The 72,089-nt window shown below is 36.7% G+C and overlaps 2 protein-coding genes across 3 annotated transcripts; one reads left to right on the top strand and one right to left on the bottom strand.

Annotated features, from left to right (window-relative positions):
• Positions 1–41,369: 41,369 nt before the first annotated feature.
• ECHDC1 (ethylmalonyl-CoA decarboxylase 1) lies at positions 41,370–65,751 on the top strand (the record flags this gene model as incomplete). 2 transcript variants are annotated; one of them, XM_080699959.1, is made up of 5 exons in its annotated part: positions 41,370–41,589; positions 45,437–45,579; positions 49,863–49,915; positions 52,453–52,533; positions 65,343–65,751. In XM_080699959.1, 5 exons carry the CDS (start codon positions 41,373–41,375, stop codon positions 65,749–65,751), a joined length of 903 nt encoding a protein of 300 aa, XP_080556085.1. The 2 variants fall into 2 exon arrangements, with proteins under 2 accessions (XP_080556085.1, XP_080556084.1); XM_080699958.1 differs by lacking the exons at positions 49,863–49,915; positions 65,343–65,751 and having other exon boundaries at positions 41,373–41,589; positions 52,453–52,527.
• Positions 65,752–67,737: 1,986 nt separating this feature from the next.
• RNF146 (ring finger protein 146) lies at positions 67,738–68,793 on the bottom strand (the record flags this gene model as incomplete). Its single annotated transcript, XM_080700686.1, has 1 exon — positions 67,738–68,793. One exon carries the CDS (start codon positions 68,791–68,793, stop codon positions 67,738–67,740), a length of 1,056 nt encoding a protein of 351 aa, XP_080556812.1.
• Positions 68,794–72,089: the final 3,296 nt, after the last annotated feature.

The following is a 72,089-nucleotide window of genomic DNA, read 5'->3' as shown; positions in this document are numbered from 1 at the left end:
CATTTGTTGCCCCTCAGGAAACTCAGGAAATTAGCTTTTTTTTACCAAGGCCTTTTCCCTATCTGCCTATTTCCTTTCTATCTCCTCATTTGGGAGGCTGAGACTGGAGAATCCCAGTTCATGGACAGCTTCAGCTACTTAGTGAAGCCCTTTGCAACTCAGTGAGACCCTGTTTCTAAATATAAATAAATAAATAAATAAATAAATAAATAAATAAATAAATAAAGCTTGGGGTGTATCTAGCTCAAAGGTAGAATACCTCTGGGTTCCATCCCCAGTACTGAAAAAACAAAAACAAAAAATGAGCCAAATAGATGTATTCGAGAATAGTTTAGAAAAAGAATGAATAAGACAGGCATGGTGGTGCACACTTGTAATCCCAGCATTCAGGAGGCTGAGACAAGAGGATCGCAATTTGCGGCCAGCCTCAGCTACTTAGTGAGGCCCTTTGCAACTCAGTGAGAGTCTTTCCAAATAAAGAATAAAAAATAGGGCTGGAAGTATATCTCAGAAGTAGAATGCCCCTGAGTTCTATCCCCAGTACTTCAAAACAGAAAAAGAATGAATAAAATATAAAATAAAAACAAATACTCTTAGGAGGCCGATATAGGAGTATTGCAGGTTTGCCACGAGTGTCAGAAACTTAGCAAGGCCCTCTGCAATTTAGTGAGCCTTTGTTTCAAAATTTAAAAATAAAATAGTGTTGGGGTGTAGCTCATAGGTAAAATGCCCCTGTATTCAACCTCCAGTTCCACCAAAGGGAGTTAAAAAAAAAAAAAAAGATAATAAATAAGAAAAAAACTTTTTTTTTCTTCAGTTCTGGGGATTGAACCCAGGGGCATTCAACCTCTGAGCTACACCCCTAGCCCTATTTTTTATTCTTTATTTTTAAACAGGGTCTAAGTTTCAGAGGGCCTCACTAAGTAGCTGAGGCTGGCTGCGAACCTGGATGCTCCTGTCTCAGTCTCTCAAGTACTGGGATTACAAGCGTGGGTATGCCACCATGCCGACTTGAGAAAAGTTGTTAAGAAGCATGAAAGATATATCTAACCAAGTGACAATAGAATGAAATTGAGCTGATGAGTGCAAACACACAGGCAAATTATAATTGGGAGCTTTAACAGGGAGAAAGAGAGAGAGGGAGAGAGAGAGGGAGAGAGAGAGAGAGAGAGAGAGAGAGAGAGAGAGAGAGAGAGAGAGAGAGAAGCAGAATGAATGAATCCACTGCTCCCTGTATTGGGTTGCTTGGCTAGGGTCTGGGGGTCTGGTTGACTGTTCTCCCACTTTTGTTTTTGCCAGGTGGCTCCAAAGAAGTCCTTTTTGTTTAAGGAAATTTCCACTTGCTTTTCGAGATATTTATCTAATGAGAGCTATGATCCTGGAAGGGAGGGAGGGGCATGTCAGTTTCTGTAAGGTGACTGATCAAGTTTAAGGGTAACACTTTCATCACATGGTGATCTCTGTGTGAGACTGCTGCCTCCTGAATCCAAGGTGACTGCATAGCAATGACTGGAGACTCCTCAGCACCACTCCAGGAAACTTAAAACAGGCCATTGTAAAAGCTGGCAGTTGAATGTCCTTGCAAGTATTTTTTTTTTAAATGTGCTTTTATTGGTGCATTATATTCTCACATTATAATGAAAATCATGTTGACAGTGACATTTAAGGTAACCAAAATTCACAATGACTAACCCATCAAAAGGCAGCAGGAAGTACATAGTGAAGTTTCAATTAAATGTAATTTTATGACAGATTCTGGCATTAACAAAAGTACATATGTCACCTATAGTTATTATACAACTACCAATAGGTGAAGAAGAGTAATAACTAGGATTTTTGTAACCTGTGAACTATGGTAGATATAAATTTTTCTCTAGAATGCTAATAAAATAACTGAAATTTATCAGTTGTCAGCCTTGTGAAATAAGATTTTCTGTTTAATTAAGAATAAAATGACATATGGGCTTTGAAGTTCTTATCTTCGCTATGATGCTATATAGTTCTTATCACCATTCTGAGTAGTATCATGTCTTCTTGACCTTTGATCTTTGATTCCTAGCTTTTTTAAAATATATTTTTATTGGTGCATTGCTGTCAAACATCTCAATGAAATATAAGACTTATGAGGATATACAAGCACACATCACCCAATTAGCCTTTATCCAATCCCCATCCCATTCCCTTCCCCTCCCTCGATCCCATGCTTGATTTACTGATTGACTTTGATATATTTATTTAAGTACATCATGTGCTTTAAAGAGATTCCATCTTCCTCCCTCACACCCGCTCTGATAGGTCACCTTAATTGCTCCTCCATAGGGCCCTTTCTTCAACTAGATTTCCTCCTATTACCCATTTCTTCCTAGTTTTTGCATTTTAGGGAAAGCATCTGATTTTTTATTTTCTGTGATATTTCCCTGTGGATGCTTCATTGCAGGCTCCGATCCCACTCTCAAAGACCTCGCCACTGGCCTCACTGCACTGCAGACTCCAATCTTGACCTCACTGGCCCTGAAACCAGCACCTCATGGCAGGCTTTAATCCTGGCTTCACATGCCTTGGCACTGACCCCACCACCCAGCATTTTCCTGCTCTGGCAATGGCCTCACCACAAGGCAGGCTTGGATCCCAGCTTTGGAGGGCCAGGCAATAGCCTCGCCACAGGGCAGGCTCTGATCCCAGCCTCTAAGGCCCTGGCAACAGCCTCGCCTCATGGCAGGCTCCAATCCCAGCCTCACTGGCCCAGGCACCAGCCTCACTGCCTGGCAGGCTCCAATCCCAGCCTGGCAGGCCCAGGCACCGGCTCGCCAAAAGACAGGCTCCGATCCTGGCCTTGCTGGCCCCAGCACCAGCCTCACCCCTCACTGCTTTGAAGGTTCTGATCCTGGCTTTGCAAGCCCTGACACTAGCCTCACTTCATGGCAGGCTCTGATCCTGGCCTCTAAGGCCCCAGCACTGGATTCGTGGCACAGCAGGCTCTGATCCCAGCCTCACAGGCACTGGCACTGCCCTCACTACCTGGAGGCTCTGATCCTGGCCTCCTTGGCCTGGCACTAGCCTCGCTGCATGGCAGTCTCCTATCCTGGCCTTGCTGGCCCTGGCACCAGCCTCTCTGTGCAGCAGGCTCTGGTCTCTGTCACTGTGAACAGGTTGTCTACAGATGTTCCCTTTTTTCTTCCATTTTTTTTTTTTTAATATGAGAAAGCAGTACATGTCTTTTGCAAAAGCTGGGAGCCCTTATACCTAGTGGCAATAAATTTTGTCTCACCTCTGAAGGCAGAGGTCCACAGCTCCACTACATAGAGCAAGCTCTGCTGCTCCACATGCACCCTGGCCCCCTGCGCTGCACAGAGGAGTACGGTGGCTATGAGGGCTGATGTCTCCCAGAACACACAGCGTGGCAGCTCAACCCGGCTATGCAGGGCTCCCTCTGAAACCCCCTAAACACTTTTTATCACTTACCATGTTGTCCAGAATTTCCGAGCATGTGTGGCAGGAGCAGCCTACTTTTGGGGAGATTTCCTCAAAAATTCAAGGTGGATTGGACACTGGTCACCACCACCGCTGTTGCCACCACCACCATCTCAGTTCTCTCCTGAACACCTTTCCCACACAGCATGTTTTCAAGAATTCCCGAGCAAATGCAGAAATAGCAGTCTACCTTTGGGGAGATTACTTCAAAAGTTTAAGGTGGATTTTATTGGATGTCTGCCTCTCCCAAATACTGTCCTCTACTGCCACTGCCACACCATCTTGGTTCTCTTCCGAGCACCCTTTTCATACAGCATGTTGTTCCAAATTCCCGAGCATGTGCGGCAGTAACATTCTACCTTTGGGGAGATTTCTTCAAAAGATCAAGGTGGATTGCATCAGATCTCTGCCTCTTCCAAATACTGGCTGCTGCCACCCCTGCCGCCTCCGCCATTCTCCTGGTTCACCCCTGAACACCTCCTTACATGGTATGATATCCAGAATTCCTAAGCAGGTGCAGCAGGAACAGTCCCTCTTTGCGGAGATTTTTTTTCCAAAAGTTCAAGGTAGATTGAATAGGATTTGTCTGCATCTCCTGAATACTGGCTGCCACCGCCGCCATCTTGGCCCCTCTTCAACATTTTTTTTTTAATAAAAGAAGAGAGTATGTGTGTTTTGAAGAGGTTGTGAGATTGAGCACTCAGCAGTATTGAATTTTATCTCCCCTCCAAGAACAGAGGCCCACAGCCTCACTGGATAGAACAGATAGGATCTGTTGTTCCGGGCGCACCATGGCCCCCAGCGCAGCATAGAGGAATGAGGCAGCCAGGCACACTGAGTTCCCCAGGAAGCGCAGCTCGGCTTCCCGCCCAGCACTGCTGGGCTCCCTCCAACACGCCCAGATCATTTTTCTTACAAGGTATGTTGTTAAGAGTTCCCCAGCATGCGTGGCTGAGGTAGTCTTTTCTCTAATCTTTTCTGGGATGTTCTTCCAAAAATCACTTTTCTTGCATGGCAGGCACCTCATTGTCATCTTGCTTCTAATTCTGCCATTATCCACTGTCTCTCCTGTATTCTAGGTAGGAAGTCATGGCCGGAAATGTCTCCTTAAGTTGTCCCAATCGGATATTAAACCAAAATCTGGTGTCCAGGGCTTCTCCAAGGAATGCATGTCCTATTTGGTGGCTGTGGCAGCCATCCTATTTGGTGGCTGTGGCAGCCATCTTGCCCCTCAATTCCCTTGCAAGTCTTTAAAATACATTATTCTTCTCTTGGTATGCTCAGTCTTAAGGGGTGACAAAATAAGTAAATTTAAGAAAAATAAACTTTGTGTTATAAATTTTGGATAAACACTCCTTAAATATTTAACATGCTGATGAACAGAGATGAGCAAAATTAATCCATGTTTATGACAATAAAAGAAACAGGTACAAAAGGAAGAGAGATGCCAAGTTTTATCTTGCTTTTTATTATATGCCGGGCATCTGCAATCTCAAGTGTAGAATCAGTGCTTTTTAGCAAAGGCAGCCAGGCTCTCTAAGACCTCCCTATTATAAAAGGAGCTTGAGCTGATTTGCCTTTTGTGGTACTTTATACGGCCTACGGATTGTATCTACCCTTTGTCTATTCATTCCATGGTCCCTGACTGTCTCAATCTTAGCCCCAAAGTAAAAGAAATAATATTTGTATATTATTGAGAACTTGTAAAACTACTAAAGTATATTAGTTCGTCTATTCATCAAGCACTTTAAAATTTAAATAAGATCATTACAAAGAAAACCAAAGTAAATTTCTGAAAATCAAAGACAAAGAAAATATTTTTAAAAATCAGAAAAAAGATATTATCTTAATAGCAGTGATGATTTACCTATTGTCAATGTCTCAGCAGAGATTAACCCAAACTAATAGGATGACATCTTTAAAATGCTGGAAGAAAACAAATAAGACTAAAATTATGCATCTATTCAAATTAACCTTCAAAATTCAAGGTATCACTGGGTGAAATTACCTCAAGAAGCAAGAGGCTAGACTCTACTGCTCAGCTGCCCTGCAAATACTTGATTTCAAATTGGCAGAAAATAGTTCTTATTTAAAGTCAGATTTGGAGAAGGATAGAGAAAACTTTCTTTCAAATATTTCTATCTTTGGAAAACTCAGGAACAAAAGGCATCTTTTATTTATTTTTATTTGCATTTTTTGGTACTGGGAATTGAACCCAGGGTAACTCTACCTCTGAGCCACACCCTGCCCTATTTTTTTTTTATTTTGAAACAGGTTCTCACTACATTGTGGAGGGCCTTACTAAGTAGCTGAGGCTGGCTTCAAATCTTCTGATCCTTCTCTCTCATCCTCTTAAGTACCCAGATTATAAGTGTATGCCACCACACCCGGATCAAAGGAATCTTTTATTTTTATTTTTTTAATTTTTTGGTGGTACTGGGGTTCCTGGAAGCCCTTCTACCTCTGGGCTACACTCCCAGACCTATTTTAAATGTTTTACTTTTGGAAACAGGGTCTCCTAAGCCAGCAGGGCTGGCTTCTTACCTGCCTGATCCTCCTGTCTTCGCCTCCCAAGTGTGGGGATTACAAGTGTACGCCACCATGCCCAGCCAAAGGAATCTTTTAAAAGAGAAGGGATATCAAGTAGACAAAAGAAATAAAATATACATATGCATATTTAGGTAGCCAGAGAACCTGTCTGTTTCTGCCAGGTCTCAGCTTCCTGGGCACCTATCAGGTCAGAGGCAGCTCTTCATCCTTTATTCTCACCAGGAGAAAATGTAGGAAAACAAGTTATCAGGAAGTTGCTTTTTATTTTAGAGGTACTCCGTTACAAATTTAAAAGCACTTTCAGATAAATAACATAAAAGAAATAGAATACTTTCTTAATGAGGCTCAACCCCTACAGAAGTACCCAGTGCCAACACCTGACAACAGTGATGACCAAAAGAAATGCAATGCAGTACTCCAAAAGTCCCAGCTATACCACTGCATATGAAACTATAAAACTTTTTCAAGTAAGTTTTAGGGGTTAAGTCCTCAGAGTGCAAATCTGTAGGTATTCTTTACAACATGAGAACATCACCCATGTATTCATATCTTGCATCTCTTCTCCTAAGGGTGACAGAAATTGTCAACAACTCAGACAAGCTCAATGTCACTCTTATAAACACAGCTGAGTTTGTCCAATAGAATGAGCAAGAAATATTGATGCTAGTATGAGATTTGTTTTCTCTTAGATATTTCAGGGTTAACAGTTTAGTGCTTTGTTTCTCTAATAAAGAAATTTTAAAACCTATGATTCTATGAATCACCAAATAATAATGTATTTCTATTTTCATTTAAGACTACAAGTATCTTTAAATAAACATTGCATACTGGCCTGTGAAACATAGATCCTCTTCCTGGGCTTTACATACATAAGTATTATGTACCACAGAACTATTGCAGAGTGAGTTTTCTTTGGAGATGGGGTAAACCCATCTGAAATCCCTTTGAACCTGGATATTCTTTGCACAATGGCTATGAAACTTCCTATATCAACAAGAAGTGGAAGGCATGTACTTTATTGAAATAAAGCAGAGCACACTTCCTCCATTTGCTCAAGAGAGGGTAAAAGAAATGTTTACTTCATAATCTGAAGCCAGAAGAGGATACCAGAATAAATCAAGCCTACCACCCAAGTTGGAGACAGATCAAGTCATGAATCTAATAAAAAGAAAATTAACATTTGTTGTAGTCACTAGTATCCTTCAAAAAACAAACAAAAAATACTGTCTAAATAGTTCAGATCAAAAGTTTGAAGTTTCCTCCGATCTGGTTAAAATATACAGTATATCCATCTTCTTTTTCTTTTCCACCTTCAGGCATTACTACATAAACCTGCCAGCATTATTAATGCATCACACTGTATCTCCTTGGCTTTACTAAATATGGAAATATCAGAGAAACAGTCCTTAAAAGAAGCAAATGTTATGGCATGAACAGTTCTTCCCTTCCCTTCTCTACTGCTTAAGGTACTGCAGGACTTTGCAGAGAAATGTGTGCAAAAGAGAAATTAAAAAGAACTAGCTTCATTTGAATGCTCAATAAATTTACAGTATGAAAATGCATCTACTCAGAATTTTAAGAAATATTTTACCCCAATAAAAACTCTTAAAGTACATGCGAATAGTAGGCCAAAATTTCCAGCATTTAACTATGACTATTAATTTTGTCTTCCTAAGTCATCTTGAGTGGCTATTGTATAACAACATTTTTAAGTTATTTGGATTTTCCCTCACATTATTGTCTTTGAAGTTCAAAATCCATAAAGAAGTAAAAAATGAAAATGTAGATGGATTCAGAAGTTTTATATTTATCACCTTTACATAGAAACTACTTTAGTCTGTGAACCCAAAATCTTTTTGAGCCCCACCTCCCCCTTATCACTTGGTAGGTGACACATTTATTCTCGTTTCAAGTGGTCCTAAGGTAAGTGGCAAAGGTTTTGTTTTCTCACAACGGTCATTATTCATTCCTTTCATGTTATGTCAGGCTACTAAATAAACAGTTCTATAATTTATTCATTTTTCTTTCTACTCCTTTCTCCCTCCCTCCCTTCCTCCCTTCCTCCCTTTCTTACTTCTTTCCAACCATGGAATAATCATTTCAAGTAGGCTCTGTACGAGTCTATTTTATACTTTTTTCCTCTTGTGTCAATTTTACAACATCAATTTTGTACGGGAGGTACTGGGGATAGAACCCAGGGACTTTCTACCTCTGAGCTACATCCCCAGCCCTTATATTTTTGCTTTGACTAGGTTGATGAAAGCCTCACTATGTAGCTGAGGCTGTTCTCAAACATCCATGCTGTGTTTCTGAGGCTGCAATATTCCTGTCTTGGTCTCTCAAATACTGAGATTACAGGCATGCACCACCATGCCTGGTTGCAATTTTTTAAAAGCTATCAAAAAATGATGAGATAAAAATGGAGGCACAATAGTGTTGTATAGAGACCTGCCTATTGCTTGGATATATACTTATCTAAATATATTTAAATCAAAATGCAAGAAATCTAGGAGAAAAGCTCAATAGTAGAGTATGTACTTACCATGTGTTTAGGTTAAAACCACTACAAAAGAAAGAAAAAGAAAGAAGAAAGGAAGAAAAGAAAGAAAGAAAAGAAAGAAAGAAAGAAAGAAAGAAAGAAAAATAGATAGATAGAAATCAACCAGTATAAGCTCAAACACATGTAAAATTAGAAAGAAAAAAATATTTTTTCTCTAGGAAGCCACAAGTTGAAATAGAAAATACAAGATATTGGACAGAAACATACTGAGGACATAGATGATTTTACTAAAAGTCTATGACCACAAATATAAAATAATTGTTGAAATTTAGGCTATACTTCAGTGATTGCTTATGGCAATCATAAAATAAGTGGCTAAGAGCTACAATTGCAAATTTAGAATGTTGTTTGCCAACATGCATTAGATTAAAAAATACTTTTTATATTGGAGCAAATACTTCACCAAAATAGATTGTTCATTTATTTATTTTTTTACTAGTGCATTGTATTTATACATCATAATGAAATAAAAACTTGTGTAGACGTAAATGCACACATCACCCAGCCAGCCCTCTCCCAGTCTCCATCCCACTCCCTCCCCATCCCTCTCGCTCATGTTTGGTTTCGTGGTTGAGTATGATATGAATAAGTATATCATGTGCTTTAAAGAGTTTTCTTCTTCCCCCCTCCCATCCCCACAGTTAAAGTGAGCAATCAACTCTCAACTAAATTTATCAAATGTTCATTCTATGAATGATTGCTTACTGTAAGATTCAAAAAGTTCTCAGCCAGGTGTGGTGGTGCAATTTTGTAATCCCCGCGCTTGGAAGGCAGAGACAGGAGGATCATGCAGGTTCGAAGCCAGCCATGCTGGCTTGAGAGACCCTGTTTCTAAATAAAATTATATATAAAAAAATAGGTCTGGGAGTGTAGCCAGGAGGTGAAAGGGTTTCCAGGAACCCCAGCACCACACACACACACACACACACACACACACACACACACACACACAAAGTTCTCACTTAAACAGATTAAAAATTTTCAAATAAGCTAATCTTAGAATTGAACTTACTTTGTTGAATTTCTTATGTGTGAGTCAGGAAAACTAAAGCTGGATGCTATGGTTTGAATATGTCCCCCAAAGTTCATGTGGCAACAGTGAGAAGTGGAACCTTTAACAGGGAAGAAGGGTGTGAGGTCTTCGCTCTTGGAAATGATTAATGGCACTGTGGCAGAAGTGGGTTCTTGAATGAAGTGTGAGTTCAGCTCCCTTATACCTGCCTTTCTTGAACTCACTTTTGGTCTTGCTCTGGCTTTTCTCTCCCTCTCCTCTCTCCTCTCTCCTCTCTCCTCTCTCCTCTCTCCTCTCTCCTCTCTCCTCTCTCCTCTCTCCTCTCTCCTCTCTCCTCTCTCCTCTCTCCTCTCTCCTCTCTCTCTCTCCCTCTCCCTCTCCCTCTCCCTCTCCCTCTCCCTCTCCCTCTCCCTCCCTCTTCCCCTCCCTTCTGCCTTCCACCATGGTATGATAGAGCATCAAGTGCAGACTCCTCAATCTTGAACTTCTATTTTCTAGAACCACGCTCCAAATACATTTCTTTATAATTTACCAGTCTGGTATTCTGCTATAGGAACAGAAAACAGACTAAGACACTGTGGAGATCTAAATAAGACAGATGATATCTCTGTGTTGAAAATCAAGATAATCTTGTCATGTAACACACTATTCTGAAAAATGTGCCATCCTTTCCAAATTTTAAAGCAATATCTCTCAGTTATACACATCATATATCATATTTCTTTTATAAATTTAATACTAAAACAAGAATTTCTTTTTTCTTTTTATTATTTGCCATTACATTAAAATTCAAAGATTATTCAGAGAGACTGCCTGTTATGGTTGGATCTGGAATATCCCCCAAATGTTCATGTGCTGAAGGTTTGGTCTCCAGCTGGTAGAACTATTAGAAATTTTAGAAGATAAAGCCAGGCATGGTGTTGCACGCTTGTAATCACAGCATTTGGGAGGCTGAGACAAGTGGATTGTAGTTCACAGGCAGCCTCAGCTACTTACTGAGGCCCTTTGCAACTCAGTGAGACTCTGTTTCCAAATTTTAAAAAATAGGTCTCGGGGTGTTAGCTCATGTAGCTCAGAGGTAAAATGCCCCTGGGTTCCATCCCCAGTACCGCAAAAAAGAAAAAAATATTTTTAGAAGATCAGAAGAGAGTTTCAGGGACAATGCTTTAAAAGTATATTTTGTCTCTGGTCCCTGGCTCTCTTTTCTCTTTTTCTCTCTGCTTCCTTGCTGCCAGGAGGTGAATAGCTTTCCTTTCTGCTATGATGTCTCTGCCTCCCCACAGGTCTAAATGCAATGGAGCCAGATAATTGTGGACTAAAACCATCAAAACCATGGACCCAAATAAGCCTTTTCTCCTTTAAGTTGATTTGTTCAAAGCATTTTGTCAGTAATGAAAAGCTAACACATTGGTGCTAGAGAGAGGATAGTTAGTAGGTAAGGAGATTATACAGTTAAATAGACAGAAATAACTTCTAATGTGTTATAGCATGGTAGGAGAAAAATAGTTGACAACAATTAATTCAATATGAAAAATAGCTGATAACTTTGAAGGTTTCCAACAAAAACAAATAAAAAAACAAATGATAAATATTTAAAGTAATAGGTATATCAACTTTCCTGATCTGATCATTGTATATTGTATACCTCCATAAAATGTCATATTGTACTCATAAACAGGTACAATTACTATGTGCCAACTTTAGTCCTTATGATTCTCAACTATGATTTTAGAGTATCTTATCTTACATCAGAACATGCAAAAAAGTAACCTATAGTCTTTGCCCTTGTTTCATTACTATCCTCTGAGATCTTAGTCATTTTTATTATTTCTTTTCCCCTCAATTTTATTTTTTGGTACTGGGGGCAGAACCCAGGGGCTTTTCTAGCTCCAGGCTATATTCCCAGACCTATTTTATATTTGATTTGGAAACAGGGTCTCACTAAGTTAATGAGAACCTCACTAAGTAGCTGAGGCTGGCTTCGAACCTGTACAATCCTCCTGTCTCAGCCTCCCGAGCGCTGGGGTTACTTTTCCCCTCTCAGAAGTAATACATTTTAGGAGTTCTGCTTTTGAAATTATAGCATGAGGCCCAATCCACAGACATATAAACATAATTGGTAAGAAAAAACATTAAAAAAAAATACTAACTACAAAGCCAGGTATAGTGGCATACAGTGGTAATCCTAGTACTTGGGAGGCCGAGACAGAAGGATCACAAGTTTGCTGTCAGCTTCAGCTACTTAGTGAGGCCCTCCACTATTTAGTGAGACCCTGTTTCCTTGTTTAAAAGTAAAGTATAAAAACTAGGGCTGAGAATGTAGCTTAGAAGTAGAAGTTCCCTGGGTTCCAGCCCTGGTCTCTCACACACACACACACACACACACACACACACACACACACACACACTCCCAACTACATTGAAATCTTTAATCCACGTTGAGCTGATTTTTATATATGGGGCAGAATAAGGGTCGAATTTCATTCCCCTCCATGTAGGCAAACAGATATCCTAATACCACTTGCTACCATATGAATATAGTTTTCCCCCACCAAAACTCATGGTTAGGCTTTGCCTCCCTAATGTAAATACTATTGAGAAGTGTCAGGGACTTTAAGAAGATCACTGCCTTCTCAAGACACTGCCCTAATTCTCATGAGAATGGATTAGTTCTTACAAGAGCAGGTTGTTATCCAGAGGGCAAACTCCCCTCTGTCTTCCACACATGTGCTCCTCTTGTACATGCTTGCTTCCCCTTTCTGCTTCACTAGCATGATATGAAGTGGCACTAAACATTCTCCAGAAGCTGAGCAGATGCTGGTGCCATGCCCTTGTACTGCTCTGTCCCCAGAATTGTGAGCCAAATAAACCTCTTTTCTTTATAAGTCACCCAATCTCAGGTTTCCTGTTATAGTAACAGAAAAGAGACATAGACACCATCTAATAGAGGCTGCTATTTCCCCATTGTGTATTCATGGCATCTTTGGCAAAGAGCTACTAACCATATACTTATGCTTATAATAATAAAAGTTGCTGTGGTATAAAATTTTGACATATATATGTACCAGAACTATTTCTCATTCAATCTAAGGAATGTTTTGGTTTTATTTCATGGGAAAGATTATAGTGAATGCAGAGATGAAGTCCAATTATTGGCTTTTTTTTTTTTTGGCTGAGCATTGAACTTCCTGGCTTTGCACATGTGAGGCAATCCCTCTACCATTGAGCAACATCCTCACTCCAGATTGTGAGATTTAAAATTTAGAAATTGTGATAGTTTCTTAAGACTCATAAGCTAATGGAGAAAATCATGATATTTAAGAACAGGTTTCTCTTTTCTTTTTTCCCTCCTCTCCTATTTTTAAAGAGTGAAATAATGTTCCTTGCAAGTTCATTTCATTGTGCCATAAATAGAAGCTTAGAAAGAGAAAGATGAAGACTGAAAGTGAATTACAAATGAAAAAAAATTTTAAATACCATCACAAGGTGTTACCCAGGTATTCAGGTGTATAAGTAAGTGTAGACATCCTTTGTTCAGAATAAGGAGATACTTAAAGCCTCATAAGTATTACTAATCATTGTTTTTCAACATTTGACTTAAGTACCACTTGCTCAGTATCAAACATCTGGATGTGGGATCAAGAATTTGCATGTTTATTCCATGTGACTTTCTACCAATGACTGAGAACCTCTATGTTTGTCATGAAGATTAGAAACTCAAATACAACAAAAATTACAGGCATTCCCTTAACATAAAATACCAACTCTCAATATTATGTCAACATGCTTTATTTTCCTACATAACAATATCACCTGACATTTAATTTTTTTAACCTCTTTATTTTTTATCTACCCACTAGAAAATCCGTAATGTGGATTTTAACTTGGCTACTCACCCAAAGCATAAAAAGATAGATGGAAAATAGCATATATAAATTAAAAGCTCATTTAGTGTTACAGTTATTACAAAGTATTACTAAAAATAACAATTTTTATTAGATAATTAACATCCTACATACATAGATTAAATATTCACCAAAGCCTATGATCTAATCCTTGAAAAGAGATCTCTTGGTAATGGATAACATTACAGTGGTAGTAAAAAAATTCTTACAAACATATAGGTAGGACAAAAAAAGATTTTATTCAAAAGAACAAATTATCAGGTTAGCATAAGATTTTTCTTCTAGCAAAAGAAGACATATAATGTATAAAATAAAATTTTTTTATCTAAATTAGGTCCAAACATCATTAAATAACAAAGCCTGACAAAAAAGGAAGATAAAATAAAAGTAAAAATATATGTTAAATTACTTATTTTTTTTACAAATAAAAGAGTACATAACATATTTAAACCTTGTTTTGACAGTCATAGATTCTTGAAAAAATGTAAATAACCATAAAAATTGAAATCAGAACATCTAGCTTTTATTTTATTTTATTTATTTTTTGCAGCACTGGGGATGGAACCCAGGGGCATTCTATCTCCAAGATTAACCCCCAGCCCTATTTTTTATTCTTTATTTTGAAACAGGGTCTTACTGAGTTGCAAAAGGCCTTGCTAAATAGTAGCTGAGGCTGTCCGCAAACCACGATCCTCCTGTCTCAACTTCCCAAATGCTGAGATTACAAGCGTGCGCCACTATGCCCAGCAATATCTAGCTTTTAAAGCATTGAGGGAAAGGAGAGTATATTAAGTGATTCATATAACAAACTATTGGTAATTTGGAAAAATGCATACACACGCACATACTCACAAAGGAAACACAACCAACATAATATACATAGCAGATGTAAACATAACATACATAAAAGTTATAAATGTCAAGACATAAAATAGAGTATACAAAAATTAACTTTTTGGCTCAATTTAGTTTCTATTCTAATGACTCAGTTTTGACAGTGAGTGGGTGATTTTAATTTCAGATTTCATGGGTTGCTCCCCTTTGCCCTAGTGTCGCAGTAACATTCTGAAGGTTTGTATAATTGTACAAAGGCAGACTAGTTGTTCCAAGAAAAATAAACAGATTACAGCTAAAATTTTCACAACCCCAGATTGCATGGTCTCTTCAAATTTTGTAGTTTTCTGATTTCACACTTCTCTGATACCATGAATTTTTTTTTTAATTTTCTGGATGCTCATGGTCTAATTTCACAGCATCAGAGATCCTAGGGCTCTTCTTAGTGGCTCTGTAAAGAAGATCATGCTCTTAAACATTCTATTTCTTTCAACTGAAAGGAATCTCTTTCTGGTCTATGAAGAAAGTCTTATTCTAGTTACCTAGTGCTGTGGTTGGATTTTACGTGTGTGTGTGTGTGTGTGTGTGTGTGTGTGTGTGTGTGTGTGTGTTACTGGAGATGGAATCCAGGGGCTTTTCTACCTCCAGGCTATACTCCCAGACCTATTTTATACTTTATTTGGAAACAGGGTCTCACTAAGTTGCTGAGAGCCTCACTAAGTAACAGAGGCTGGCTTTGAAACTGTGCAATCCTCCTGTCTCAGCCTCCCAAGTGCTGGGATTACAAGCATGCACCATCATGCCCAGCTCCAACAGACCATAATGCAATGAAAGTAAAAATCAAAAACAGGAAAGCCAAAAGAAACTATTTAAATACATGGAGATTGAATGATATACTATTGAATGATGAACGGGTAAGATCAGAAATAAGGGGAGAAATAAATAAATTTCAGAATTAAATGAAAATAGAGACAAAACTTACCAAAATCTATGGGACACTTTAAGGGCAGTGTTAAGAAGAAAGTTTATAACATTGAGCACCCACATTAGAAGAACAGAGTCGCCAAGTAAACAACCTAATGACACATCTTAAGGATCTAGGAAGACTGCAACAGTCTAAACTAGCAAAAGGCAGGAAATTATTAAAATCAGAGCAGATATACGTGAAATAAAGAATAAAAAACAATACAAAGGATCAACAAAACAAAAATCTGGTTCATTGAAAAGATTAATAACATTGACAAACCCCTGGCCAAACTAACCAAAGAAAGAGAGAATCAACTCAAATTATTAAAATCATAAATGAAAAAGGAGACATCACAACAGACAGTGGCGAAACTCAAAGGATTATCAGAACTATTTTGAAAATTTATGCTCCAATAGACTGGAAAACATGAAAGAAATTGATAGATTTATAAGCACATATAACCACCTCCTGCAGGTTTCACCACTTCCCAGTTGTGCCATAGGCTGATGACCAAGTCTTTAGCACATGGGCCTTTAGGGAACATTAAAATCCAACCGTAGCTGGGTGTGGTGATATTTATTCTGCCTATCCATGAACATGGCAGATCTCTCCATCTTCTAAGATCTTCAATTACTTTTTTCAATGTTTTATAATTTTTGTTGTAAAGATCTTTTACCTCCTTGGATAATTTTATTCCTAAGTATTTTATTTTTTGTGGGAGAACCTGAGTGGAAGTCTGAATTTCCTTTTCAGTGGATTTATGGTTGGTGTACAGAAAAGCTTCTAATTTTTTAAGATTGATTTTGTATCCAGACACTTTGCTGAATTTGTTGATCAGCCTTTTGGTTGAGTTTGTTGGGTTTTCTAAATATAGTATCATGTCATATGCAAATAGTGAAAGTTTGAGTTCTTCTTTTCCTATTTCTACTCCTTTGATTCCTTTGCTTGCCTTATTGCTCTGACTAGAGTCTCTAGAACTATATTGAAGAGGAGTGGTGATAATGGACATCCTTGTCTTGTTCCGGTTTTTAAGGGGAATTCTCAATTTTTTCCCCATTTAATATGATGTTGGCTGTGAGCTTTTTGTAGATTGTCTTTATGATGTTGAGATATGTTCCTTCTATTCCAATGCTCTACAGTGCTTTTATCATACTGCATGTTGGATTTTATCAAATGCTTTTTCAGTGTTTATTGAAGTGATCATGTGATTTTTGTCTTTGATTCTGTTTATATGATGAATTACATGGATTAATTTTTGTATGTTGAACCAGCTTTGCATCCTTTGGATGAACCCTACCTGGTCATGATGTATGATTTTATGTGGTTTTGAATGTGTATTGCTAGTATTTTATTTAGTATTTTTGCATCCAAGTTTATCAAAGATATAAGTCTGTAGTTTTCCTTCCTTGAACTGTCTTTATTCAGTTTTGGTATTAGTGTGATGTTGGCTTCATAGAATGTATTTGGGAGAGTCCATTTTTTTCTATTTCATGAAATAGTTTGAGAAGTATTGATATTATCTCTTCTATAAAATTTTTATAGAATTCACTTTGCAAACTATCTGTTCCTGGGCTTTTCTTTGATGGTAAGCTCTTTATTGCTGTTTCAATCTCTTTGATTGCTATTGGTTGGTTTAAATTTTCTATGTCTTCTTGACTCCGTTTAGGAAGATTGTATTCATCTAGAAAGTTGTCAGTTTCCTCCAGATTTTCCATTTTGTTGGAGTATAGTTTTCCAAAGTAGTTTCTGATAATCCTCTGGATTTCTACACTATCAGTAATAATATCTTCGTTTTCATCTCTTATCTTCATAATTTGGGTTTATTCTCTCTCTTTTTAGTGAGGTTGGCTAGTGGTTTATCTATCTTGTTAGTTTTTTTTTTTTTTTTTTTTGAGAAACCAGCTTTTGGTTTTGTTGATTTTGTGTATTGTATCTTCTGTGTTCAGTATTGCATTTTCTGTGTTCAGTCTCCACATGTTTATGTGGTTACTTTGGGTCTTCTTATAGTTGATTTCTAGTTTCATTCCTTTATGGTCTGAAATGCCACAGGGAAGTATGTAAAATTTTTTAAATTTGCTAGTGCTCATTTTGTGGCCCAGGATGTGATCTATTTTGGAGAACATTCCATGAGCAAATGTAAACTCCGCTGTATTTGGGTGAATTCTATATGTGTCCAACAGGTCCATTTGACTAATGGTATTCTTTAGGTCTGAGGTATCTTTACTGACTTTTTGTCTGGAAGGTTGGTCTAAGGGGTGTTGAAGTATCCCAGTATTATTGTATTGGGATTTATGTGTGACTTAATATCACAAAGAGTTTGTTTTACAAACATAGCTGCGCCTATGTTTGGAGCATAGATTTTGATTATTGTTATTTCCTCTTGCTGGATTGTTCCTTTTACCAGTAAAATATGACTTTCTTTGTCTCTTCTAATAAGTTTGGGCTTGAAGTCTAAGTTGTATGATATCATTGTTGTTATTCCTGCTTGCCTCTGAGTTGTAAAATTTTCTGCTATTACTTCTTTGAAGTAATTATTAATCCCTTTTGTTTCACCTTTGTTTCTCTCCTCAATTCCAGTTATTCTTAGGTTAGCTCTCTTTAAATGGGCCCATATTTCTTCAGTGTCTAATTCCTGCTGTCGAATTTTTTTTCCTCTAAGTTGCAAACTTAGAGGTTTTGTTTTACAAATGTGGGTGCACCCACATTTGGGGCATAAACATTTACTATAATTATATCTTCTTGATGAATTGTTCCTTTTATTAAAAGGAAGTGCATTTGTTTTTGAAGTGATCATCTTCTAGGAGTGAGATTCTATTCTCTATGTGGTCTACCCTATTGCTTATAGTTTGAATTGATGCTTTTACTTCAATGAGTGCATCCTTTATTTCTTTCAGACTTTCTCTAAATTCTTTTTGAAAGCCCTGTATTATTTATACAGTTACATTCCTGATTTGATCTTCTGGGGATATCTGCATTTCTGTGTTATCAGGTTCTGATATTGCAGGGTTGTGGGATCTCATTGATCCACTGTTGCTCCTCCTCATGATTTCAGAAGTTTGTGCCTTCTCTGGGTTCTTCTCCAGATAACCATGACTGTACTTATGGTGCTCTGGATCTCTGGAGTTTGTGGCAATCTCAGCTGCCACTACTCCTTTACTGGGTTGTATCACAAAGTCTCAGACCCAGGGAGTTAGTTGAGACTGCACCAGACCTTGGGGGTGCCAGCCTGGGCGTTTTTTCATGGGAAGCTGCGACTAGGGTGTGGTATCTCTGCCACTGCTACTCCTTCACTGGGTTGTACTACTAGATCTCAGGGGCAGGGAGTTTATTAAAGCTGCGCAAGTCCCTGGGGGTGCAGTGCTGGGATTTCTCCAATAGGGGCCACAATTTCACTTTTGATTGTTGTGCATGCTGATCTGGAGCTGTCACGGGCATGATAAACTTGCCACTGCTGCTGGCAATATGGTGCCACCAACATGCCCTCGGCCATGAGGCTGGCATATTTCATTTCTGTTTTTCAGCTCCACTCTGAATCCCTGGAGGACATGATGAGCTTGGCCACTGGAAATTTTAGATGGTCTTTGTGCTGAAAGAACTCTTGAATTACACCCAAATGATCCCCACTACTCACTTCAGCTCACCACGCCCTCCAGAGATCCAGACTAGCAATTTTGGTAGTTTTCACTAACCAAAATTGTTAGTGAAACTACAGTCCCCACAGGAGAACTCCCATCACTGCACCCCAGGGACTCATGCATCACAATAAACTCTCTAGGTCTGAAATTTTGTGGTTCAACCCAGTGAAGGAGTAGTGGCGGCTGAGATTATCACACCATCTAGAGATCCACAGTGGCTCTCAGTAACACCATAAGTGAAGTTATGGTTCCCATGGGTAAACACCCAGCCCTGTGCCCCCAGGGACTTGCACAACCCCAATAATTAAGCAAAAGCATTTCGACAGCTCAGCTGAAACCAGAACACAATGGTAATTTGCCTTCACTTTCTAGGGAAGATGAGAGTACTTTAGATACTGAAGAAGAGGAGCAGCTTGAGGAAGTTGCTGCTCAGTACCATCAAGATGAGTTAAGGGCTTATGCAGTTATTCCAGAAACTAAGCCACTGAAGCCCTATGTTTATATAAAACAATTACAAGAAGCCATAGATACTTTGACAAAACAATTAAATCAGATAACTTCTTCAGATAGTGAGAAGGAATGACCTCCACAGTATTCTCCTATTATCAGCAATTCAAACCTTCAAAATTTTCTCACTGTAGCATTTGCTAAACAAAGCATTGAAAAACCCAGACCTTTAATATCACCACTTCAAGCAGCTATAAATCAGGCTGCAGAAAATGGAGAAGACACTAATGGATTCAGAGTTTTTCCAGTTACTGAAGACCCTGATGGTCAGGGATGTGCCAGTATGGGGAATGGCCTAGGAAGATTTGGGAAACCTCTGATTATTAATATATTTCAAAAGAAAATAATTGGTATATTTCAAAATAGTTGTGTTAAAATGGAGGCAGACATGGATAAAGGACTTGGTTTCTGCCTAAAACAGGCAGCTATTCCAATGTAAATCAACCTAGCTCAAAGTAATCAACAAGTCAATAGAGGAGAGCTAGGGCTTCCTCTTTCTAAAGACAAATCTACAGGATGAGCTAGGGAGGAGGGGGCAGGGTTTGACCTTGCCCTCTATGAAAGGAGACACCTCACCACACCTCGCTAGGGGAGGTAACTTACAGGGGCGTTCACTATGTCAGAGTCACACAAACAAGATGGAGGTCATGGATATAAAAGGCCAAGTCCACGTATAAGCCCTTGGGTGTACTCATTCGAGTCATCCCCTCATGCCATCTTGGCATGGGGCTGTATTTCTATTTTCTGTATTTCTATCTTTTTAATAAACTTCTTTAAATCTTCAGCAGCTGTCCAAGCGATGAATACTTATTCTTAGCTTAGGACAAAAATACACGGTTTTTCTGTTTGTCTGTTTGTGTGGTGGTGGGGGGGGGATTACCTCTCCCCACACACACACCACGCACATTTCCTCCCCCACAACAAGGGAGTTGTTATTAGAGGACATAGACCCTTTCCTTTTAAACAATTAAAAGAGTTAAAAACGGCTTGTGCTCAATATGGGCCAACGGCATCTTTTACTCAAGCCATGTTAGAATCTCTCTCTATGGAGGCTTTGTGTCCTTCTGATTGGAAACAGATAGCCCGAGCCTGTTTATCAGAAGGTGACTTTTTATTATGGACGTCTAAATTTGCAGAACAATGCCAATCCACAGCAGATTTGAACACAGCTCAGGGAATACCCATTAATTTTGGTATGTTAGCAGGAGAAGGGCAATTTAGGGAGACAGATCAGCAATTAGAATTTAGTCTAGCTTCTTATTCTCAGACCAGTGCTGCTGCATGTCAAGCATGGTACAAGTTGCCTTCTTCAGGAAAGCAAACTGAAGATCTTTCAAAAATAAGACAAGGACCAGATAAGCCATATCAGGATTTTGTTAGCTAGGTTGTTACAAACTGCTAGCCGACTGATAGGCGACAGTGAAGCAGGGTTATTGCTTGTAAAGCAATTAGACTTTGAGAATTCTAATACTGTTTGTCAAGCAGCTTTACGACCTTTTAGAAAGAAAGGAGAACTGTCTGATTATATTCGGTTATGTTCTGATATAGGACTTGCATATACACAGGGATTAGCTATGGCTGCAGCATTACAAGGGAAAACTGTACAAGAAATCCTTTTCCAACAACATAATAAATCAGGACCCAGGAAAAATATGGCAAAATGCTATGGGTGTGGACAAAATGGTCATTTAGTCAAGAACTGTCCACAGAGGCAGAGGCTTATGCCCTCGATGCAAAAGAGGGAAGCATTGGGCTAAGGAATGTAAATCAAAGACTGATGCGCAAGGGAATCAGCTCCTGTCAGGAAACAGGAGGAGAGGCCCGCCTCAGGCCCCAAAACAACAATGTTATGGGGCACTCCAGACATTTGTACCTCAGCAAAGCAACCCTCAACAAGGCAATCCATTCCGGACTTATTCAGAGCAACCCCAGGCAGCGCAGGATTGGACCTCTGTGCCTCCGCCTATACAGTATTAACTCTTGAAATGGAAATGCAGGCCCTTCCTACTGGTGTTTATGGTCCCTTACCTAAAGGGACAGTAGTGAGGAGGTAGAAAGGAAATAGGCAGATAGGAAAAAGGCCTTGGTAGAAAAAAGTTAATTTCCTGAGTTTCCTGAGGAGCGACAAATGCCTGAAACTCCAAAGGCTCAGAGATAAGAAGGCCAGAGCTTCACAAAGCCATCTGTTTACTAATCAACAAACCGAAGTCTGGCATTCCTGAAAGGAGACCCTTCAAAGGACTTGCAAATACCCTATGCGAATCCTGAGAGCTGCCTCCTGGAATTCCCAAAGTCACCCTAACCATAAACGAACTTGCAAGCGGTCTTGCCTGAACAGAAGACAAATTGGGGACTTTCCCTCTCAGGACCCCCTCCCCTTTTGGGGAGCTGTTCTCTTTCTCTCGCAGGTCATGTTGGCCCTGAGAGAAGGCAGAGTGCATCTGAGGGCACGTGGCTCGGGCAACTCTCGAGTAGTGACCTAAAGGTCTCTGCTGGACATCATGGCTGGCCAGGCCCCTAGGGGTGTCCTGTACCTCTTTTCTGGGAGATCACGTGGATTCTGGGAGAAAGTAGTTTGCAACTGATGGGCACTTGGCTCGGTAGTGACCCTGAAGGCAGCTGCCGGACCCCGCAGTAGCCACTTTTCTCTATTCCCTTCTGGCAGATCGTGCGGACTCTGGAAGAAAGCAGCCTACACCTGAAGGCAATTCAGCTTGGGCTACTCTCAAGTATTGTCCTGAACGCAGCTGCTGAACCCAGAGTTCCAGCCCCTTTTGGGGTGTTCAGCCATCCTCCCCCCATTCCCTGCTGCTTCCAATAAACCATTTAAAGCCCCCCTTCCTGAGGTCTGCAGGTGTCATTCTTCGCTCACCGTAACTCTCCGGGTTTCCTCTCAAGAAACCCCCATTTCAGTAGGCTTGTTGTTAGGATAAAGTAGTGTCACCATGAAGGGAATTATAGTAGCCCCTGGCGTAGTTGATTCTGACTATGAAGGAGAAACAAAAATTATGACACATTCCCCTCAAGGTATAGCTGTTTTTAATGCAGGTCAACGACTGTCACAATTAGTATTGCTACCTCAGGTGCAAACTAATAAGAGTGCTCAGAGACCTAAACGAGGTAAAAAGGATTTGGCTCATCAGATGCTTTTGGGGTCCAAGTGATTGGAACTCAAAGACCAGAATTGAAATTGTTTATTAATGGAAAAGAATTCTCAGGGTTGTTAGACACAGGAGCAGATGTTTCTGTGATAACAGCTGATTTATGGCCTAACAAATGGCCTAAGCATTCTTCCCTCACTCACCTTAAAAGCATAGGACAGATGCAAAACCCAGAACAAAGCAGTGATTGGCTTACTTGGAGAGATGAGGAAGGCCATACCAGAGTTTTTCAGCCCTATATTGTTCCAGGACTTCCTGTCAACTTATGGGGCCGAGATGTTATGCAGAACATGGGTGTATATCTTTATAGCCCCAGCCCTATAGTGACACAGCAAATGTTTGATCAAGGACTTTTACCAGAGAAAGATCTAGGGAAAAATAATCAGGGTATAATAGAACTTTTACGGCCTAATTTACGACCCCCTCAAAAGGTCTAGGGTATTTTTAGAAGGGGCTGTTGATAGGCCTGTACTCCATGCTGATCCTATTACTTGGAAAAATGAGAAATCAGTCTGGATTGATCAATGGCCCCTAACCTTAGAAAAAATAAAAGCTGCAGAGCAGTTAGTACAGGAACAGCTTGACTGTGGCCATATAGAAAGTTCTAACTCCCCTTGGAATTCACCCATATTTGTCATTAAGAAAAAATTTGGTAAGTGGAGACTGTTACAGGATCTCAGGCAAGTTAATAAAACTATGGAATTAATGGGAGCTTTACAGCCTGGACTACCCAATCCATCAGTTATCCCCAAAGACACTTATAAAATAATTTTAGATTTAAAAGACTGCTTTTATATGATACCTTTAGCACAATAAGATTGTAAGAGATTTGCCTTTAGTGTTCCATCTACAAATTATAGAGCTCCCATGCAAAGGTATCAGTGGAAAGTGCTACCTCAGGGAATGGCTAATAGTCCAACTCTGTGTCAAAAATTTGTTGCAAAGGCTATAGCCACTGTCAGAAGATCCTATAAATCTGTATATATGATACATTATATAGATGATATTTTATTAGAACATGTGGATGAAGGAATTTTGTTATCATTACAAGATAATGGTTTGATTATAGCTCCAGAAAAAGTACAAAGAGAGCCACCTTATACTTACTTGGAAACATTCTTTATCCCAAGACTATTAAGCCACAAAAAATTCAATTACGTAAAGATAATTTAAAAACCTTAAATGATTTTCAAAAACTTTTAGGAGATATCAATTGGTGAAGACCATCCTTAAATATTACTTCTGGAGAATTAAAACCTTTATTTGATATCTTGAAAGGTGACTCAGACCCAACTTCCTCTCGGATCTTAACAGAGGAAAGACGTGCTGCTCTTAAAAGAGTTAAATTGGCTATTAAATGTCAAAGAAAACAGTACATTGACTATGCTAAAAAGTGAGATGCTTATATATTGACATCATACACCCACTGCTGTTTTGTGGCAGGATGGACCATTAATGTGGATACATTTACCCACTACTCCAAGCAGAGTTTTAATGCCATATTGAGAATTAGTTGCCTGCTTGGTGTGTTCTGTTAGGTCAGAATCTGTAAAATATTTTGGTAAAAAGTCTTCGCTTATTAGTGTTCCTTTTACTAGACAAGGAGTACAATGGCTTTTTCAGAATGCTGATTAATGGGCTATTGCTTTTGCATCCTTTATCGGAGAAATTGCCAGTCATTTACCTCATGATAAATTATTACAGTTTGTTAATAAACATGCCCTTATATTCCCTAAAATAATTCATGCCACTCCCATATCTCAAGCAGTCTTGGTATTTACTGATGGCTCCTCAAATGGTAAGACATCTTATGTAATTAATAAACATAGTACTATAATTCAAACATCTTTTATGCCTGCTCAAGTTGTAGAATTACATGCAGTAGCAGCTGTTTTGCAACATCTATCTGATACACCTTTTAATTTATATACTGATAGTTTATATATAGCTAATGCCCTTCCAATACTGGAAACAGTACCATATGTTGATAGACATAATAAATTAATAGGTAATTTATTTCTTCAGATTCAAACCCAGATCTTATCACACCAGCATCCTTGTTTTATTGGGCACCTAAGAGCACATTCTGCCCTACCTGGTCCTATGCCAGAAGGTAATCAAATTGCTGACGATGCTACAAAATTTGTCTGCCCCTCTCAATTGGAACAAGCTCAGCGATCACATTCTTTACATCATCAAAATAGTGCTGGTCTGCATAAACAGTTTCAAATTACTCGAAAAGCAACATGACAAATTGTTAAACAATGTCCTTTATGTCCAGAATATTTGCCTGTTCCTCATTTAGGTGTAAATCCACAGGGATTGGTCCCCAATAATTTATGGCAAATAGATGTTACACACATTTCTGCCTTTGGTAAGCAAATCTATGTTCATGTGTCTATTGATACTTTTTCAGGATTTAGTATGGCTACTGCCCAAACTGGGGAGGCCGCTAAACATGTGATTTTCCATTGTTTAAAATGTTCTTCTTTCTCAGGCCTTCCTACCTGCATTAAAACTGATAATGGTTCAGGATACATTAATATGGCTTTTAAACGATTTTGCAATACATATAGTATTCAGCATATTATAGGTATACCCTATAATCCTCAAGGACAGGGCATTGTAGAATGTGCCCACAATTCTTTGAAAACAACACTTTTGAAAATAAATAAAATGAGGGATTTATATCCCCATTCACCACAGAACTCTTTAAAACATGCTCTTTTTATTCTTAATTTCTTAAATGCTGACAAAACTGGTCACACAGCAGCAAAGAGATATTGGCATCCATCCTCCAAAAACAATTTTGCTCTAGTAAAATGGAAAGATCCTTGCACAGGAATTTGGAAAGATCCTTGCACAGGAATTTGGAAAGGTCCCGACCCTGTACTAATATCGGGATGAGGACATATTTGTGTTTTCTCACAGGGTGAAGATAATGCACGGTGGATACCTGAGCGGCTAGTGTGACATGTGGATCAAGAAAAACTGGAAAACCCTTGGATTAATGCTGATGATGCTCCCAGCTTCTATGATGACTGAAACATATTGGACTTATGTTCCAGATCCTCCCATAATTCATCCAGCTGTTTGGGAACAACGGGAGATCACTGTCTTCAGTAACAACTCACGATTGCTGGGACTTCCTACTTTGAATTTTACACCCATTGCAGAAACTTTTAATTATTCTGGACAAGGAATTGGCACACCCTTATGTTTTTCTAAAAATGTCAAGAAGATGGGATGCCTGCAGTTGACACCTGTGGTGTTACAGACAAGTACAAAGACTGATCGTACCTGTGCTATTAAAGGTGTAGTCTTGTGAGACCCTGGTTACACAGGGAAAGAAGATAAAAATGTTAGCCCACCAATAACTCGTTTGCCCTGTGAAGCTGATTTAACATGTAGAAATTATAGTGTTAATTGGAGGAGATGTCTTACTGAAATACCTACTTTGCATGAAATTTCCAATACCTTGTTTATTAGGGATTGGTCCTCAGGGCAGAGTGTTAATACTTTTATTGCAGGAACAAGCATAAGTAATGATACCAGAAAGAGGGCACAAATGGAAATGCTAATGGGATTTACTTCAGGATTATGGTGGTCATCAACAGGATGGCCTCAAACTAATATGTGGAAAATTGCTGCTTCTGTGGGAGAATTTAGAACTTATAAAATACCATCAAATACTAAACCTCGTTGGAACACTATGGCCTGTGTTGCTGCACTGTATGCTTTAATAAGTAGAAATGTAGAGATAAAGTTTAATGGATCACAATTTTTTGTAACCTGTACCTTTTTTAAATTGTCTAATTGTATTGCTCATATTGAATATATGGGAAACAAGTTCTGATAGTTCATCAACCTCCCTTTTTTTATGGTACCTGTTAAGTTATCTGAACTCTGGTATGCTGACAATGGGCTACAAGTGTTGATTGAATTACAGAAAGCTCTGACAAGAACAAAGAGAATGGTAGGACTGATTATAGCAGGATTGTATTGGTGGCCTTTATTATACTAATAGCAACTGCAACAACCACTGCTGTTGCTCTTAGTCAGGAAGTGCAAACAGCCTCCTATGTTTATGATTTATCAAAAAATGTTCTAATGGTTTAGGCTTTCAGGAAAGCATTGATGACAAACTTGAAAGCTGATTAGAAGCATTGTATGAAACTGTCAATTATATTGGAAAAGAAATGCAAAGCCTAAAATTAAGAACACAGTTTGTGTGTCATGCCAAGTTTTCTTGGATTTGTGTTACTTCTAAGAAATATAATGCTTCCGAGCATTCATGGGATAATGTTCACAGGCATTTAATGGGAACATGAAATAGCCATGACCTATCTCTAGATTTGAATAACCTTCATCAGGATATTTGGAGTATGCAACATGCTGATCCCCTTCAGTTTAATGCAGCATAGACAGCCAATAATATAATTAATTCTTTAAAACAATTTTTTCCTTCTTTGCCATCATTAAGTACCTTTCTATCTGGTACAATAGGGTTGGTTTTGATTGTTATAGTGGTATTATGTATTCTTCCGGTCCTTGTTCAAGTATTTTGTACCCAACTCTGGAAAATAAAAGCAGAAGTGCACAATCTACGTTTAAAAAATGCCCCCATTTAATAGGCTGGTAATGACGTCAATGACGGTAAGATTTCCTTGGGACAAGGAAACCAAAGACAGGATATACAGCTTATAGCTCTGTATTATCCAATGACAGGTAATCCTTGCTACCTGAAGGAAACAACCTAAGACAGGCACAGTCTTCTTTTAAAATAAAAAGAAAGGGGGAAATGTGGGGAGCCATTAAGGTTTTTACCTTATCTTGTCTCACCCTTACTCAAAAGTGCACTTCTGACTGTCCTTTGCCCAGAGTCAACAAGGTTTGGAGTCATGGAGTCTAAGTAAATAAGACCCTCTTGGAATGATTGATGCTAATTGTTCTGTCTGCTAGTTAAGATTAGATTTATGTTGTACCACGGTACCGTTTGACTTGCGAAGTGATATATGTACTTTGGCTTTGTCATTATTGCATTCCTGTCCAACCAAAAGCTGGAAATTGTATAAATACCAGAAGAGAAATAAACCTGGTTGTTGGCCAGTAGAGATATCGACCCAGACGTGTGCTGGCAACACTCCCATTTCATCCTCACACCTTTCTTCAGAACCCGTACTTTTGCCAGCTGGCCCTGGCACAATTCTTTGAGAATAGTCAAATGATGAAACACTTGGGAAAATGGCAATTGCAAAGTAAAAACCTTCTCCAAACCTCTAAGGTACTTTGGATGTCTTTTGATCATTTTTATACATTATTTTAAAATATTTTATCTCCTTAACTTGTTGGTCCATTCTTTGAGAAAAGGCAAATAATGAAACACTTGGCAAAATGGCATGAAATGAGATAGTACCATCCCCAAATGACACTTTTGTTTTTTACTTATTTAAAAAAAGACATCAGAGACATAAAACAAACAAAAACGACAAACAAACCACCAAAGACAACAATCCAAAGATTAATCCTACCAGCCACAGCTGCCAGTTGCATGGCCATAGTATCACAAATACATAAGCTTATAGCACAAATAATACATCTAGATGTCGCTATCATTCAGCTGACAGATTATTTCTCTCAGATTATTTATTATTCGACAAAGTGTAATGGTTTAAGTTCCATATCTCATAATAAAATAGAATTAAGTATGTCGAACAATAATTCTTTTCTGTGAGCCCTACCAAGCCAGGCTTGGGCTTCTTCCCTATCATACACATCTCTATACTCTAAAACTTGGTTACCACCCCTGCTTCAATGCCTTGGCATATTCCATACCTCCTACTAGAAGTATTTCCTTTACTTACTAAAACTTTATGATAACTGTGGGACTTTGACACCTTTATTAAAACCCTTGTACTAAGAGGCCTGATCAAACTCCAGCATGTCATCTAACTTCAGCATGGCATCTAGCAGTATTAAGACAATATTAAGACAGAGACCACCACACCCATAAAGAGCAGATACACTCCCAAGCTGTAACTCATGACTCATTTAAAGAACCACAAAACCTGGACCAGACTGAGCTCCCAATTATAACAGGGACTTAGGCTTCTTTTGTTAAAAAGTACTGATGAGGAGATAGAAAGAAAGCAGGCAGAGAGGGAAGAGGCCTCAGTAGAAACAAACTTAATTTCCTGAGGGGTGATGAATACTAATTAACTTCCAAGGCTCCTAAAAGAGATCAGCTCTTCCAAGGTTCAGCGATAAGAATGACCAAAGCTTCACAAAACCATCTGTTTACTAATCAACAAACCCAGGAGACATCACTGGAGCAAGTCTGACACTCCTAATGAAAGGAGACCCTTCAAAGGACATGCAAATGACACTCCTACTGAAAGGGGACCCCTCAAAACACATGCAAATACTCTATGCAAATTTTGAGAGCTGCTTCCCAAACTCCAAGCAATAGAGGACAATGAGACATATATAAACCCCTAGCGCAGTCACCAGGATGGCTACCCACTCTGGGAACCCCTCCCCGTTGGGGAGCTTATCTCTCTCTCTTGCAGGTCATGCTAGCTTTGAGAGAAGGTGGGGTGCAATTGAAGGCACTTGGCCCGGGCTACACTTGGGTAGTGACCTGAAGGCCTCCACTGGACATCAAAGCCAACCAGGGCCTCTAGGGGTGACCTGCACTTCTTTTCTGGCAGATTGCGTGGACTCTGGGAGAAAACAGCTTGCAACTAAAGGCATTTGGCTTGGGCTACCCTCAAGTATTGTCCTGAAGTCAGCTACTGGACACTAGAGCCCCGATAGCCCTTAGAGGTGTTCTGCCACTTCCCCTATTCTCTTCTGGCAGATTGCGTGGACTCTGGGAGAAAGCAGCTTGCAACTGAAGGCACTTGGCCCGGACACACTCCGGTAGTGACCTGAAGGCAGCTGCTGGACATCAAAAGTTTCGACAGCCCTTAGGGGTGTTCGGCCACTTTTCCCTATTCCCTGCTGCTTCCAATAAACCTTTTACTCCCCTTCCTGCCGTCTGTGGGTGTCATTCTTCGCTCACCGCAGACAAGATCCCAGTAAAAAAAACACCGAGTTTTTTTTCTCAAGAAACTCCATTTCATCTTAAGGAAACGCCGGGTTTCTTCTCAAGAAACCCTGTTTTACTGATTCTTCACCTGGGCCTGTAGAAACCTGATGGGTAATAAAAAGCAGGATAAAATCTTGACATCTCTGACTCATTTTGCATCTGTCTCCTTTATAGCCTTAAACCTTGGGTCAAGTTCTTCTCAATTCTGCACATAGGCAGGTGAATCACTCAAGGAGTATTCACCTAAAACTGGTAATGAAAGGCTTATTTGCTTCAAATTTACCTATCTTCTTCCCCTTCAAGACTGAGGACATCAAGTGTAAGGTATTTTCAAGAATTTTAGGAACTTTCAAACTGCAGCTTTTATAGTATCCTGTTCCAGACCCCCCAGCAGCACGTAAAAGCCTCCAATTATTGCCTTAAACTTGCAGTCACTGTGAATTCCAGGAACAGCAAAATCTGACACATAGATCAGTCCTTGATTAGCCTGACTCCCTTAAGCAGGAATAATCGCCTCATGGGAACTAAATTGCTTCCCCTTCCAGGATCTCATCCTACAAAACAACTGGAGATTGCCCCTCAAGTGACAGGACTTCTCTGAAGTTACCAGTGAAAAACAGCTGAGGTAATCATCAACCAGAATTTAGCTGCCCTGGCAACCCAATTAAAACAAACAAAACAAAGCAAAAAAGGCTTGCCCCTCTCACTTATTCAGAGAAGAGCCCATCTCAGTCAGTGTGGTCTCTCCTATTCTTAAGGTAAAACCCACAATTAAAGTTTGACCTGGTGTCATTTATATTGTCATTGGGTTAGAAGTTCCTGTTTCTCACACCACTGTGAACCCAGCCACCTTTAAAATGCCTAAGAAAGCCCAACTGTTTAAGCCAAGACAAAACTGATAACAGGCTCTTCATCTCCTTTTATATAGCAGTTACCAGAAAGGATTTTAAATGGCAAATATGTGTCTCTTGTTCTTCATTGACAAATGATCCTGGTGCAAAATGATATCCCCTTTGGGTTGTCTTCCAAAATATTTACTGTCTACACCACAGAACTGGTACTGGCATGGAAATTTAAGCTAAGTTTATAATATTCAGGAGAAACCTGAATATTCAAATTGCAGAGGAGGGTACTGGAGATTGAACCCAGGAGTATTTTTATCTGAGAGCTCCCCATCTTCTTTAATTTATTTTTGGAAACAGAGTCTCATTAGGTTGCTGAGGGTCTTGCTATGTTGCTGAGGCTGTCCTCGAACCTGCGATCCTACTGTCTCAGCATTCCAAGTGGTATTACAGGAGCATGCCACCACACCTGGTTGAGTATTTGATTTTAAAAAAAAAAAAAAAGCAAAATACTCTCTCCCCAATTCCTCAAAAACTCTAGCATCCTGCCGGGCGTGGTGGCACACGCCTGGAATCCCAGCATTTGGGAGGCTGAGACAGAAAGATCTTGGTTCAGGGCCTGCCTCAGCTACTTAGTGAAGCCCTTTGCAACTCAGTGAGACAGGGAAGGAGGAGCGGGGAGGGGGAGGAGCAGAATGAAAAATAGGGTTGGGGGTGTAGCTCGGAGGTGGGATTACCCTTTGGTTCCCAACTCAGTACCGCAAAACAAAACAAAATAAACACACACACAAACAAACAAAGCCTTCAGTATCTTCGTAAGCCTTTGAGACCTCTACCACTCCCTTCCTCTTTTAGGCTAAACGGGGGCTTTCTTCCATCCTTGTTCCGTGGTTTCAGCGGGACATGGAAAACTGGGAATTTACTGGCCTGTAGAGGATTTAGTTTCCCAGCCTAGATCCTCTAGGACAGAACCGAAAATTCAAAACTAGTTCAATCGGTGCCCTGCATTCCCGAGTCCTTCGGGACGCCAGGGAAGGCGCAAAACTGCAAAGCATTCACGAGAAAGGGGCGGCCCGTGAAGGGGGCGGAACTTCCGGGGTCGCGGGCGGTTGCTGGTGGGGACGGAATCCGGGCGCCCCCGGGAGGCGGAGGAAGTGGGTGAACGGAGGATGCGCACCGGCGAGCGGAAGAGGGTCCAGGGAGCGCAGAGCGGACGCGCGAGGCAGCAGGTGGGGTGAGGGGAGCGGAAGAGGGTCGCGGGAAAGCGGAAGTGGGTCCCGTTCCTAAGGCCATTCTTTAGGTGTTCCTAGGAAGAGAATTCCAGGATGTCGGTGGGGGTTGGACGCTGGCGCCTTTCCACGAAGCTCTCCCGCGGAGCCCGCCCGCCAGGCTGCCAGCCTTCGCCGGCCACTGCCCTCTGCTGGGCGCTGGGACGCGGCGGGAGCGATCCCCCGAGCGGCCCGGCGACGCGGCGCCACTGCCTTTGACGTTTTCAAAAGGATCAGGAGGCCGGCTTTCAAAGCACTGCTCTAATTTTGAAATGCTTGCAAACCCTTCTGCTAACTTTAATTATTTCCTGGGATGGCGAAAGTTGTCTGTCATAGGATTATCTGTATATGAAATGTTCAGAAACACACACACACACACACACACACACACACACACACACACACACACACGTAGCCCAATATTGGTATGGGTTCTTTCGTTTTAGAACTTTTCTTCTCGGTTCCACGTAATCCTTTTAAGACTACACACAGGAGGAAAGGTTACAAATGTAGATTAAAACCACAGAAAGTTGACATGTTGGAAAAGGTGATAAAGCCTGAGAGAAGATCGAAATCGGCATTCCTCCCTCACCCCCGCCAACATCCACATCTGAGAAACTAAAGTATATCAGCCAGCGTAGAGATAAAACTGGACATAGGGAGAGATTGAAAAAAAAGAGATTTCAATTTCTTGGTAGAGATAAGTTTGGGGGAAGAAGTATAATTATGACATTGCTGGAGGGGGGAGAGACAGAGTAATCAAACAGTGACAGGTTGGGTCCTGCCCCTGCAGGGAGGGACCCAACCTGTCAAACAGCTGATCTTTTCTTGACACCTTATTGGATGAGGCTGAGTAGCGTCGAGATTAATTGGGGCATAGGCAGTGATCAGCATTCCAGTGAAAGAAACCAGCTTGTGAAGAGGAATGGATTTGAAACAGGGTGAGTTATGAGAATAGTAAATAAAGTAAATGGAAAGTTGGTTTGTGGCCAGATTTTTAAGCTCCTGTATGGAATTTCTTCTTTAATGATATTATTATTATTGGTAATTACCGTTTGTCAGGTATTGTTCTAGGAACTGCAAATGTCCTCTTTCAGCTAAATTTTGTAAGAGACAATTTGGTTGAAGTAGGTAAGGCAGTGAGTGAGGGTTTGAATATAGATGTGTGAGTGCAGACAGTAAGGTGACTATGCAACGTAGGGTGCTAGAGGAGATGCTTGGAATTATTCTGAGGGGAAAAAAAAGTATAACAGGTAGAGAGATCACATATGCTAAGCTTTGGGATGACGGAAAACCTGAAGGATTTGAGGAAATAAAAGTTGTTTATTTTAGCTTTGTGGGAGAAAGGTGTGGGGTGACATGTAATAAAACTTGAGAGGTATTTTATATGATTGTAGCCTAACATCAGATTAAAAAGAACTTGCAAAACGGCTGTATGTTCACTGTTTAAAGTCACATACTTTTGATTTTTTTTCTGCCTTAGACTAATGATTTTCTTATTAGGTATGGATTGCGTTAGTTTTCTGGACTTAATAATTTCAATGTAATGACTAAACAAAGACTTTTTGAAGACCTAGCACCTAGTTTGTTTAATAGAGCATCTAGCTTATTTCCAATGCACTGAGGAATACTGTATTTGATCATCTCTATAGAACTTGGAAACAGCTGGAGAAGGTTTCCTCTAGTCTCCCTTTTCCAGGGGTTGTGGCAATGAGTTTGTTCAGCTGGACTGAATCTGCTTTGTGGTGGGACAGGAAGGCATCCTGCATTCAGATATCTTAATCTTGGACTTCTCAGCCTCTAAAAATGTGAGAATAAATTTCTGTTCTTTTTAAGTTCCCAAGTCTTGGTATTTTGAGCAGAAGATTTGAGACAGGTCCACATTTTCATTTTACAATGAACTAAAACTTATCTTAGTTTATAGGTTTTCTCTAGTCAGTGACTTATTGTTAAATAATAATAATAAAAGATCCTAGCACTTTAGCCAAACCTCACTCTTATTAGCTTTTCCCTCCAAATAAATATATACTTTAAAAATCAAAATACTGTAAAACCTGAAACACTCTTTAAAGTCAGATCTCTTCATAGTTGACTAGAATCAGAAGTCTGCTCAATGAAATAGAATATACTTTACATATAGGTTATTTCATTCAATAAAAGTATTATTCTTTTTCTGCTTTGTATATGCCATGAACCGAGCAGCTTTCTTCTGCCACACCCTTCCAAGATGTTGAATTGAATGGTTTGTTATATGGGAAGAATACTGTGTCCTCAAATGGCAGAAGGCTGGAGGGCAAGACAAACAAACTCTCCCCATCCGTTCTTTTTATAAAAGCACTTAATCAGATTCAGGAGAGTGTTGCCCTTATGGTGCAATCACCTCCCAAAGACCACTGAAGATTAAGTTTCAATGTGAATTTTTAAGAGGACAAAAATGTTCAAACCATAGCAAGGCATTATTTTTCTTTTACTTTCTAGTTTGTTTTCGGGTAGGGGAATGAGGCTATATAACTTACATGCTGTAAATTAGTTCTAAAAATCATCTTTTGAGGAGATAATACCATGAAAACATGTAAGACTGAAACATTCTAAGGCTTTCTTTCCCTGCCAATAACTTGTCCAGAAAGAAAGAAAAAAAAGCTTATCTGAGTTAGTTTTTCTTTAGAGTCCCCAGCAGAATTTGATATGTTATTTGATATTTGTTCTACTTCAGATAAGAATTTTAAAAATTGGCTCAAACTACATGATACAAGTGTAATGGTAGAAAAAAGTTCCTCTTATGAAGTTATGACTATAAATTTAATTCAAGTAACAAAAACTTAATACAAGGAGGCAGTTTGTTTTATTCTTAGTTAGATATAATTGTCCTTCAATAGCCATGGAGGATTGAAGACCTCCATGGATACCAAATTCTTGTATATAAAATGGCATACATAGTATTTATGCACATCATCCAGCACACTTTAAGTAGTTTATATCACCTCTAGATTACTTTGTGTGTTTGTATGTAGGGTACTGAGGATTGAACCCAGAGGCATTCTACCTCTGAGCTATATTCCCAGCCCTGTTTTTAATTTTTTTGTTTTGAAACAGTCTAGCTAAGTTGCTGAGAGTATGCTACATTGCTGAGGCTGACCTGAAAGGAACCTATGATCCTCCTGTCTCAGTTATTTTACTGCATTGTTTAGAGAATGAAAAGAAAAAAAAGAGTATGTGTTCAATATAGATGCAAATGAAAAATATATTGTTCGGTCTGGGTTGATAAATTGATGAATGCAGAGCCTTTAGATATGGAGACCTAACTATATTTGAATTACTTTGCTTTAGGTATGCATATTTTAGTTCCCTGGTGAAAATGAAAACTGAGTATAAAAATGCTTTATTTCTCACTGAGATAAGTATGCAGAAACTACCCATTGATTTGCTACAAAATAACCTATTACCAAATGCTCTTAACTTTATGTATGTGTGTTTGTATTTTGAGGTCCCATTATATGAATTTCTAGGTCATAAAATCCTACACATACACATAGTTTCCTTTATAGCTCACATGGCAAAAAAAAAAGAACTTTTTTCTTCCTGAAAACCATGTTAAACTTCTATCTACCTTCTTTAAATAATAATAAAACAGTACTGTCCTTTATTTAAATATTTTACCTCACTGCTAACCTAGTTATTATGCATGTTTTTCAAAATTTGTATTTGAAAAAGCAAGTTCTCAGAACTCATTTTGAATGTATTATTATAACTGTACCAATACCTGTTTTGCCCACAGACTGACTACAGAAGTGGGTTTTGGAATAGTGAAAAATAGGTGAAAAAGAGAATGGTGGTGGGGGATGGGAGGGTTCTGAACAGAAATGGATGTTATAAACAAACTTCAGAACAAATATGTCTGTCATGAGAGTACAGATTTGGCTAGTTAATTTATTTCAAATTCCATTGCTTGTCATTTCTCATTAACATGAAGTTTTAGCCTCTTTTCTTTCTCTAATTAAGAAATCTTAAGGCATTATTTACATTTGAAAATCTTTAAGAAGTCTCCCAAATACTTTTTTACAACCACTTCATACTTCTTAACTGGTAATAGCATTTTATTTTTGTACCTCTCCACCAATTCCATTTCCCATAGACACAAATTTTCTGCCTTTATTCATTCTTCAGGTTCTGTTCAAGTCCTGAAAGGCCTCCTAATTTTAAATTTTCTCATTTTCTTTGGGAGTATCTATATTGATTTTTACTTCTTAGGGTAAATTAGAGATGTAGTTATATGTGTAGTATCTTAAGAATCAAAGTACCTTAACACAGTATTTAACACAGTTCTATGTGTTTGAGAGCAACAAAACTCTCATGAAATGATTTGTCCTTTTTTAGGGTAGCTTTATTTTCCATTATAGTGATAGTTTATTTTTGTCAAAGAGCTCATTTTCTAATGTTGTTAGATAACTATTGACCATGATATGAAAAATGTCTCTTTTCCATAGACAGAACTTTTATTGTACCTTAGAAAACAGGGAAATAAGTCTTTGAACTGAGTTGCAGATTTAGAAATTGCAACCATTCAAGGTAAGGGCATAATGTAAAGAAGAAGAAAACTATTTATTGAATCAAAGTAATATTTTTTAGAAAATTATATATATATATTTAAAGTGAATCATCCATTTAATAACTTGTCATTTCAATATATGCTAGACATATACCGGGATGTTGAAATATCAGGTTTCATTATAATTCCTACCTTTCTAAGTCTCCAACAGGCTCTAGATACTGGACTCAGCAAGTGCCTTGAGGATATTATTTCTAATTTGATAGTTAGGACTGCTGATAGGAGGACATTGCACAAGTGAGGGAGTTTTGGAAAGGGAATATGGAATTGGTATCGGGAAAATATTAAAGGTAACTTTAGTTAGATACTTTATTTTACTTCTAATATTTCATGACTGTCCTTAGTTGTTTAGTAATAATTCTGTTTATCACACTGACCCATACCAGTATTAATCCAAATCTATAAGTGAGTCACCCAGTGCTTGGAAAAACAATATCAAGTTCTTATTCTCTGATATCATTCTCTAAAAAAGTGGGTACTTCACTACCTTTTTTGTTAAACTCTTTAAAACATATTACAGAATGTTAAATCATAATCTATCTAATATGAATTATATTTTATTAAGTCACTTGATGTTTAAGGAAAACTTTGTTTGCTTCAATATTTATAAATCACCCTAGTGGCTATATATAATTTTTTTGTTTGTTTTTTTGGTGGTACTGGGGATGGAACCCAGGGGAATTATATCTCCACGCTACACCCAAGTCCTATTTTTTTAGTCATTGTTTTTTTTATATATTTGAAACAGTGTCTCAGTTGTGAAGGGCCTAAGAAGCTGAGGCTGTCCACGAACTTCAATCTTAGGGTCTCCGCCTCCTGAATGCTGGGATTACAACCATAGTCCACCACACCTGGCGGTTAGTGGCTACATTTTGAAAAACTTATCTCATTTTCTTAATCTATTTGTTTAGTGAATTATATCCTACCAGGTTTTCTTTTTAGTGACTTAGACATTACAAAGATACGCTGAGATATTCGGACAAGTGTCACTTGAAGTTGAATCAGTTTAAAAGAGAGAGGATATGTTATATAACTTTATGATGCACTTTCTTCATTTCTGACATTGTTTTATAAGTCAAAGACATTTTTAAACCTACAAAACATGTTTGTGGCATTCCATTTAACTTCTTGGTTTTTCACTCACCCACACTTTCCTCCCTTAACCATGTAGTAAGTACCTTTTATGTGTTGAGTACAGTACTAGGCCCTAGAGACACAGGATATGTTTCTCAGAGAACTGCCCTCAGGAAGCATTTTTCTACTAAGAAAATCAAACTGAAAAATAAAAGTAAGCCAGTGTATAAAATATATTGAAATGGGATAGTATTAATACTATATTCTGGGTTAGTATAAATAAAGGGATTGATTATTAAGGAATCACTTTTAGGGGAAACTTAGGAAATGTAGAAACTTAGGAATTCAGTTTTTAGAGATGATTGGGGATTTTCCAGGTCAATAAGGTGGAAAGGACATTTAAGGGAGGGAATAATAATATAAAATAACATGGGAAATGTGTGATACTCTGATTATTTGGTGTCCCACATATATACTGTGTATGTTAGGAGAAAAGAGTCATTATTAAGGGCCAACTCAAAGACAGTGATGAACCTGATTATTTGATAGTAGAGAGCTATTTAAAAACCTTATATTTCTTATCTCATGATTAGATTATGAAGTTGTCCAGGCATAAACTCTGAATTAGAGATAGAAATGTGACATTTGTTGCCTTTTAGGTTTTAGAAAAGCGATGGGGTGAGGAATAAAAGATCTCTAACAAATTAATAATAAAAGGCAAATAAAAAATAGGCAAGAATTTTGAACAGACATTTCACAACAGATAATATGCAAAGGACCAATAAACATAAGAAAATAGGGCTTAACTTCATTTTCATCATGAATACACAAAATGAAACAAAAATCATTAACCATCAGAATGCTTAAAATGGAAAGTGTGGAGGATAGCAACAAGTGATAACAAGATTGAAGAGCCACTGTAACATTCACTACCTATGATAATGTACATTGGTACAACCATTTTGGAAAACTCTGGCAGTATCTTCTAAAATTGAACAAATGAACACATTATGACTGGGGTACTAGTCAATTGGCAGTGTACATGTGTATTAATGAGTGAGAAAGATTGATACCTAGTGTTTGCTAATACTCCCACGCCTTCAATTTGAAGATACTAGTGGGTGGGTTTTTTTGTTTTTTTGGGTTTTTTTTGGTGGTACTGGGGTTCCTGGAAGCCCTTCTACCCACTCCCAGTGGTTACACTCCCAGACCTATTTTTTATATTTTTTAAAATTTGGAAACAGGATCTCTTAAGCCAGCGAGGCTGGCTTCGAACCTGTGCGACCCTCCTGTACCCCGCCTCCCAAGCGCGGGGATTACAAGCATGTGCCACTATGCCTGGCGATACTAGTGGTTTAAAAGACCATTTCCCAAAAGTTTTAGTGTTTAATAATTAGTATAACATAAAAAAAGGCAATCGCTATTCCAAATGTGAGCAGGCGGGAATGGGGTGGGAAGTGGGGAAAGCTGAGTGATGGGAGCATGTATGCCTCTATTAGCATCTTGTGTCCGATTAAGATGTATGACTACAATGCACTAATAAAAATAATAATTAGGCCGGGCATGGTGGTGCACACTTGTAATCCCCGTGCTTGGGAGGCAGAGACAGGAGGCTCTCACAAGATCGAAGCCAGCCGTGCTAGCTTAAGAGACCCTGTTTCAAAATAAAAATATAAAAATAGGTCTGGGAATGTAGCCCAGAGGTAGAAGGGCTTCCAGGAACCCCAGTACCACTAAAATAATAATAATAATAATAATAATAATAATAATAATATAGTATAAGCTGGGCTGAAACAACCCAAGAATTCTAAGATGTCTAAACAAAATTGAATATATATCAGTGTTTACAGTAACTCTGTAATGCCCCAAATTGGAAACAACCCAAATATCTATTAATGTTAGAAGAGATAAATTGTGGTATATTTATAGAATGCAGGGATGAGAAAAATTGACTATTTAGACTCTTAATTACTCCTAATAACAGTAATTGATTCAGAAGCATAAAGTCAAAACCAGACACAAAATAATATATAATTCCATTTATGTAAAGTTTAGAAACAGGCAAACTAATCATGGGTATTAGAAGACAATATAGTCATTATCCTTACTTGAGGGGTTGTGACTGAAAGGTGGTATAAGAAACCTCTTGCTGGGAGCTGAGTGTGGTGGCACACATTTGTAATCCCAGCATTTGGGAGGCAAGACAGAAGGATGGTGGTTTGCAGACAGCCTGAGCTACTTAGTGAGGCCCTTTGCAACTCAGACCTGTTTCAAGATAAAGAAATAAAAAAAAATAGGACTGAGGGTGTCACTTGGAGGTAGAATGCCCCTGGGTTCCATCCGCAGTACCACAAAAACCCCACAAAACAATCAATCAAACAAACAAACAAACAAAAATACACCTCTTGCTGGGCATAATGATGCAGGCCTGTAATCTCAGTAATTGGGAGGCTGAGACAGGATTACAGGTTCACATAACAGCTTTAGCAATTTATTGAAGCCCTCTGCACTTTAGTGATACTCTGTTTCAAATACAGTGGGAGGGGGTAGCGTAGCTCAGAGGTAGAGTGTCCCTGAGTCAATCCTCAGTACCAAAAAACGTAATAATAAAATAAAAATGAGAGAGATGGAGAGATGGAGAGATGGAGAGAGAGAGAGAGAGAGATTTTAAAGAAGGTTTAGTTTATGATCTGTTTGAGTTGGGTGCTATTTACTAGGATGCTTTTTTTTTTTTCAACTAGTGAAACTTCATTATGCTGTAACTTATGTCTTGAATACTTTTCTGAATGTACTTTTTTTTAATCAAAGAAATGCTTATATAGGACAAGAATTTCTATGGGCAGAATGAAATTATCCACGATGCATATGTAAAATGAGAAGAAAAGAGTGACAGAACCTTGGGGAACAAAAAAGCCACTTTCACATTTTTATCTCTGTCCCCATTTTCCTGAGGATGCTTTCTAGCTCTCTTTATGAAAGCAAGACAGGCAGCAATTAAGGGTAATGTTAAGAATAAAATTTTTATTAGAGAGTGAGATTACTTTTATAGTGTTATGCATATCCCAGGGGGGTATTTGGACTAACATATTCTTGGATTTTTTGTTTGTTTTGGCAGAGCTGGAGGTTGAACTTGGGTCTCATGCACCACTGAGCTACATCCCAGGCTCTATTTTTAGATTTTGAAATATTAAGGGTTGAAGGACAAAAAAAAAAAAAAATACTATGATGGGAAAGACTACCTGGAGGCAAGAGATGATGCTAAATTCAGAACAGCAGCATTTTTTTAACCTTTCTAGTGGATTATATCCTAGTAAATGGACTGTAACTATATCATCATCTCTCAGTGATATACCAAATCATTTAATCTGAGAAGAAAGGAAAGAGAAAATCAATTCCATGTTGACAATCTGCAGAAAGCGTTCTACAGAAAGTGTACTTTATTTTTTAAGAGATAGGGTCTTGCTATGTTCCTCAGGCTGGTCTTGAACTCCTGGGTTTAAGCCCTGAGTAGCAGGGACTATAGAAGCATACCACTGTGCCCAGCTGAATGAGTACTTTCTTTTCTTTTCTTTTTGTTTTGTTTTTTTGGTGGTACTGGGGTTCCTGGAAACCCTTCTACTTTCTACCACTGGGCTACACTCCTAGACCTATTTTTATTTTACTTGAAAACAGGGTCTCTTAAGCCAGGGAGGCTGGCTTCGAACCTGCGGGATCCTCACAAGCACCGGGATTATAAGCAGGAGCCACCATGCCTGACTGAATGAATGAGTACTTTCAAAAGCAGGAACGTAGTCTTTATTCAACAGAAATGCCTAAAGCCTGTTAGCACATAATATTAGAAAAATGAGAGCCTGTTAGTCAGACAACTGCATACTTCTTCTCTTCCAGAAATGGCAAAAAGTCTTTTGAATACATCTCTGTCTGCAAGGACAAAACTACTACAACAAGTGGGAGTATCACTTTATAATACTTCTCATGGCTTCCGGGAGGAAGAAGTGAAAAAGACACTCCAGCAATTTCCTGGTGGATCCGTTGACCTTCAGAAGACAGACAGTGGCATTGGCATTCTTACTCTGAACAATCCCAGTAAAATGAATGCATTCTCAGGTAGGAGAGATCTTTCTTTTCCTAGAGAAAGAATGAGATTAATTTTTACCTGCTATCATGTGTTTTTTTTTTTTCCCTGTACCTGGTCTTGAAAGTCTTGGTACTCTTTGTAGAACACACACACACATACACACCACCCCACACCACCCCCCTCTCTAAAATATGAACCATTTTTATTAATTGTCGTTATTTTAATGCTTTCAGAAATTCATTAATACAGGTGTTGATGAAAATTACACTGTTAAATCAACCTTAATTATTTTCCCATTGAAATTTATTAACCATATAAAAACTTCATGTGCTTGTTTTGAGCTAATGCTACTTAGAAATGAGAAGGAGCAGGTTTTAAAGATTTTCTGAAACTAAATAGAAAACCTTATAAATGAAAGAATTAGTTTAATTTTTTCCAAGAATTGAGATAAGACTGTCATTGTTAATTTCCCTCCTCATGCCCACAAAATCTTTAATGAAAAGACTACTCTTTTTTTAATTGGCATATAAAATTACATAATTATAGGGTACAGTGATAATTTGATACAGGTTGTATTTCTTTGTATTGAGAACCCTCAAACTCTTCTAGTTATTTTTAGATGCATAATAAATTATTGTAAATTGAAGTCACCTACTCTGCTATAGAAAACTAGAACTCATTTCTTCAATGGAAACGCTATTAACTTTAAAAGATACTGATGGATATCTTTTATTTACTAGTCAATACTCTCAGTAGATAAGAATTTTATATATAAGAGACTTGGAGAGCCAGGACATGTGGTAATTTGTAATTTTTGCTGAAGCACAGATTCTACCACAGCATTATAGAAGTGCCAATGAGTATTCTGACCACGCATGCATCACTCACATTTCAGTGTGATTTTGGTAATCTCTGCTTGTTAGTTATGTACTGCATGGGGCAGGATAAATGATATTCTTTAGTAGCATTTGCAATACTGAGCTAAGTTGGGCATTGTATTCTCAGTAACTTGAGAGACTGGGTCAGGATGATTGCAGGTTTGAGGGCAGCCACAGAAAGTAGTGAGACTTACATCAACCTAGTGAGACAATTTTTTAAAATAAGAATAAAATGGGGCTGGATGCATAGCTCAGAGGTAGAATACCCCTGGGTTAAATTCTCAGAACACCACATACCCACACATACTTGGCTTAGAAATATCTCAACAAATTTTTGTGTCTACTTTATATACAATCATACTTATAAACTTAATTTCATAAACTGTATATTTTGTAAATACCAATAGCCGGTCTTTATGCCCAACATGACTTTTCTTTCCACTCATCAGAATTCAGAGATATTTCTCTATATTGGTGATGACCAGTAAAAATGTAATGCAAGACATAAATGTGACATAAATATGTAATTTTAAATATTATGGTAGCCAGCCAGGCATGGTGGCACACGCTTGTAATCCCTGTGCTTGGGAGGCGGAGACAGAAGGATCACTCAGGTTTGAAGCCAACCTTGCTGGCTTAAGAGACCCTGTTTCCAAATAAAAAAATAAAAAATGGGCCTGGGAGTGTAGAAGGGTTCCATCCCCAGTAACACCAATAAATAAATAAACATATATATATATATATTATGGTAACCATCATTTAAGAAGTAAAAAAAATGGGTAAAATTAATAATACTTTTTTAAAAATCTGTGTGCAGTAGTGAAAATTGAACCCAGGAGCTACACCCCCACCTCTTTTTTACTGTTTGTTTGTTTTGAAATAGGGTCTTCCTAGGTTACTGAGAGACTTGCTACATTATGAAGGCTGTCCTAAACCTGTGATCCTCCTGTCTCAGCCTCCCAAGTACTGGGATTACAAGTGTGTGCCACCACACCTGGATAACACCTTTTATTTATTTAGTATATCCAAAATATTCTTTTAGTAAGTAACTGATAAAAAAATTATGAATCAGATGTTTTCCTTTTTATTTTCAGTTTTTAAAATTTAGTACTATACTTGGAGTACATCTCAATTTAGCAACATTTCAAGTGCTCAATAGCTATTTTATTAGACAGTGTAGCTTTATACTTTCAGTTAGTTTAGGGAATAAAATCCAACTTTTAGTATTAGTCCAAGATAAAATTAGGAAGGTTATACTGCTCTAGATGGTTAAACTAGATCAATAGTTTTAATTTATTACTAAAGAGTTATAAAAAGTTTTATTTAACTGGAAATAATTACTAATATGATGCATAATATATAACAGTAGTAAAAGCAGAGCTGCTTTGATTTGGGTAATGCTCTTCAATTTGGTTGTGTGGGGAAAAGATGAGTAGGTCCTCAATGCCCTTGCTTAAAATTCATCCAGTGAGACACCCCATAAGGACTCTAACTCTCAAGGTTTGTTTTACAAATGGATGATTTGAAGGTCCACATTTGACTATAGCTATTTATTCTTGCCTAAAATATGTGGGTCTTTTTTCTTTTTCTACTAACCTATAAATCACTTGAGAGCAAGAACTATATTTCTAAAGCATCTAGGATATTCTTGGAATTGTTACAGTATTTTTTTTTTAGGTACTGGAGATAGAACCCAGGGGAATTCTACCTCTGAGCTACACTCCCAGACCTATTTTTTATTTTTTATTTTGAAATAGGGTCTCATTAAGTTCTAGAGGTCCTCACTAAGTAGCTGAGGCTGGCTTCAAACCTGTGTGATCCTCCTGTTTCAGCCTCCTCAAATGCTGGGATTACAAATTTGCACTACCATGCCTGGTGGAAATATTACAGTTTTAAGTAAGTATATCATAAATAGCAATGAGAAAGGATAACTGCATTAGTAATTTCTGAGTTCATAAAATTAATTTAACATTATTTTTGTAGAACCACCTCACTACTGGTTACTTCAAAAAATTACTTAAAAAATTTAACTTTGTGGGATTTATATTCCAAAATGAAGTATACAAGCCGGGTGTGGTGGTGCACCCTTGTAATCCCCACACTTGGGAGGCTGAGACAGGAGGATCACACAGGTTCGAAGCCAGCCTCAGCTACTTAGTGAGGCTCTCAGCAACTTAATGAGACCCTGTTTCCAAATGAATTATAAAATAGGGCTGGGGAATAGCCCAGAGGTAGAAAGCCCCTGGGTTACACTCCTCAGTACCACCACCAAAAACAAAAACAAAACAAAACAAAAATGAAGTATACATAGTGTAATGGAGACTACATAGAAGTATTGGAAATTTGCAGTACAGATTCTTTGCCAGTTTCACCCTTTGTTATGTTTTTTTTTTACATGGGCTTTTAAAGCATTTTTTAGGGAGAGGAAAATAAAATTAATCCTGCTAATAACATTATGAGTTTTATAAACTTGGAAGATCACAAAAAATAAGCATATTTAAAAGTTTAGGATTAACATTTAACATAATAGTCCATGCTGTTTCTCTTTTAAATTTATCTAATGTAAGAAATAAAATTTTTGAATAACATCAAGGTAACAACTAATTTAATCTATGAATCATACTTGATGTTGGTAGGCCTGTGAAAAATTTCCATAGTGTGACTTGGTTCATCAGAGCAGTCTTTAAGCTAGAGATGATATATAAGATATAGATATAGATATACACATACACACAAGATGATCTATATCACCCCTTTTCTGAACTATTATACTACTACTGATGTGAATAAGATAGGAATCTCACCTTACTCTGTATACCATATGTCCAATATGTCATAAGATCTCAGAGTCATATGTTATGCAGTAAAGCTTGTTGAGTTTGTTGACTGAGACACTTAACATAGTTAAGAGTCTTTCTTGACACCTTTTTATTTCAAAATTATTCTGTTTTTCAGTTTCTGACATGTATTTGTGATTTTCCCTTCCTCTCTCTGGCAGGTGTTATGATGCTACAACTTTTGGAAAAAGTGATTGAGCTGGAAAATTGGACGGAAGGGAAAGGCATCATTGTCCATGGTGCAAAAAATACTTTCTCTTCAGGATCTGATCTGAATGCTGTGAAAGCACTAGGAACTCCAGAGGCAAGTGTTGTGCAATCTCTGCTTTAGATTGTTCATGTGTGATTAGACATTATGACTGAGATATTTATTTACCTATGTGGTTATTTTCATATCTCTTTAATAGCTTTCAAAGGATCAAAGGGATTTGTTTGGGTTTTGGTGGTAGAAAATTATAAGAAGGATGATAAAGGAGAAATAAATGATTCTGAAGGTATTACTAGTAGGATAACTGTAAAAAGCAACCTGGTTAACATTTAGAAATCACTAATCTTTTGGTTTAGCAGAGCACTCTCAGTTGTTAATTGTGTTTATGATTTTGCATACTTAGATTCTCTTTCTTGCTGTCTATGTTATTCCTACTACTTCCCTCAACCCCTACTTCATCTTTTTCTTTTCCAGTTTAATCAATCCTTTAAAAAAAAAACTGTAAAATTTTTAGATTTACAGAAAAGTTGCTAATGTAGAACAGAATTTCCATTTACTCCATACTCAGTTTCTCTGATTTTAACATCTTTTAACTATGGTACATGAATTGGTCACAATTAATGAACCAGCACTGGTTTTGCTGTTTTTGTTGTTGTTGTGTATTTGGTCCTGAGGATTAAACCTAGAGACAGTCTATATTCAAGCTACATTTACAGCCTTTTTTATTTGTTTTTTGTTTATTTATATGTTTTGGTACTGAGGATCGAACCCAGGGGCATTCTACCTCTTCGTTACACCCTCAGCCTTTTTGAAACAGGGAAGGTCTAGGAAGCTGAGTGTTTCACTAAGTTGCTGAGGGGATGGTCTTGAATCTACAATCCGCTTATCTCAGCCTCTCAAGTACTGCCGTCTTCCTATTTCAGTTCTCCCAAGTACTGGGATATAGGCATGTGCCACCATGCCTGGCTTTTTTTTTTTAAAGGGTCTTGCTAAGTTGCTGAAGGTCTCCCCTAAATTTCTGACTTTGGCCTCAAACCTGAGATTCTCCTTTCAGCCTCCTAAGTACTGGATTACAGGCATGCACCACACCCAGCTCCAACATTGGTATTTTTTTATTATTTATTTATTTATTTTTGCAGAACTGGGGATTAAACCAAGGGGCATTCTACTTCTGGAATATACCCCTAGCCCTGTTTTTTGAACCAGGGTCTCACTAAGCTGTGGAAGACCTCACTAAATAGCTGAGTAGCTAAGGCTGGCCAAGAACCTGGGATCCTCCTGTCTCAGCCTCCCAAATACTGGGATTACAAGTGTGCACCACCACACCCAGCTAACACTGGTATTTTATTGTTAATGAAAATCCGCTATCTGATTTCATATGTAAAGTTTGTTCATTAGTTAAGTTTGTTTTTTCTAGTATAGGCATTCTCCAAGTAATGTGTTCTGATCAATTTCTACAATAAATTTGTTGATTGACAGCTGAGATCTAGAGGCATCCATCACTTATTGCCATATACATCTTCCAGTCTCCTCAAGAAAATCTGAAATTTTGAATGCTTTATATTAAGTATGTTTAGAATACAAATTAGAATGGGCATATTTTACTTTCTACTACAGATTCTTATTTCACTTTTATGAAATCTCCCTAGTCCTAGTATAGAAAATATATAGGAAAAAATAAATTTATTTTCATAAAATTTTCTGTTTGAGTAATATTAAGAAACAATTCATGTATAAAATATAAGGTATGATTATACATTTGTGCTTTTAAAATAAATAAGAACCAGAAATGGTGTATGTAGAGTTCCTGATAACCACTTAACATTTTTCATATAGACTATATTCTTATATACTTGAGAAGTAACTATAAATATGTATAAAGCTAAAATTTAAAATGACTTTGGGACTTAGAAATTCATGCACATGTATGAGTTGCAGCTGTATGTATGAATACATTTCCCTTCCCAGCTGAGACATTCTGAGACTCTTAACATAATTTCAAGTTGTAAACAGTTTTTCTCTCAATGAAGCTGTTCTTTATCCAGCATACTGACTCTTTGTTGATACAGATGCATCACTAGCATCTGCTTATTTGGTTAATTTGATTTTTCTGAGAATGTTTAACTGGAATATATGATGATTTTAGTAATTGGGTTACATTCTCATAATAATGAAATGTGTAAAAATGGTTATTAAATGTCCCTTTAAAAATAATTAGGTCAATGTTCTTGCAATTGTAATTTTCCAGTCTTTAAGTGTTTATTAATGAAAATCACCAGCCAGGCATGGTGGTGTACACTTGTAATCCCAGTACCTGGAAGGCTGATGCAGGAGGATTGCAGGTTAGTGGCCAGCCTCAGCTATTTAGTGAGGCTCACCACAACTTAGACCCTGTTTCAAAATAAATAATAAAAATAGGGCTGGGGGTACAACATAGAAGTAGAATGCACCTGGGTTCAATCCATAGTACCACCCAAAAAATTACCAAATATAAACAAAAACAGAGACCATTACAATGAAATCCTCATGTATCTATAACAGCATTAGTAACTGTAACATTTTATTGTATTTGTTTAGCTTTCACTCCATTCTTTTTCCATTTAAGTATAACTGATTTCTTAAGTTTACTTCATTTTAGTATCTTTTATTTAATGAGCAAGAAGCATTAGTAACTGTCAACATTTTATTCTATTTGTTTAGCTTTCACTCCATTCTTTTTCCATTTAAGTATAACTGATTTCTTAAGTTTACTTCATTTTAGTATCTTTTATTTAATGAGCAAGAAAAGTGCTCCAGATGTCTCTACTAGGCAATCAATTCCTAATTGAAAGGTAATGGTCAAGAGGTGGGCTAGTAAGACAAGGATTATCCCTGACAAGCTACAGAAAGGAGAAAGAATAAAATGAAAAGATAATGTAAATACTAATCTAATTATAAGATTGGGATTTGATTGTCACATGTTTCATAGACTATAAGAGCTCCTTTTTAGAGAGAGGAAATAATAACTCCAATTTTAAGGTTCATAATATAGGTACATAAAAACCTGTTTACTGAACTGGGCGTGGTGGCGCATGCTTGTAATCCTAGTACATGGGAGGCTGAGACAGGAAGATTATAGGTTTGCAGCCAACATCATTTACTTAGTGAGGCCCTCCGCAACTTAGTGAGACCCTGGATGAAGAATAAAAAATAGGACTGGGGTGTAGTTGAGAAGTAGAATTCCCCTGGGTTTAGTCGCAGTACCCTCCTAAAAAAAAAAAAAACAAAAAACAACAACAAAAAAAAAAAACCTGCTTACTTTGCAATGAATGGGCATAATGCCTCAAGGAAAAGTCTGGTCATTTAGAAGCCTTCATGTCATTCTTTGTGCTCTGAACTCCTTTTTTACTCTTCTACAATCTATTTATTGCTTCTTAATTTTTTGCTGTATACTCCTGGTTTTAAGACTGAGTCAAAGTAAGTCTAAGATTCTGTAAAGGTGTTTATATTCCTCAACCCTACTATATATTTCTTGTGCTTGTTAGGCTGGTTTGACTTCTGTGGGAGTGGATGAGACTCCCAAGGAAGAAATTATAAATAAAGAAGAGAGAATCATGGATTGGATTTTTGAGAATGCATGCATTTATGAGATCAGCTGAATAGGAAGAGCCATGGATGGAAACTGAGAAAGAACAGTCAAATAGGAAGGGAATTCAGAGTGTAAAATGTTAGAAACTAAGAGAAAGTATCACAGTGAAGAAACTGGTCAAAGAAAGGCACCATGTTTAATAGAAAGAAGATATGGAATAAAAATAAGTCACTTAATTTGACCAATAGGAGATTGTTAGAAAATTTTGAGAAGAATCTTTTGGGAGAATATTGAAGGCTAGATCACACGGGGTTGAAGAGAGTATGTTGGGGTGAAAAAGGAGAGAAAATGCATTTGGACTACATTTAGGCAATTTGTAATTTGTGGAGATCTCATGATGAAATCCTTGAAAATATAAAAAATCAAATTATTTTATTTTTCCCTTATTTCTTCCTTTTTCTGTTTATCTTTGTAGAGGTATTAGGTAGGTTTATCTTTGCTTCTTCCCCCTCAAATTATCCAGAATAGTAGAACTCCTTACTGGCCTAGGTATTTGATCTGACTCTCATACCTGCATTTTTTTTTTGCTTGTATCTCATGCAGAACTGAACTCAAAGAATGCTAGAACATCAAGAGTTGAATACACCATTTGCATTTTGATCATTTACATTTCAGATGACATCAATGAATTTTAAATAGAAACTCAGATTCATTTTTATCTTTATTACTTATTAAAACCTTAATTTAAAACTATTGACTATGTAATATACTTGCATTATATCTTTGTTTTTATGCTTATTTTTATTTAAAGGATGGGATGGCCTTATCTATGTTCATGCAAAACACCTTAACAAGATTTATGAGGTAATGTATCTTTATTTTAAAAACACAATTTCTAAAAGATTAAAAATAGTTTACTATATTATATTATTTATACCAGTTTAAAATTAATAGCTGCCAGGCGTGGTGGCACACACTCGTAATCTTAGCATTCGGGAGGCTGAGACCAGAGGATCACAGTTCGCCAACAGCCTTAGCTACTTAGTGAAGCCCTTTGTAACTCAGTGAGACCTGGTTTCAAAATAAAGAATAAAAATAGGGCTGGGGGTATAGCTTGGAGGTAGAATGACCCTGGGTTCCATCCCCAGTACTGCAAAAAAAAAAAAAAAAATTAATAGCTGATTTTCAAATTATAGTCTAGTGATGAACTGTTTCTCTATGTCACAGAGAACGTCATTTAGTTAAATGTGTGATGTGTACAGAAGAATTTTTATAAATAAGAGAAGTGAGGGAGAAAAAGAAATTAAGATATAGCTTTTGCCAGGCGTGGTGGTGCACGCTTGTAATCCCCATGCTTGGGAGGCAGAGACAGGAGGATCGCGCAAGTTCAAAGCCAGACGCGCTGGCTTAAGAGACCCTGTTTCCAAATAAAAAGTATAAAATAGGTCTGGGAGTGTAGCCTGGAGGTAGAAGGGCTCCCAGGAACCCCAGTACCACCAAAAAAAAAAAAAAAAAAAAATATATATATATATATATATATATATATATATATATATATATATCCCCTTCCCATAAAGGGCTTGTATAACTTGTTATCTTAAAGAATAGATATGAGGCAAATCAAATATTGACACTGGAGCAGAATAAAGATGCTGATCAGTAGACAACAGTCAGAGATTACTTCATATTGAAAATTAGTAGAATGTAGTGAAGTGGACTGGAGCAAGAAGAGAGGGAAAAAGAACAGTGAATGGAGAAGGCTTTTACAGCTTTGAGAAAAAGATTTACTTGGTATCTAAGTGAAGAAGAAAAGGGGAAAAATCCTTTTATCCATTTGATGATACAAACATATCTTTTGCTTAGTTAGCTTTCTGCATTCATAATCTGAATATAGACATTTAAAAAATTATGGAAATTAAGTAAGTTCACATTTAAGCATCATTTTATTTTTAGTACTTATTATACCTGAGATTCTAGAAGAACAATAGATCATAGCATTATTATTCTAAAATACTTCTTTCATTGTCTTAGCTTCTGTTCACCTTTCTTTTTATTATGTTTAACTTTTTTCCTCAAATAAATTTGAAAAATTATTCTTTTAAAATAATCATATGTATTTAGGAACAGTGTGTATTAAGAAATAATCCCTTTCTTTACAACTGAGGATTTATATTTGGGTTAAAACTTATAAAAATGTTATACCTGTAAAACATTTTAGATATACTCTTGTGAATACGAAAGGTGAAAGATTTGTTTTATACCACAGAATAATGCCTGTATATAGGATTAGTTTGAAGATCATTTCTATAATGAGAAGATTTTCTGTGTGTGTGGTACTGGGGATGGAACCCAGGGGCCTCCGAGCTATACCCCAGGCCAATTTTGTATTCTTTATTTTGAAACAGGGTCTCACTAAGTTGTGGAGGTCTCACTAAGTAGCTGAGGATGACTGCAAACCTGCAATCCTCCTGTCTCAGCTTCCCAAGTACTGGGTTTACAAATGTGTGCCACCATGCCTGGCTTCAGAAGGTTTTTGATAGGGACCTTCAACACAGTTTTGGAGCTTTGTCTTATAGAACACATTTTATGCCATTGGCTACAGTTTTAATTTTCCCATCCTTAACCAATACTAATAAAAATGGACTAAGATAAGATGGGTGTGGTGGCATATGCTTATATCCCAGTACTTGGAAGGCTGAGACAGGAGGTTTGCAGGTTCATGGCCAGCCTCATCTACTTAGTGAGGCTTTCTGAAATTTAGTGAGACCCTGTTTCAAAATAAAGAATAAAAAATCGGGCTGGGGGTATAGTTCGGAGGTAGAATTCCTCTGGATTCAATCCCCAGCACCACAAAAAAGAAAAGAAAAAAATGGACTAAGATATAGCTAAGTGTGGTGGTGCACACTTGCAGTCTCAGTCCCAGTAACTTAGTGAGACTTGGTTTCCAAATAAAAAATAAAATAAGGCTAGTGATATAGCTCAGAGGTAGAATGCCTCTATGTTCAACCTCCAGTGCTAAAAAACCAACAATAATAAATAAAGACAATGGATTAACATAATATCATATGGGAGTATTTCCAGTTGTCAGCTGCTGAGAATGCTTAGGGCTATCTTACACAAAGTACCTTTACTTGGAAGAAAGTTACTGTATGCCTTTACTTTCAAAATGGCTAATGATTCAAGGAAGTATTTTGATAAGTCTTGGAGGAATTTAGTGTGAATTATTGTGTTTTTAGTATTATAGTAATTTTCTTCTCATGGTGCACAGTTTCAAGAATGTATTCTTTGGTGTGTATTATAAACGGTACAGTAATTTGATTTATACTGCATTTTAAGATTTTTAAAAGTGAATAACATTTGAAATTAGAAGTATTAATATCCACTTTTCCTTCAATATACAGACTTCCTTTAATAAGTGTTGCATTGGTTCAAGGTCGGGCTTTGGGTGGAGGAGCAGAATTTACTACAGCATGTGACTTCAGGTAGGATAAAAATTGCATTATTTCTTGCACAAATACAATTAGCATATGCTCAGACTAATTTTATGCTTTAATTTTAATATTTTTTATATTCTTAAATAGAATAATCAGCTAATTTTTGTCAGTCACTAAAGTAGATTGACAGTTTAGTACAATTACTATTTATTCATTAAAAAATTAAAAACAATGGTTTTGAATAAATCAAATACATATTAGTTATACCACTGGAGAAGAAAGCTAAGGAAATATATGAAACTTTAAAATCCAAAAGAATTATACAAGAAAAGTAAACAGCTGTAAAAAGGGAAAAGAATGGAGAAAAAAGACTGCTATGCCAGTTCTCTTACCAGCAAATAAGAGGTTTTCTGAGCTCCACCAAGTATTTTTACCCTATGACTTATCACATCTTTGTAGGGCTTTGGGGAAGACTAGGGAATAAAATTATAGAGTGTTTTTTGGTACTAATAGCTCTTCAGTCTCTAAATGTTTTTCAGTATTGGATAGCTATGCCATATATGGCATTTTGGAAAGTCCTATATGTGTTTGAAATTGCTTTCACAGTACCACTCCCAAGATCTACAACCATAGTTATAAGAAAATTAATACAATAATCTGTTCAGGCTCATACACTTGAGCCACTCTATAATGCAAGCTGTAGTATATATAGCATAATTGAAAATAAAATGGTAGAACAGTAAAAAACCTAAACATTGGAGTCAGACTTGGGTTCATTCTCAATTTGCCACATTTATTTAACTTTGAGCAGCTATTTCATCTATGTCTCAGTTTCTTAATTTTTAAAATGCAAATATCTATAAGCTTACTGAACGTGGTAGTGTACGCTGTAATTCTAGTACTTAGGAGGCTGAGACAGGAGGATTGCAGGTTGAAGGACAGCCTCAGCAAGTAGTGACACTTTCATCAACCAAGTGAGACGCTGTTTCAAAAAAACAAAATCGTGCTGGGTGTGTGGCTCAGAGGTAGGATGCCTCTAGGTTCAATCCCCAGTAACACACACACACACACACACACACACACACACACACACACTCTATAAATTAAATGAGATCATGAATATACATGAATATAGATCTTAGCATAATGTGTAACATAAAATATACATGTACACAAAATGTTATTGCTTAGGATCTTACAGTTATACTACTCTCTTTCTTTCTCTCTCTCTCTCTCTCTCTCTCTCTCTCTCTCTCTCTCTCTCTCTCAATGGTACTGGGAATGAGACCTAGGGGCATTCTACCTCCGAGCTATATACCCAGCCATACATTATTCTTTATTTTGAAAGAGGGTCTCAGTATGTTGTGCAGGGTCTCACTAGATGAGACTGGCTGTGAACCTGCCATCCTCCTGTCTCAGCCTCTCAAGGACTGGTATTACAAGCATGCACCGCCACTCCTGGCTCTATACTACTCTCTTTTACAGAGCTATTCTGACATACTTTTATTCTCTTTTCATTTGGGACATTTTTAGCCTTAGTGCTAACCTTGTCTGCCTGGCTGTCTGCCTGGCTGGCTGGCTGTGTGTCTGTCTGCCTATCTCTACCCCAACTATTTTATGATTTACATTTTTCTGTTCTTTCATCCTAAACTGTCTATATTTTTTAAAGTAGAATATAGTGGACAACATATATCAGGGTCTTCTTTTATTTTAATCCAAAGTAATGATCTCTGCCTATTAAGTTGCTATGTATAGTCAATATTACTATTGGTGTGACTGGGTTTAAATTTACCATCTTGATATTTGTTTTGTATTTGTCCTATCTGTTCATTCCTTATTCTCTTCCTTCCTCATTCTAAATTACTTTTATGATCCCACTTTATATCTACTATTGACTATACCATGTGTATTGTTTGCTTTGCTAGTTGTATTAACATACTAAACCTTAGCCAGGCATGATGGCACATGCCTGTAATCCCAACATTCAGGAGGCTGAGACAAGAGGATCATGGTTCGCGGACAGCCTCAGCTATTACTTAGTTGAGGCCCTTTGCAACTCAGTGAGACCAAATAAAGAATAAAAAGTAGGGCTAGAGGTGTAGCTCAGAGGTAGAAAGCCCCTGAGTTCCATCCCCAGTACCGAAAAAAAAAAAATAAACCTTTAAGTAGTCATAGCCTATCTTCACATAATAATATACTAATTCAGAAAAGATATGAGAACATTACCATATACATCTAGTTTTCATCTCCTGTTCATTGTGTATCATTGACATATTTGTATATTACAACTCCATAGTTACTATATTTTTGCTTTAAACAGTCAATTATTATTTAAAGAAATAAACACAGAATAAAATGTCCCTTTATTCATATTTTTACCACAAAGAATAATTTGGTCTAAGCATATTTGGATTTTTGACTATACATATGAAGATGATTCTCCTAATCAGAAAGTTGCTTAGTACTAGATGTTTTATTATATGTTATTTAAATAGCTTTAGAAATTAATTACTTCTAAAATAGCTACACTTGCATTAATGCCTGTATAACATTTCTACATTAATAATATATTTTTTTGAGAATATAATGATAGCTAGGAAGTCTACATGAGGAAACTTCACATAAAATATTTTCCAAGAAACCTTTAGACCTCTGATATTTCTAGTTAGATTTGGTAGCCCTTGCAATCCCAGTAACTGGGAGGCTGAGACAGGGAGGTCTTAGGTACAAGGATAACTTCAAGTAGTCATAATCTCATAACCTAGAGAAAGCCTGTTTCACAACTCAGTGAGACCCTGTTTCAAAAATAAAAATACTAAAAAATAGGGCTGGTGGTGTAGCTCGGAGGTAGAGTGCCCCTGAGTTCATCCCAATTACTGCCAAAATAAATAAATAAATAAATAAATAAATAAATAAAATAAAATAAAATAAAATAGGGCTGGGAGTGCATTCAGAAATAGAATACACCTTGAGTTCAATCCCCAGTACAAAGATATTTCTACAGATACAATATTTTATCTCATGTTATATCTTAAAGATGTTTCTTCTGCATACTAAGTTGCTCTGACAAGGCCTTCTAATGTTTAGTTCTGTTTGTATAAAAGGAATGTTTGGTTTTGTTACTTGTTACACTGTGTGCATGTAGTTGCCATCACAAAGAACTACAATGTGATGTGAGACTATAATGCACCAATACAAGTATATTAAAAAAAAAAAAAACCCTAGCTGGGCGTGGTGGCGCACACTTTTAATCCCTGCGCTTGGGAGGCGGAGACAGGAGGATCGTGCAGGTTCGTAGTCAGCCTTGCTGGCTTAAGAGACCCTGTTTCCAAATAAATAAATAAATAAAAAGGTCTGGGAGTGTAGCCCGGAGGGAGAAGGGCTTCCAGGAACCCCAGTACCACCAAAAACAACAACAACAACAACAAAAAAAAACAACAAACAACCCTACCTAACCTTGATTCAGGTAAAGAATTAGAATATTGCTAGCTCTTTCAAAATCATCTGCTTTCCCTTTCTTAATCACAATCCCTTTTTAATTATTACAATGAATTTTATGATCATTCCTTTCTTGCTTTCCTTTACAGTTTTATAAACTAACCATACTATAAAATATATTGTTTTATCTATTTCAACTTTATATAAATGACATCACAGTTCAATTAAAAACAGGAGTAAAAATTCAGTAAACTTATTTGAAACAGTAATATTTTTCTTTTTTATAATTTATTACTCAAGTTTCAGTTTATCATTTCCATTACTTTAGACTTATATAGAAATTTTTAAGTAGTTTTAGTGTATAGGAAAGTTTGCCAAAACTAGTTAATTCCTAATTAAAATTTTTTAAAATTTTTTTAATTCTTATTTTATTCTTTGAAATAAAATATTCTTATGGTTTATTCTTATGAAAGTGCCCTCTGCTGGTATCTGTTCAGATTGCATCAGGACACAGCGACTGCTTTTTATGAGCAGTCTTTGGCATGATGCGAGACAAATAGGAAATTTCTCTGTGTTTTGAAAAGATTAAATGCTTTCCTTGTGTTATCCTGAAATACATGTGTTTATAAAATACACAACTTAAATATATATAACAAAGTATATATGTAAATATAACATAGTTACACATATTTACTATAAAAATTCCAAGTATATGCAAGTGTGCATTGCTACACAGTAAAAATCTTCTACATAAAATACAAATTAGAACTATAAATGTTTTTTGGAGAAAGTGAAAATCCTTTAATGTAGAATATAGTCTTCATCTTTAAGCATATGTTAGACTTTGCATTATCCTTTATTTGTATTTAGGTATAGTTAAGGTTTAGGACAAAAGGCAAAATAGTTTTCATGGGCTCTTCTCTGATACTTCTAAATTACCTTGCTATGTTAATCTCTAGCTCAAGGAAGTGTAATATGCTCTAGAGTTCCATTAAATATTTGATTTTGTTATATCTGAGGACACTGCCCTCTTATCAGATGTATTTAGGAATGTACTAGTTACATTCACAGAATAGCTTTCCAATGAAAACATGCTCATTTGTTGATCATCGTTCCTGGAAGTATTGTCTTCATTCATTAAATATTTTTACCACCCACGTAAATGCCTGTCACAGTCTTTCACAAAATATGTATGTCTTATTTTTTTGTTTAATTTTTCTAGGAGTATATTTTGTTATATTTTATAAAATTATTGGTTCACAATTATAATAGTTTCCTTTATGTAGGGCTTTATCTTTCATAGTTTCAGTTACTGCAGTCATCTATAGTCTGAAAATATCAAGTGAGAAATTTTATGAGTAAACAATGTATAAGTTTTAAATTGTACACTGTTAAGTAGTCTGATAAAATCTCATGCCATCCTGTACCATCTGCCTGACATGGGAATTATCCCATTGTCCAGTGTATCCATGTTGTATATGCTACCTGCCCATTAATCTCTGATAGCTGTCAAAGTTATCAGATCAACAGGGTGCTTATGTTTAAGTTACCTTATTTTACTTTATAATTGCCTTAAAGTACAAGAGTAATGATGCTGGAACTTTTATTATACTATATTGTTAAATTGTTCTATTTTTATTTTTGTTCTTAATATTTTAGCTGTGCCTAATTGTAAATTAAACTTTATCATAAGACTGTATGTATAGGAAAAATAATATATATAGTGCTTGGTACTATCTGTAGTTTCAGGCATCCAGTATTCTAGAAATTAGAAAGAAGAAACGGATACTTCATCATAGAAGTTTGAAAAGCACTGTTTAGATAACTTATCCCTTTTTAAACCCACATACCAAGAATTGTTCCTAAAGTTAGAGGCTAACAGGATTGCCTATCAAATATCTTAATTACTAGCCCCAGATATGAGGAAGCTATACGTCAGTACAAGCTCTTCCAGTTGATGTTTTTTCCAACTTGATCCGTATTCTGTCAGTTATATTCTGACAAATTGCCTTAAAATCAAAAATTCTAAGACTTATCTGCATTTGCCAAAACTTCCATAGTATCCTACTAAAAAGATCAAGTTAATTTTAAAATTATCTATGTTGTTTCTTGTAGCTACCTTATTTAACTTTTTTCTCAGAAAATTGCCTAAAATTCACTCAACTGATATTTGTACTCAATCATTCTTCCACTTCCAATGGAAAGTACTTCAGCAGATGGAGATATGTTTAATATGAGTTTACACAAGAATGAGCCTGTACATCATTCTAGCATTGCCTCCTTCCATAATTAATAAAAAAATAAAAAACCTCTTATAAGCACCAGCTGACAGTATACTTAATGAATGCATATGGAAGAAGCATTCAGGTCTACTTGGCATATATAGACTTTCATATTAAATTGCATTCTGTTGAGTCATAGTTTTTATATAAAATATTCCAAGTGAAAATGGCTTTTTTCAAAACAGGAGACTAACTTGTGGCTGAAAACCTGGCAGTCCTTAACTAAAAAACAAAACAAGATGACCTGAAAGAGGAGGGATGCTCAGGGACGGGGACAGGGGCAGGGGAAAGGGGAGGAGAGAAGGTAATAGGGAAGGCAGAGAATGTCAAAAGCAATGTATATGTATGTCACAATCAAACCCAGTAATTTGTGCAAGTGATATGGATTAATATAATTTTTAAAGGAATAAAGGAACAAACAGACTGATTAAAGAACAGTATTTCTCAATGTTTTGATTCTAGTCACTTCAAGTATTATGTTTCCATTTTAGTGACAAAATTGACATGGGAATGAAAAGCTAGAAATGTGACCAACATGTTTTCCTCCTAATTTTAACTTGCCTTGACAAATTAAAAACATTTAGAATGAATATGGATTAAGAAAATATTTATATGTACAGTGGCTTTCTATTGTTGTCTTAATATATTACCACACATTTAGTGACTTTAAAACAACAGTTATCTCACAGATGTAGTATAGGTCCAAAAGTCTGGCTGGACTAGCTAGTTTCTCTAAACCTTATCTCACAAAGTCAAAGTGTGGAGGGTCCACTTCCAGGCTCATCCAGGTTCCAGTTGGCAGAACGTAGAACTGAGGTCACTGCGACCTTGCTGTCAGCCTGGTGGCGTGCTCCTAGGTGCAGCCTGCATCCCTGCTCAGGCTTTCCAAGTGGCTCCCTCCATCAGTGGTGAGTCACGTTCCTCTCATACATTGAATGTCTCTGGCTTATACTTCTCCTGCAACTATGTCTCTACCTTGAAGTTCTCTGCTTTTAAGTGTCCTTAAAATTAGGACTCATTAATACATTATTTCAAACATAACTAGTCTCTTAAACTGATTTCAAAATTCCAGAATGTGTTTTAGTAGGCACTTATATTTATATACCCCAGTCATTCTTAAAAGAAAAACTATAGGGAAGGGGAGAAAAAAAAGTTTTCATATGCCATTTACTGAGATTTATCAAGTTTTTACTTTTGCTATTCTTTTCTGCATCACATATATTTCTCTCTTTACTAGACTAAGGTAAATAACTCAAAAGAGCTATGTTCAAAAGTCACTTCAATTAGTTCGCTACTGTTTTCTTTCTTCATGTGATTTTTATTTGAAGTACTTTGTTTCATTTAGTTTTGATTTTAGTTTTTTTCTTCCCATCTTTGTTTATTGAATTTAATTTTTTGAGTATATAGAATGTTGTAGTAAGTATGTACTTTTTGTTATTAATGGTATTCTCAAAAGAATAAATTCTAGAAGATTGCCAATTCAAAAGTTAAATGAGTATTAAAAATTAATATTTGTTAGTCATTACCAAGTTCTCCTTTATAGGAAAAGGTCAGTCTTGCACTCCATCTAGCCCATCTCACTCTGCCTAATCAGCAGAACCTACTGTTAAGCTTTTGAATTTTTGCAAGCCTAATGGGGGAGGAGTGTTCAGCAGTTTTAATATGCATTTTTCCAATGATGATGATATTTTCATACATCTAAGGGCCATTTTTAAATTCTTTGTGAATTACCTATTTGCATTTGGCTTGTTTCTTATAGAATATTTCTTTTACTTTCAATTTTTGTTTTTCAAATATTAGGGAAATGTATTATTATAAGTGATATATTTTAAAATATTTTCCTAGTATAGCATAAGTCTTCTGAGACTATTATTTTTTGCAACACAATCTTTTTTTAATAAAATATTTAGACATAACTTTGTTTTACATCTGCATTTCCCATAGTTAAAAGCTTTGACATATGCTGAGGCATAGATAATTCACTTATTCTCATCTAGTACTTGAGTAATTTTGTGTTAAACATTTATCTCTTTATTTTTAATATGGTGTAAATAGTGGATCTTAAATTACCATTTCCCCCAACACTACTTATTTTAAAAGGACTTCTGTGTTGTAGTGAATTGAGCTAGATTTCCACTTGCAGTTGGGTCTATTGATGAATCATCTGTTTTGTTCCATTATTTCCAATTTTTCTGTACTGTTGATAATGCTGTGATAACTCCCCTTTCATCTATCTAAAGATTATCTTCTAAAAATAAGTGCTATAAGTTGCCCAGATACTTTCAAGAATATAAAAATATTCAAGGCTTTTGATATATATTGCCAACTTGTCCTTCAATAGAGATCATCAATTTATACCACCATCAGCAGTAAATGAGTATTTGAGAATATCCTTACAATGAATATACTCTTGTAAAGATTTTTTTTTTCTGATTTTGATAATCAAAACTTATTTCATTTGCATTCATAGAGAATTTTGGTGAGGGATACATTTTTGGGTTCTCAATTTTTAGGGGTGGGCTGGAGATTTATTTAGGGGTGGGCTGGAGATTATATTTATTTACCTACTTAGAAGCGTCTCACTAAATTATGAGGCTGGCCTTGACTGTGATCCTCCTGTCTCAACCTCCCAAGAACTGGGATTACAAGCATGCATCACAACGCCTGTCTTAATTCCACTTTTTACCTGAAAGTTATTTAGACTTTGAATATAAGAAGTCCACCTCAGGAAGCTGTCACATTGCTCATATTGCTTTGTTTGGTAGTTAGCACCACATTGCTTAGAATTTTTAAAGTCTGCATAAAAAAAAATTCCATTGTGATCATGCTAGGATTACTGCATATTAAAATCAGAAGACTCTCACAAAGCATTTTCTAGTCTGCTTCCAGACCCTACAACCACCACCATATATACTAAAACAGAATTTCCTTCATCCAGCTTACCTCTTCAAGTACTTTTGCATAAAATAAAGGGAGTCTTATGAGGTTAGTTATCTCAGAGTTGCGAATAAAAAAAATGAGATTATAGGGAGAAACTTTGGGTTCTTCTCTTTTCCATAATTTGTTTTGTGATGGTAGGTAAAAAGCAGAAGAAAGTGCCAGGAAGTTACATGTGCAACAAATAAGTATTTGTGTTCACAGCATTTTAAAGTATGTTTGTAGTCAGATGTTGCTAATTATATAATTTTCTGTACCATATTTCTATATATAGAGTCTGTCTTGTTGAATATAGAAGGCCTAGCAGTTTCTGGACCTAAGGATTATTTAAATCAGTGGTTATAAACCTAAACTTAGGAAATCATATTGATTGTATGGCATCAGTTCTTTAAATCTTTAAAATATTTGTTACTTCTATTGCATAATTTTCCTTAAATTTTAGAGGGAAAAGTAATGCTTCTGCCTTATCTATAGTAGAACAGAGGATTATTCATTTAGAAATATAAAACTTTCATATGATATATACTTTATCATTTATATAACCACCATTGATGAGGGACAGTATACCATCATTTGCTGGGTTGCACATTGTGAGAATAGATAGCTCTTTTACTTTAAGTAGTTTAGGGATTCACTCATTTTAGTCCAGTAAACAACTTTATACCTATCAGAAACACTTCTGTTATATGCACTTGATTTACCTATCAATACAACAAATAAGTAATAAAAGCCAATATATACACAGTTCAGTGTGTCAGTCAACAAAATATATACAACTTAATAGTTCCAAATAAAAGTGCAAATAATAATGTGTTCTACTATAGATCTAGTTAAGCAATTTTACAGATCTTTTAAATCATACAGGAACAACCCCTTTAAGATTATCTTACAAAACAGTTATAGAGTATATGTGTTCTATGTTCCTGTCACATATGAAGTCATTTAGTATTTTAAAAGTTTATGGCATAAATACTATTATTATATTCTACTTTATAAACAAGAAAATGGAGGTCTACAGATACTAAGTAACTTCCTACAATCTAGAGATCAATCCTCCTCATCCTCTTTGTACTGTGCATCTTTTTCGTTGCTACATTTTATGAGGCACAGTACACAGCCAGTCCAGTGGCCAATGCTAGGATTTCAAGCTGAGCATCCTGGCTCCTGAGTCTCTGCCCTTCACAATGAAGTTGTGTAGTCTCTTAATTCAATGCGTGTATTCTTTATCACAGAGTTCACTGTAAGTGCCTTTCTTGAATATTGAAGACTTTTTCTTGTGTAACTTTTACTAAATTATACTTTTTAGTATAATTTGATACTTTCTTTTTAAAATTTTTTCTTTTGAATGTATTTGTTAACTCTTGAGATTTAGGCTTAACTCATCAAAAAGTAGTAGCACAATGAATAGTCTTTCCGGGTATCAACAGTTGACCTATCATCTGTCAAATGTAATAGTCTTTCCACAGTTATAGGTAGTCTTTCCTATAACACTATTCCATTCAGATAATATCAAGACATCCAATTTGATTAATTTCATCTTTTTTAGATATCAGAGAAAAAATTTAAACATTGCCAGTAATGATTATAGTAATAAAGAGTATGAAGATAGGAGTAATTCTTACTTATAAGAAAGTTTAATATTGTTTTATAAATCAAGTCTGTCATAGACTTTAGAATTATAAAAGCTAAATCCTCTATAATCTACATGGATTAACAGGTTGTCCCTTGTGATAAATTACATTCTAGGTAATACCAGATAATGGCATCAAACCCTAGAATTAGTATATAATCTTTTAAGTTGATGAAACAGTTTCTATTTTGGGATATATGTTCTTGATTGGATCACATTTTCTCTTCCAACATTTAAAATTTTATATTTAGACTGTGATATTTAGGCTAATAAAGAATGTTATGGAAGGTTTCCCTCTAACACCCTGTTAAACACTTCTGTTCTTTTGTCACTAATGCATTTCTTGGTCACACATAGGCACATGCTGATAAAGAATGGATGTCATTTTGATCACAACAGATCTTTTTCACAAGAATTTGTTATTAAATAAGATTCAAAAAGTCATATTTATCTTGTAGGGCAAGGGGAAAACATGGTATAAAGATTATGATGATGAAGATTCTTTAGAAGCAAAATATTTCATATACAAATGTATACACATTGGTAATAACTTACTGGATGTTAAGCAGTTTTTATGTTCGGCTGATTCTCAATCAGTTTATTCCTGACAATCCTTTTCTCATTGTAGGCATAGCTTTAAGCCAACATCAGTATCAATTTTAGGATCTAAACAGTGACATAATTCATTTTGTGAAAAGTTTTATATAGGGCTGTCAGTGTTAACAATATTCCTGTCACCAAGGCTGTCAGATATTATTTAATTTTGACTCTTTAAATTTTTGACAGTTGTTTTTATTATAAGGCAACACTCTTACAATCCTGGGGCTAGATTCTGGACCTTAAAGAGAGTTTTTTTTTTCTCTCTTCATTTAAAATTATTTAATAACTATTTGCTTTGAGAAGGAATTGCTCATAAACATGGCATATTTTCCTTTGCCAAAATTCACAGCTGAGACGAGAAAGTTTTGCAGTGGGTTAATAAATAGGCTTTTGTGGGAATTCTTTACTGCAATATCTCTCCTGATTAAAGGGTCAAGGACTTCAATCTGTTGTTCTTGGTGCTAAGAAAACTAAAGCACCTGTAGTTGAACATTTAACATTTGGAAAGCCAAAACTAACTTAATGTCTTCATTTTTGCAATTAGTTTGAAAGCAGTAGTTTTCCTTAAAAAATTCTGACATTTAGTCCAAATGAAGTTTAACATAGCAAAAAGCTTCTAATTGAAGCATACAATCAAAATAAAACTCACAGGTAGTATTTCCTAACTACAGAGCTTTATTTAGTCTGTTAATAGTATACAAATATTTAACTGGCAAACATGAAGCCTTTTGATATGCCCATCAGTTTATTTGCATCAGTTCCCCTTTATTCCATTTTGCTTATTAAACAATCACTGTATCCCTGGAAATCCATGATTTGGGAAAATGAACCCTTCCAACGGGAAACCACTGCTATCAGTCTGAACCAGGCCATTACCAGCATTTTTACTGGTATCCCTATTTTCACTCTAGTTTCACTCTTGTGTGTGCCCAGAGGCTAGGAATACACACACAGAAGCCAAACTGCTTAGGTTTATGTGCTAGCTCTGTCATAGCTGCACTGCCTTCTTTCAGCTGTTTAACTTCTATTGCTCTAGTATTACCATACCTCATTTGGTTGTTCTGAGGCTAAACATAAGGGCTCCTAAACAAATGGTGTGTTATTAAATACAAATTAAGGTCTTCATACAGCAACCAGAACCTTTATAAATATTTCTGATTGTAAGCCCTCAGTTGACCTCCTCTAAGTAACTTCATACTTTCATAATATAATAAAGTATGAACTCTTTACTGAGGCCTATAAATCTCTTATTTCATCCCTCATTACTCTTTGTTCCTCTATTCATTATATTAGCCTGGTCCCAAGAGATACTGAGAAGTTCTAGTCAAGGCCTTTCTTTGCATTTGGTATTTCTTTTTTCTGGAATACTTAACTCTCCAAAATTTTGCATTGCTCATTCCCTCAGGTAGTTGTTCAAATATTTAGGCCATATTCACCTAAAATAGTACATCTTCAACACACATCCTTATATATTATCTCACTAAGTTTTTATACATCACCATAGACATGATATTTAGTGCCCTTCTCCAGACTGGTATGTAAGCTCAAGCACAAGGATGATATTTTGGTCATTCCTATGTTCTCAGCACTTAAGAACACTACTTAGCATTGCCATTGCTCAGACAGCATCTAGACAGATGCTGTGCTAAAACCAAACCAAACCCTATTTTTATGAGGACCCTTAACTTACCATGCTTTTTTTCCCCTATGCCTGTACTTTCACTGGATCCAAGTTTTTCACTAAGTCCCAACTCATTTAAATATGTGTGTGTGTGTGTGTGTATACATATATGTATATGTAACCATAAATCTACAAAAGCCATGTTTTTCTAACATTCAGTTTTTAATATTAAATGTCTGCCCAGACAGGTCAATGGAGAATTCTTATCAGAGCACAAACAAGTAGTACTTTTATTGTAGCACATATATGTAACATGTTAAGATTAAGCTTTTCCCTTTTTCTTTTGTAGGTTAATGACTCCAGAGAGTGAAATCAGATTTGTCCACAAGGAGATGGGTATAGTTCCAAGCTGGGGTGGAGCCAGCCGGCTGGTTGAAATCATTGGCAGTAGAGAAGCTCTCAAAGTGTTAAGTGGGGCCCTCAAACTGGATTCAAAAAAGGCTTTAAACATAGGAATGATTGAAGAAGTCTTGCAGTCTTCAGATGAAACTAAATCTCTAGAAGAGGCACAGGAGTGGCTAATGCAATTTGTCAATGGGCCACCAGAAGTCATAAGAGCTTTGAAAAAGTCTGTCTGTTCAGGCAGAGAGCTTTATTTAGAGGAGGCATTACAGAATGAAAGAGATCTTTTAGGAACAGTGTGGGGTGGACCTGCAAATTTAGAGGCTATTGCTAGAAAAGGAAAATTTAATAAATAATTTACTTTTCAAAATGTCGATATACAAGCTCCAATGACTAATATTTGTGAAAGTAAAATATTAAATATGCATAGCTGAATTCCTTGAAGTCTATTACTAGTATTCTGATTTGTTTGGTAATTTCTTGAATATCCAAACTCATTGGTCTAGTTTTGTACCATTTGGCTAATGTCTAGAAAACTTTTTGTTTTAAAACTATTTTCACAAATTTCTACATTCCTTTACTAGTTCTTGGCCTATAACCAAAGACCAGTTTTTAAAAGGAAAAGTTACACAAAACCTATTCCTGGGGTTAGGCGATTTTTCATGAAAATTTCGTTCTGTCTTACCTGAATTTACAAAAATAGCTTAATGAGCCTTGCAGTTAAAGAACAAAAGTGGGGGATGATCGGAGCATAAGGAAATAAAAAAATATATATATTTTTCTACTCCAAGCAGCTGGAGTGAAATTAGTGAGAAATTAAGTGGCTCTTTAAAAATAAAAAAATAAACTCGTTTATGAAAAGTTAAAAAATGTACAACTCAAACTTTTATGATCATCCCAGTAATTGACTTCATTAAAAATATGTAAGTCAAAGAATTAAGCCCCAAATCTAACCTCTGGCAAGGAGTAAAAGATCATTTCAAGCCATGTACAGTGGCATACACCTTTAATTCCAGTACGTGGGAGGCTAAGAAAAGATCTCAGGTTTGAGGACAGCCTCAGCAACTTGGTCAGACGTTATTTCAAAATAAAAAATGGCTGAGAAGGCAGCTTGGAGTAGTACAAAATGAAAAATTCAAAGTTGTGGTGAAATTTTAACTTGTTGCTTTTATGACATTTAATTCACACTGGAGAATCACAGTAAAAATGACTTAAATATACTTTATCAACATGATCCTTTAGTTCAGAAAACAGTAAGAAAGACTCTCATGACTTTCTCTTGGAGATAAATTCTATATTATGTTAACCCAGTACTTCCTAATAAAACTATCCAATAAAAGTGGATTTTCTGTCTACAGCATTACATGTAAAGTGAATTTTTGTGTACTATTTCTGCTTATAAGTTTGTCTGCCATGTTATCCAAAGCCTAAGACCACTTATGACGACTGATAAGGAAAATATTACATCAACTAGTTTTATTTGCTTTAGATTTATTTCTATACCTATTTATTCTATATACACTGTCTGTAGATTCTGTATAAAATTTTTCTAGAAAGAAATCAAAACTCCTGAGCAGGTGACTATTTAAAGTTGAATATAATCAGTTCAAACTACCACCTTTGGCCACAAACATCAAAATATTTCCATTCCTTTTCCAGATTCAAACCAGAGACAAGTATTTTTGATAAATTCTAATTTTTATTAAATTATAAATTTTTTAATCAAAAAGAAAAATGCAGACCAAGAAAAACCTGAGAATACAAGGACTAGACTGCAAAGCCATGAAGAACGCCATGACGTGTTACAAAGATTCTGAAACATAAATTATTAGCTGTTTTCATTACATTTACATTTCAATAACTTTACTATGAGTTATTATTCATTTAATTTTAAGTCCCAAATTCACAACTATTGCCACATTAAATTAAAGCTTCCTGCTCATGATACCAAGCATCTTATTGATGCCAAATTTTAGTAATGGTTTTACGCCAATCCATGCAGAAAAATAAGATAATGCAAGAGTCTGATGAGGACCATTGATGCACAGATAATATACACACACTGGCCAAAAGAACTAAAGAAATTAAAAAAAAAAAAAAAACCTACAAACAGACATCAAGAAAACTGGGTTATTACTAAACAGCTCTCAACTATTAACACCCAAGTTCCTTAAATAAATTTCTCAACAGAGACATATTAAACATTTTAATTTCTATCCTTCCCATACCCTTTCCCACCCCAGCTCCCAAAATACACTACTAGGGATGAGTATAATGTTATGTGGGCAGAAATTTACAGATAACCATTTCAACCTTGAGCATGGAGCTGAAGACATTTTTATTTAAACTTCAGTTACTGTGCACTGTCCATCAGGCCTTCTAGATCTGACACTCACTGTTCCAGCCCCTGCTACTGATCGATCAGAAACTGATCTATCAGCTACTGTCTGGTTGGCATTAGGAACCAAAAGTCTCTGTTGGGTCAAGGAGTGCTGTGCAACAATCGCAGATACATCCTCACTATCGCTACTGGCATCTGACTCAGTTTCTTCAATGGAGGTGTCTGGTACCCTGCCTGAAGATGGTGATTCATGATCTTCTTCTCCTTCCCCCCTATGACTCCTTTCTGCTATGCTGTCTCCACTCAGTTGTAAGTGAGCAAAAGAGTCTTCCAGAGAAGTGCCTGCATCAGGGGATGGTGTTGCAGGGCTGGTTAACTGACCATCTACTGATGTTAGGGGCCTTACAGAAGACACTGGCGGCTGAACAGAAGCTCCACTCTGTGCTGATATGCTGTCCGCTCCATCGGCAGAGCTCTCTCTTGCTAGGTTTACAGCATTCGAGTCACAGTCCAGCCTAAGTCCAGCTACTCCCTTCTTTGGTATATCTATTATGTCTCGCTTAATCTTCCTGCGACGTCCATGTTCATTTCTCCTATATTGAACCATATTTTCAAGATCAGCAACATATAGAAACCCAGCAATTAACATTTCAGTGTTCTTTTTACCTTTGGAAAAAGCATCTTCCAGTTCTCTACTAGTACGCTCATCATACTGCCACCACCCATTTCTTCCTTCATAATACCATGCGTATTCACCATTTCCTCTACTTGCTGCCTTGAGTTCTTCTGGTGACAACAATGTTGGCTTGTCAAGGAAGTCCTCAGGAATTTCTTGTCGACAAAGGGCACATCGCTTTCCAAGCCATGAGGCTCCTTTTACACACAGATAGCAGAAAACATGCTTACAGGGCAGACTGACTGGGTGAACACAAGTTTGCAGACAAATGGCACATTCAGGAACAGTTAGAGAAGGTGCAGTATTAGAACAGGACTCGTTCGCTTTCCTGTTGGTAGGAAGCATATTTATTGAGTGATCAATTTCACCACAGCCAGCCATCCTAAGAAATAAGAAAAAAAAATATTGAAACCATATTTAAACTTTTCCATTATCTTCAGCAATTCATAAAATATTTAATAAGTACCTGTTATATGCAAGCCATATAGCATACTATGAGACAAAAATAAAAACAGAAAACTAATTTTGTATCAAGTTTTTACTTGAAGGGGGCAATGAGTCACACAAATACTAACCAAAAAAATAAAGCCAAGTTGTAGCTTTTAAATATACCATATCTACCCAGAGAATCAGAGACCCAATGCAAATTTAAAAAAAATTTACAACCTATTCCAGACTGACTTTACAACTGGTTTGAAAGTCAGAGAAACAGAAAATAGCTAAAAAGTAATTTGAATTACAGACAGCAATAATTTTATACCCAAGATACTGCTAGCAATTTTGCAAATTTTGCCCTGTATTAGTATATATTTGGCACTTCACAAGCAGGCCATGTAAAATTAAGACTAAAGCTGAAATCTAGAACTTCCCTGTCCCTGTTGCATATCTAAAAATGTTGCTTTAATCAGTCACTTCTCATACCTAACAATTTCTTCTCTGCAAAGATTATCTTCTAATGGCATTTTATTGTGATTGCCTTTTTTGTTGTTGTTTCTTTTGAAACCACATGTTTTTCTTACTGTATACTTTGGGGGGGGGGGTTGTGTATGGTAATGGTACTGGGGATCTAACCCAAGAGCATTATACTTACAAGCTACACCCTTAGCCCTATGTTTTACTTTTTATTTTGAAACATGGTCTTGCTAAGTTGCTGAGGATGACGATTCTCCTGTCTCAGCCTCCCAAATACTGGGATTATGACCACATCCAGCTTACTATATGCTTTTGAGATAATCTCATTTATGCTTATGGTTTCATTTATTATATATAAGTGACACAAAATTGGCATCACTAGATCAGACCTCTCCATTCATTATGGACCTATATTTCTAATTACCTATTTTATATCTAGGACATTGGAAGATACAAAACAACTCATGATCTGCTTCATGCTTACTCCCTAAAATAGCCCTCAAAGGGTCACCACTATCTATCTGCTTATCCAAACCAAACATCCAGCTTAGAAGCTGCTCTTCTCCTATCCCTCTCCATCTAAATCATTAGGTTGTATCAATTCTATCTGCTAAATACCTCCTGAATCCACCCACTATCAATCTCTACCCTTCCCTAGCCATCAAACAATTGTTAATTACTGCATATACCTCTATATTGGTTCAGCCACAGTCTTGATAAGGTTGATTTTTAGGATAAAGGCCAAAATATCTAAAAGGACCTATGATGCTCTGTATGGTCTGAACTTACCTCCCACAGTAGCCACATTTCATATCAAACTTCCCCTTGGTCAGGGTTCCAGCCACACTGGCTACTCCCTCCAATAATAAACTTTCTCTATAAGGAACCATCACTCTCTTCTCACCTCCTGCCTTTCACACCCCTTGATAGGCTACTACCCATCTCTAATCCCACTTGAGAAAGCCTCCATGATGAAAATCTTATCACCCTAATAACTTATTGCAATGTGGCATTTATTTGTGATTTTTTTGTTAACATCAGTCTTCCCCATAAGACGATATATGTTTTATAAGGTCAGGGAATAGACACTTTGGGTTCATCTCTGTATTTCTATATAGGACTTGGCAATTATCTGCTAAGAAAAAGTGTATTTTTTCAAACAATAAAATGAATACATCATTATATCAGAAAATACTTACTGAGACCCCATTTTAAAATACAGAATTAAAAAATAGAGATAATAGTATAGACTGGAGACAGAATGCCCCTGGGTTCAATTCTCAGTACCGAAAAAAAAAAAAAAAAGAAAAATGAGAGAGAGAAAAGAAAAAAAAAATAGAACATTAACTTTAGAAAAAGAAACTAAAGTGACCTTGATGAACAGTGAAAGAAACAGAACATGTGAAATTTCTTAAATAAAAGTTTACTGGTTAAATAAAAAGATGACTAAGGCACATGCCTAATGTGTTAAGTAAGGAAACATGTAAGCAGATAATCACTATGCAGTAATCAAAATATGTTACAATACTTACTAAAAATAACGATGAGAGATGAGTAGACATAGTTTAGAAACTTTGGGTGATGGGGGGGGGGTGGCGCTGAGCGGTGGATGAGAGACCAGGCCAAGACATGCAAGGCACTGAATCATATGCACAATGAAAGAGTAAGAGATGGCGCTGCCAAGGTATTCAGTATCCAAATCATGAAAACCTTATTGCACTTACTAAAGAAACATCTGATTTGATTTTTATACTACAGTAATTGAAAACCATAGATATTTTTAAAGGGAATAGTGATAAGAGAGAAATAAAGGTAAAGATCTGAGATTAGAAACCATTAGTTAATGCTTTAATGAGTGACAAAATCTTTGTACCAGGTTAATTAAAAGGTTCTCATAAACTTTCATTCCTTGAAATTTAGGCCAAAGAAATGTTTCAATGAAATGCCTGAAAATCTTTGAGATTTCCATATGTATTTTAATCTCCAATTAAGAAAAAGAAAGCAATTTGTTTATAAGTAATAGGAAAAATGTTTCTATTTATGATTCTGTTCATAAGACAAAATGAAAAAATGAGCTGATGTTCATCACCACTTCCAAAAATTAGCAACATCTTATAAATTTTAATTAGGAAAAAATATAAGTCTGGTAAAATATAAAGATATCTGACATGTCACTTGGGCCAATGTTATACTTTCAAATACGTAGTTCCAAGCCCATTATATATAAGTAAAATTGATTCAGAATATCAGTTTTCCATCAGATGCAGCTGGCTTACATATAGAAAATAAAGTTAACCAAAAACATCTGTTTAATGTGTTCAATATTTTGTATGACTCTACCCTTCCACATACAAATAAAACTAAACAATTATTAAATGAAAAAAGCAATTACGACCATGTCAGGGGAAGTCACAAACTGCAAAAACAATGTACTTGGAAAGGCAAACAATTCTGTTTGGTCAGATATTTTGATTCCTTCATCTCAATAAAGTACACTGAATAAATTTCATCAGAAAACAGACACTGAACAGCTAATGGTGCATTATTTATATGAAGCACTCAAGAGCAAATTTTAAATTCTGATTATCTTTAGCCCAGATAACTAAAGACTTTAGATTTTTATTACCATTCCAATCTATCCTTCAGTTTCTATGTTACATAATTTTAATGTTTTTCACATAGGTGGAAGGCCAAACATTTATGCATGTAAATAAGTAGTGCTTGATCTCTATTCTAAACAATAGGTAAGCAAAGATATGATTGGA

Source organism: Muscardinus avellanarius, assembly GCF_963383645.1.
Source record: "Muscardinus avellanarius genome assembly, chromosome: 8".
NCBI lineage: Eukaryota > Metazoa > Chordata > Mammalia > Rodentia > Gliridae > Muscardinus > Muscardinus avellanarius.
The sequence above is the reverse complement of the archived record's forward strand: the minus strand, read 5'-3'. Positions and strand labels throughout refer to the sequence as shown.